We start from the raw sequence: 72,089 nt of genomic DNA, 5'->3' as shown, positions 1-72,089 counted from the left end.
ATGCATCTTGAAGATGGAAAAACAATAACAAACCAAACCCCAAATCAGCAGGAGGCAAGAAATAATAAGGATCAGAGCAGAAATAAATGAAGTTGAAACTAAAAAAAATACAAAAGATCAACAAAACATTGTTTTTGAGAAGATAAACAAAACAGATAAACCTCTAGTCAGACTAATAATGAAACTAAGAGAGACAACTCAAATAAATAAAATTAGAAATGAAAAAGGAGACATTACTACCGATACAACTGAAATACAAAGGATCATAAGAAACTACTATGAAGGACTTTATGCTAATAAACTGGAAAACCTTGAAGAAATGGGGAAATTCCTGCATTCATATAACCTACTAAGATTAAATCAAGAATATATAAATAACCAGAACAGATCCATAGCAAACAATGAAATTGAAGCAGTAATCAAAAGTCCTCCATCAAGGAAAAGTCCTGGACCTGATGCTTTAGCAATGAATTCTACCAAATATTCAAAGAAGAACTAACTTCAATACTCTTCAAATTACTACAAAATATTTAACAGGGTGGAATTCTGCCATACTCTTTCATGAGGCCAACATTGCTTTGATACCAAACCACAAAAAGACATGACATGAAAACTACAGACCTATATCCTTAATGAACATAGATGTAAAGATTCTCAACAAAATACTAGCAAATAGAGTCCAAAACCACATCAAAAAGATCATCTATGATGATCAAGTGGGTTTTATCCCAGAAATGCAAGAGTAATTCAACATTTGCAAATCAATAAACATCATAAATCACATCAATAGAATGAAGAACAAAAATCATATGGTCCTTTCAACAGATGCAGAGAAAGCATTTGACAAGTTTCAACACCCCTTTATGATAAAAACCCTCCACTAATTAGGTATAGAAGGAGCATTCCTTGAAATTATAAAGGGTATATATCACGAACTAATAGCCAGTATCATACTGAATGGCAAAAAAGTTGAAAGCATTTGCCCTAAGATATGGAACAAGACAATGATGTCCACTTTCACCACTCTTGTTCAATATAGCACTGGAAACTTTATCAAGAGAAATTAGAGAGAAAAAAGAAAGAAAGGGTACCGAAATTGGAAAAGATGAAGTCAAATTATCCAGTTTGCAGATGACATGGTGCTGTACATTAAAAAAACCTAAACATTCCACCAAAAGCTCTTTGAGTTTATAAACCAGTGAAGTCACAAGTGAGAAAATAAACAAACAAAAGACAGTAACCTTGTAGTATGCCAATGATGAACTCACAGAGAAATCAAGAAAAAAATCCCATTCACAATAGCCACAAAAAAATCAGATACTTAGAAATAAATTTAACTAAAGATGCAAAAGATCTCCAGAATGAAAAAAAATTAACAAAACTTGATGACAGAACTCATCAAAGACACACACACACACAAAATTCCTTGATCATGGATCAGGAGAATCAATATCGTTAAAATGTCTATACTACCTAAACCAGTTTGCAGATTCAAAGCAATCCCCATCAAAATACTAATGGCTTTCTTCACAGAGTTAGAAAAAACAATCCTAAATTTCATATGGAATCATGAAAGATCTCAAATAGCCAAAATGATCCTGAGCAAGAAAAATCAAACTGGAGGCATCACAAACTTGATTTCATACAAAGCTATAGTAATTAAAAACAGCTTGGTACTGGCATAAAAACCAATACATAGATCAATGGAACAGAATAGATAGCCCAGAAAATATTCCACTTACATAAAACCGATGTTTAAAAAATTGCTCAGACCCATGTAGTATAGGAAAGATACTCTCTTCAACAAATGGTGTTAGCAAAACTGTATGTATATAAGAATGAAATTAGATCCATACCTCTCACCATATACACACATCAATTCAAGATGCCTCAGAAACCTAAATTTAAGACCGTAGACTGTGAAGTTATGGAAGAAAATGTAAGGGAAACACTCTAAGACATTGGTGGAGAGGACGACTTCTTAGATAAGACCCCCAAAGCATAGGCAACAAAAGCAAAACTAAACAAACGGTACTATATCAAACTTGAAGTTTTTGCACAGCAAAGGAAGCAATCAATAGAGTGAATATATATCCAACAGAATTGGAAAATATATTTGCAAAGCACCTGACAAAGGATTAATATCCTGAATATATTCAGCAACTTTAAAAACTCAACAACAACAAAAACCACCAATCAAGTTGAGAAATGGGCAAAGAACTTCATAGACAGTTCTCAAAAGAAGAAATACAAATGACCAACAATATACAAAAAAATACAGGTAAATGCAAATCAAAGTCACAATGAGATATCACCTCACCCCTGTTAGAATGGCTAAAATTCAAAATACAGCAAGTAACAAATGCTGGTGAGGATGTTGACAAAGGGGAACACTTATACACTTTTGGTGAGAGTGTAAATTAATGCAACCATGATGGAAAACAGTGTGGGGATTTCTTTAAAGATTAGAAATAACATGCCATATGATCCAGCAATCCCACTACTGGGTTTATACTCATAAGACTTGAACACAAGGTATCAAAGAGATACCTGCATCACCATATGTATAGCAGCACTGTTCACAATAGTGGACAAATTGGGAACCAAACGAGGTGTTCCTCATCAGATGAATGGATAAAGAAAATGTGGTATATATACACAATGGAATATTATTCAGCTACTAAAAAAGAATAGATTCTACCATTTGCAGCAAATGGAGGATGTCATGTTGACTGAAATGAGCCAGACCCAAAAAGACAAATACCATATATTCTCCCTTATGTATGGCAGCTAAAATTTAAAAAAACAAACAAAAAAGAGTTGTACAAACAATTTTCTACCATTTTCCATCATTTGCACAAACTTTTGTCAAGTCCAAATGTAATTCAAAATGAGGCAGTAGTTTCCTTCATATGCCTTTGTATTCTCAGTGACGGTGGTGCTCTGGGCTGTGAAAGTCCACATCGCCCAGGCAGGGGTAGCACCAAGGGTTGGTACAAGTCACAGCTGGAGATTCCAAGTTGTATATTTTCTCAATCTTGTCCAAATCATCTGTGTCCAATCTTTCTATCTTCCTATTAAGTGCTCCTGGATTCTACACAGTATATTCATGCTAGTTTGCTGTCATCGTATTCACGGCCAGGTGTCTCTTGCCAAAGTGCTTAATATGCCCAATCCATTGCACGTAGTTCTTGTATGGCTTCACATCCTTGTCCATGGGAAGACTGAAGCTGATGATGACAGACACTTGCTCTACATCAATACCACAGGCACACATGTTGGTGACTACCAGAAATTTCTCTTTGCCCTCTTGAAAGCTATCAAACATGGTGGTGGCCCCCTGCTTCAACATCATTTTGCCACTCAGCAGAGCCAGTTGGTGGTCTTCTTTTGAGAGCTCTGCTGCCAACCACCTGTCTATTTTGAGGATACGGCAAAAGATCATGTTCTAAGTGATAGCATTGGCTGGGTACAATGTGCACAAGACCTGGAATTTCTCATCTCTGTCACTGCTCAGGGTGTAATACTGCTTGGTGGTGTCCAGCACCTTTTTCCCCATGCTTCTGTTTGATAACATTTGAGTCTGGGACCACTTTCTGGGCAAACTTCCACATAGTCTTCAAAGGTGGCAGAAAAGAACAACATCTGGCATTTTCTGAGTAACATCCTTTAGGTATGGATGCTCTAATCCAGGTGGCCCTGAATAGCTGTCTTCACATCAGCAAAATGAATACCTTGATCTTTTTGAGGTCAATGAACTTGAGTATGGAGCAACAATCCCAGATGGTCCTCTGGGGTGTCAATGAAAATCTGCTCACTTATCTTCTGACCTCTTTCCAATTTATTTTCTTGAGCAGCATTAGCTAGCTTCAGTTCAGGGTAAAATAAATACATCTGCTCAATCACTTTTCCCATTTGAAGGGCAAGTTCATATGTTGGGGAGAGGCACAGACACTGGGGATATCTGTTTGCAGGTTCTATTTCACTGAGCATGGCCAACAAAAAGGACAACTGTTTTTCCAGTTTGAGGTTATCAATCTATTTACCAGATTGAGGCTGAGCAATTAAGTTCTGTGGGAGTTTAGCAAACACCAAAGGCAAGTGTTTTCTGGTATCTTAGATGGATAGTTGAAACCCATGGCAAAGATCCTTTGGAGAAGTCGTATTTGGAGGCAGTCTTCAAGACTTCTTTGAGTCAAATGGCGAATTTGGATCCTGCTGCTGGACTTCAATTTGGTTTGTGTATCAGCAGTGATGCTTCTGACCACTTTGTTGAGCAGGCAGAGGGCAGTTCTGTCCTCTTTCTCTTCAACTGTCTTTTCCACAATAGAATTAGTCTTGACAACAGCATCATTGGCATCTGTGGTTTTTCTTTTTTGGTTTGTTTTATTTTTTTCTTAAGATGCAAATTGTTCAAGTCAGCCACTGACAAGGTGAGTGGAAACTGTCCCACGGCTCAGCCTCAGACCTGGCCAGTAGTCCAAGTCATCTCAGCTCAGCGGGGCAGTAACTCAGATACCTCCTGGACAGACTGATTTTATTTCCTTTAAATACATACCCAGTAGTGGAATTCCTGGGTCATATAAAGTTTTTGTTTGCTTGTTTGTTAGATTTTGATCCACCTCCATGTTGTTTTCCCCAATGACTTATCTAACTTACATTCCCACCAACAGTGTTCAACTTAGTTTTTTCTCCATATCCTCCCCAATATTTGTTATCTTTTGTCTTTTTGATAATAACCAATATAACTAGAGTGAGATGATAACACATCGTGGTTTTGATTTGCATTTCCCTAATGATTAGGTCGTTGAATATATTTTTTTCATGTGCTTGTTGCCCATTTGTTTGTCTTCCTTTGAGAAATACATGTTTAGATCTACTGCCCATTTTAATTGGATTGTTTGGTTTGTTGATATTGAGTTGTTTGAATTCCTTATGTATGCTTGTTTTTAGCCCATTGTTAGCTGTATAGCTTGTAACAATCTACGATTCTATTGTTCTGTTCCTTGTATCGTCATTCTGTTGACTGTTTCCTTTGCTGTACAGAAGCTCTTTAGTGTGATGAAATCCCATTTGTCTATTTTTGCTTTTTTTCCCAATGCTTTTTGTTTTAAAGATTTATTTATTTATTTGGAAGTCAGAGTTACACAGAGGAGAGGAGAGGAGAGGACAGGAGAGGAGAGGAGAGGAGAGGAGAGAGAGAGAGGTCTTCCATCCACTGGTTCTCTCCCCAATTGGCCGCAACGGTCGGAACTGTGCCAATCCTAAGCCTGGAGCCAGGAGCTTCCTCTGGGTTTCCCATGCGGGTGCAGGGGCCCAAGCACTTGGGCCATCTTCTACTGCTTTCCCAGGCCATAGCAGAGAGCTGGATTGGAAGTGGAACAGCTGGGTCTCGAACCAAAGCCCATGTAGGATGCTGGCACTTCAGGCTAGGGCATTAACCAACAGTGCCAGCCCCTCCCAATGTTTTTCTGATTGATGCAAAAATCCTTGCCCATCCCAATGTCCTAAAGTGTTTGTCCATTTTTTTTTTTGAACTTTCAAAGTTTCAGGTCTTATGTTTGGACCTTAATTCATTTTGAGTTTGTTTTTGTACATGGTAAGAGATAGAGGTCTAGTCTTGTTTTTCTGCATTTGAATATCCAATTTTCCAGCACCATATATCCGATTTTTCCAATGCATATTCTTAGATATGCATGCATGAGTTTACTCCTGTGTTATTTTTTGTGTCCTATTGGTCTCTGTATCTGCTTTTGCACAGCTATTCCAGTTTGGTAATGTATTTTTAAATCCAAGTAGTATCATATCTCACTTTTTTTTTCTTTTCTGTTTAAAATTGCTTTGGTTATTAAGGTCATATAAGTTTCCATACCTTGATCAAATATAAGTTGGCTGTAGTTGTTTGGATTGATTTCTGGTGTTTCTATTCTATTCCATTGGTCTATCCATCTGTTTCTGTACCAGTACCATGCTGTTTTGATAACAACTGCCCTGTAGTATGTCCTGAAATCTGGTATTGTGATGCCTCTAGCTTTGTTTTTGTTGTACAAGATTGCTTTAGCTATTCGAGGTCTCCTGTGTCTCCATATGAATTTCAGCATCATTTTTTCCAGATCTGAGAAGAAGGACTTCGGTATCTTTATTGGTAATGCATTGAATGTATAAATTGCTTTTGGGAGAATGTACATTTTGATGATATTGATTCTTCCAATCCATGAGCATGGAAGATTTTTCCATTTTTTGGTATCCTCTTCTATTTCTTTCTTTAAGGTTTTGTAATGCATGGACATTTTAAATCTTCTAATCCATTAATGTGGGGTGTGTTTACATTGCTTTATTTCCTTTTTGATTTCTTTCATTGTAGAGTTCCTTCATCTCATTGGTTAAATTTAGTCCAATTTAATCCTAGGTACTTGGTTTTTTTGGTAGATGTTGGAAATGGGATTACTTCTTTGATTTCACCTAATTTGTTGTTGGTGTATAAAAATGCTGCTGATTTTAATCTAATATCTGTCCTGCAAGTTTTTTTTTCCTTTTTTTTGTCCCAAAATTTCTGAAAATTATACATAGCTTTTTTATTATATTTATTGCAATTGAAATTTTTGATGCCCCTCTTACCTGCGAATTTACCTACTTATGCATATTAATATAACATCTAATTTACTTAGTCTGGATAGGGATAATAGGAAGGATTTGAGGTATGAGAAATGTGATTCAATGACCACAAATCCAGCTAACTAATTTTATGCAGCATCTATTGCTGTAAGACTTGATTCCTCAGCTCTCTGGAGACTTGCCATGCATTCTGTTCTATACTAGCTCCTCTACTCTTTCCTCTACAGAGGCTCCACTCCATGACATCTGTAGATCTTAGACCCTCTCTGCCTTTGCCTCCCTTTTGCATCTTTGAAATGCTCAGGACTTCAATATAGAGTGCGGCTATGGGTGTCAATTATGTCCTCTTTGACTGCTTTAACTATTGGGAAGAAAAGGCAGAAAATTTGACTCTAAGGTTGAAAAATAAGGGATGGACCTAGCTGTCAGATCTTTTCTTCTGATTAATAATTTTTTTAAAAAATCCTGAGGTTGGCAATTGGTAGGGGATTTTTTTTTTCTTGTAAAAAAGGCTGTATTAGTTCAGAGAAGGCTCTAATGACAACTTATTTGTATTTTCTTTTATTGAATTTTGTGTTCTTTCCCAGAGATGTTAGCTAGTTATCACTGTGCAGATCTCAACTTACCACAAATATGTGACTTATCTGTGCATACTGATTGTATTTTTGTTCTGCTTAATACTAAACTTTTTGAAAAGGTATTAGAGAACATCTCTCTCCTTAAAATTATCTGTCATATTTGTGTTACAACATTTCCCAATTTGCCCTTTTCTGTTGTTTAAATGGTGAATTTTTTTTTTTTTCCAAATGGAGGGATCTTTGTATCACTTAGGATTAGAGTCTGGAATGAGCCTTCTGTATTAAGGAAAGTCAGATTCTGTGAGAGAGAGAGAGAAAGAGAGAGAGAGAAAGAGAGAGAGAAGGAGGAAGATGGGTAGGGAAGGGAACAGTTATCTATGGTTTAGAGGGCGATTTGGTTCTGGGAGAGCTATACTTCTTACCCACTAGTTCAGAATCACTCACATCTCCCATGATTATTACTGAACTATCAGTAAGTCAGAAGCCTGGATTTCTGAACATTCCTCAGCTCAGTATTTGAATGAAGTTAATGGTTTGGATTATGATTCAGAGAAAAGGGAGAACAGTGAATGTGCAGGGCATGTAATTGTAAGGCCCTTTGTATAGCAAATTACCCCTTCCAATGCAGTAGACTGAAAGTGTCTGTTTCACTCTGCAAGGTGAATCATTTACTCTTCTCTCAAGACTAGTGTGTTCAATGTGGATAAAATGACCTTCCCCCACTATTTGACCTCATGAAAAGCTTTGCTCAGGGAACATTTTTCCATCTGGCTTGGCTTTGTGAATGGAGTGGGATGAAGAATCTTTTTTGAAAGTTCTTTTTTTTTTTTCTTTTTCCTTTCAAAATCACAAGTAGGTTTGCAAAAATTAAGCAGCCAAGACCATTTGATTCCTCATTTTGAAATGTCAGAACTTACATAAACGTGTCCCAAAGCAACCAGGTTTATGCCCTAGACAAGGTCACATAATTTCTATTATCTTTCATTCCCTTTTCAGTGAAGATACATTCTCTAATCCCCACCTAATACCACATATTTTGTGGTCTTTACTCTAGGGATCATTCACCAAACTCCAGATCAAATTTAGCAAAAATGTTTATAGAAAATATCAAAAAGAATATTACCAAATTTAATCCAAACTTTATCATTGTTGTGAGGGTGAAATCGGACAAGACCCCCTAAATTTTACATTGAAATGTGGCCTTTTAAAATTCCCTAGAAATGCTATCCGTAGTGCTACATGTGCTACCGGAATTTGGGATGCCTTACGATTTCACCGTGGGCTTATTACCAAATCCCCGATATTAATAAGCTCAAGAGGGTTCTTGCCTAATATTTAGAGAAGAATTCTAAATACTGGCACAGATAAACAAGGCAGCATGGTACATTTTAAGCTTTTATTTAGTAAGAAAGGTGCATAGGAGAGTGAGAGCTTTATTTAAGAGAGAGAGGTAATTAGGGGTTCATATCAAGCACCAGGAACCAGCCACATGGAAGAGCATCTAGGCCAGGAAGCCTAGAGCACATGGCCCGAAGGCCCTGTGCCCTGGAGGCGTGGGGCTACAGCAGGCCCCTTCCTAGCAAGAGGCCAAGGAAAAAGAGCAGACCGGGCCACACCATGTCCTGGCTTTTAACCCACTTCCAAAGGGGAGTGGTTAATTAAACTGATTGGCTGGTGGGCACCCAGGTGTGGCCAGGTAGGGGAATGAGGCCACACAGGGGCGTGGCAAAGGCATCAGGTAAGGGCATGAGGTCACACAGGGGCATGGCAAAGGCGTGGTCTTCCAGTTCACAAATCTAACAATTTTAACCTGTATGCCTGCCTGCTTCATTCCCCCCTCAGAGACTCCAGACCTTAATCTTAAGGGGATGTTGATGGGCCTGTTGTCACCATCTTCTGTAGCTACTTCCTGCTGATTAGGGGCGCAGACCCTGCCTGTTCTCGGTCTGGAAGTCTCTGCCTATCTCATCTAATGAGCTCGCTTCACGAGCTGGATCTCTTTCAGTCACCGCCATTCTCAGTGTCTCCTGCATGGTCATCATTATTCTCAGAAGCTGCTGGCTTCTGCGGGGTTATTTTAGCTATAAATGAAGGTCCATTGTCACTCTGGAGTGACCGTGGGAGTCCAAAGCATGGCACAATGTCTTTCAACAAGGCTTTAAGCACCTCATGGTGCTTTGTTCAGGTCGAAAAGGCCTCTATCCATCCTGTAAAAGTATCAATAAAGACTAGAAGGTACCTATAGTTACTTGTTGGGAGCATACTGGTAAAATCAACCTGCCAGTCTTCAGCTGTTTATGTTCCCCTCCTCTGCACAGGAGTCAACAGGGGAGGTGGCTTTACATGGTGAGGGTTATTCTGTAAACACAGTGGCCAAGAGTGAGTCATTTCCTTTATGACTGTATTTAGTCCCTTTCCTCCAAAAGCTCGGGAGACAAGTTGTACTAAGGCATCTCTTCCCAAGTGGGTAGAGTTGTGTATCTCCTTAATAATTTTCCATTGAGTGGCCACTGGTAGCATAATTCTATGATTTAGCATCCACCATCCATTTGCATTTTTAGTATAGCCACGTTGTTGGTCCCATTCATTCTCAGGCTCTGTATAGTGACATTCCTTAGCCACAGATTGAGTTATAAGGGCCATTTCCAAACTTTCCCATCTAGCTGCTCTAGCTGCTAACTCATTTCTCTGGTTAACATAATTATCTCCCTTCTGATATACCTTGCAGTGGATGACGGCCACTTCTAATGGCTCCAGTACTGCCTGAAGTAGAGCCCGTATCTCTTTTCTATATTTAACGGGGGAATTCTTTGCAGTCAGTAAGCCCCTCTCTTTCCAGATTGCTGCGTGTGCATGTAACACAAGGAAAGCATACCTGGAATTTGTGTGTGTGTGTGTGTGTGTGTGTGTGTATATATATATATATATATATATATAAACTTGCTGGCCTTTTCCCAGTTGTAATGCCCTAGTCAATGCAATAAGCTCTGCTTTTTGGGCTAAAGTATTGTGTGGTAGTGCTTAGGCTTCTATCGTCTGAGTAAGATCCACTATGGCATAGCCTGCCTTTCTAACTCCTTTTTTTATATAGCTGCTGCTATCAGTAAACCATTCGGCATCTGGATTTTCCAGGGGCTCATCTCGTAGGTCTGGCCTACTAGAGTACACCTGCCTAATTCATTCCCTCCTCAGAGACTCCATCCCCTTAATCCTAAGGGGAGTTTATGGCCTTTGAATCATCTCTTCTGTAACTGCTTCCTGTTCATGAGGGCTGTAGTGCAGGCCCTGCCTATCCAGTGTCTGTAAGTCTCTGTCTATCCTGTCTAACAAATTTGCTTTATGGGTTGGAGCAGTCTCAATCATTGCCAAGGTCTGTGTCCCTGCATAGTCAGTTACTCCCAGAAGTTCTAAGGTTTCTGATTGGCTTATAGGAACAGTCAGGGATGTCTTTTGCATTTACCTGTGAAGACTTAAGAGGTAGAAGTTTAGTCCTAATTTCATGGAAGTAGTCATGTTCACTAGTACCTGGTAAGGTCCCTTTTGTTTAAGCTGAAACTGATCTGAAGAGGATCTTCTTACGAATGTCTTGCTCAGGAATTTCTAATGTTGGAATTTTTGTTAAAAACTCCTTGATTCCTTGGAACACCTTTTCAGCTCCCCTGTCCAGCACAGTGTCTGTTTCAGAGGCTTTTAAGCAAACACAAGGCTTAGAATCAAATCCTGGAGTCCATAACTCTTGTAGCTACCCTTTTCAGTACGGAGTCTGCATCAGGACCTCTTTAAAGCTATATGCAAAAGTTTGGAATCCAAATCCTGGAATTCAAATTCCATAGAATCCTGTCATCAGTAATTCCCAAAACTGGAGCTTTTATTTTAGAAGCTCCTTAGTTCTCCGGAACAACTTTTGCAGCTACCCCTGTTCAGTACGGAGACTGTATCAGGGTGTCTTTAAAGCTATACGCAAAAGCCTGGAATCCAAATCTTGGAATCCAAAGTCCATAGAACTTCGCCATTCTCAGAAATCTCCTCGGCTGCCTTTAAATATCTGACCCTATGTTAACACATACGAGATAGGAATTTCACAGAGAGACATGCATGCAAGATTTCCCATTTGAGGCACTTACTAAACCTTAAATAAATACCTAAAAACACAGGCAATGGAGTCTGACACTGAGACATAACTAGAAGATACAATACATAATATCACACAATAGAGCAAAGCAAATCTTTGGGATTAAATTTTTCCGTTAAAGTTACGACTGTAGTTTTTTTGAGAACAGAGGTCCTACATGAGAAGTAAGTACACAGTGACTCCTGTTGTTGATTTAACAAATAACACTCTTACATGTGATGTTAGTGATCACCTGAGGCTCTTGACATGAGCTGCCTAGGCCATGGAAGCCTTCTGAGTTCCTCAAATTCCATCAGTATTCAGACAAGGCCATGAGCAAATGGAAGTTTTCTCCTCCCTCCAGAGAAAAAGTCCATCCTTTGACGGCCACTCTGCTCCACTGGAATCTCACCCAGGGAGGTTCTCCACGTAGAGACTTTCTACACAAGTGTCCTGGCGTTCTACACCTGAAATTCTCTTCTGGGCTTTCCAGCCAGACCAGAATGCCTTTAGGGCTGATCTTGAGGTCACTGAGTGCTACTCAAAGCCATTGCCATTCTATGAGTCTGCTGTACAGACTGCTTCCCATGTTGGAGCATTTACTCCTCTTTAACTTTATTATTAATAACAAACACTTAATCCTATTGATATGATCACTCTAACACTTAATTCCACCTATATGATCACTTTAAAACTTAAGATGTTAACATTACCATCTAGCCCAAAGGGATTTGCAATCCCATAGCAAATTTTAAACTGTACCCTTAGAAGTAACTCTGTAAGAATGCATGCAGAGCTATACCGCTTTACAGTCTCTCTATAGGACCTGAGACTGTATGCCTGCCTACTTCAAGGGGATTTTTTTCCCTTATTTAGGTGTGGCTGTTTTAACAGGCCACAGACTCTTGAATTGAGAGAATTTTCAATAGTAAGCTAGCTTGGCTTTATAGACTTCTGTAGATGGAGCATATGAAATGCTTTGGTACTGATGGGAATATTGAGTTCTAAATTTTCTGTGCTATGTTGTATCTTAGTTGTCCTCATTATATACATTTTTAGTACATAGCTTTTATACTTATGCTTGACAAGAACTTCAAATTGCCATTTATATGTGCAAGAAAGTTGATAAGCACATATTAGGGCGTCTTCCTATCTACCAGTGATGCAATGTTCTCCCGATTCCTGTTTTAAGCAAGTACTCTCCAGTACTGGCAGTAATACCGAGTAACAATGATTGCCAGATGCCACTTGAAGGCCTTATAGTTTTAATGTGTTATTTCCGAGCCTTCTTCCAACAGCCCTCAAATTTACTATAATCTCCACTTTAGGGTCATTAAGATGAGTTTGAGAGGGAAATTGATCAGTGTCAATAGTGTTCCAGAGAAAGAAGTGAGGATTTAATTGGTGAAATAAAAAAAAATCATTTTTTTCCATTTGCATCATAATTATTCTCAAGCACAAGCTAGAACACTTTTTGGGGGAAGTTCAATTTCTTTGAGGTCTAATCACATTTTGCTACTTGCTAGGCTTGTTTATGTTATACTATGATGTCGTTTAAAACAAGGGGTGGGTTTTTTTTTGTTGTTGTTGTTCTTTGGTGTAAACACTTTTCAGCACTGTGCTTGGAGCATTTGCAATATACATTTTCTTTTTTTCCCTGCAGTGAACAGGGAGGATGAAAGAAATATTTTGAATGACTGAATAAATACATAAATAAATTGACTTTCTATATGTGTTGGTTGTGAGAAGTTATAGGATTGAGCCTGTCTGGATTTCTTTTTTTTTTTTTTTAATTAAACTTTTATTTAATGAATATAAATTTCCAAAGTATAGCTTATGGGTTACAATGGCTTCCCCCCTCCCATAACTTCCCTCCCGCCCGCTACCCCCCCCTCTCCCGCTCCCTTTCCCCTTCCATTCATGTAAAGATTCATTTTCAATTCTCTTTGTATACAGAAGATCAGTTTAGTATATATTAGGTAAAGATTTCAACTTTTTGCCCATATAGCAACATCAAGTGAAAAAACAACCATTGGATTACTAATTATAGCATTAAATAGCAATGTACAGCACATTAAAGACAGAGATCCTACAGAATTTTTTTTTCAAATTAATTAATTTTCTATGCCATTTCCATTTTAACACCAGGTTTTTTTTTTTTTTCATTTCCAATTATCTTTATATACAGAAGATCACTTCAGTATATAATTAGAAAAGACCTCATCAGTCTGCGCCCTCACAGAAACGCAAAGCATAAAAATACCGTTTCAGTACCAGTCATAGCATCACTTGGCTTTAGACGACACATTAGGGACAGATCCCACATGGGGTGTAAGTACACAGTGACTCCTGTTGCTGACTTAACAATTTGACACTCCTGTTCATGGCGTCAGTAATCTCCCTGGGCTCTAGTCATGAGTTGCCAGGGCTATGGAAGCCTTTAGAGTTCGCTGACTTTGATCTTATTCCGATAGGGTCATAGTCAAAGTGGAGGTTCTCTCCTCCCTTCGGAGAAGGGTACCTCCTTCTTTGATGGCCCCGTTCTTTCCACTGGGATCTCACTCACAGAGATCATTCATTTAGGTCTTTTTTTTTTTTTTTCCATGATATCTTGGCTTTCCATGCCTGCTATACTCTCATGGGCTCTTCAGCCAGATCTGAATGCCTTGAGGGCTGATTCTGAGGCCAGAGTGTTGTTTAGGACATCTGCCATCCTATGAGTCTGCTGTGTATCCCACCTCCCATGTTGGATCTTTCTCTCCCTTTTTGATTCTATCAGTTAGTATTAGCAGATTCTTGTCTTGTTTGTGTGATCTCTTTGAGTCTTAGACCTATCAGAGCTATCAATTGTGAGCTGAAATTGGTCATTTGGACTAGTGCGATGGCATTGGTACATGCCATCTTGATGGAATTGTGTTGGAATCCCCTGGCACGTTTCTAACTCCACCATTTGCGGCCAGTCCGATTGAGCATGTTCCAAATTGTTCATCTCCTCCCTCTCTTTTTCCACTCTTAGATTTAACAGGGATCACTTTTCAGTTAAAATTTAAACACCTAAGAATAATTGTGTGTTAATTACTGAGTTCAACCAATAGTACTAGAACAACAACAATAACAACAAATACTAAAATGGATAAAGTATTACATTGTACATCTAAAGTCAGGACAGGAGCTGATCAGTTCATTGTTGCTTATAGTGTCCATTTCACTTAACAGGTTTCCCCTTTGGCACTCAGTTGTCACCGATCAGGGAAAACAAATGATATTTTTCTCTTTGGGTCTGGCTTAATTCACTCAGCATGATGTTTTCCAGATTGCTCCATCTTGTTGCAAATGACTGGGTTTCGTTGTTTCTTACTGCTGTATAGTATTCTATGGAGTACATGTCCCATAATTTCTTTATCCAGTCTACTGTTGATGGGCATTTGGGTTGGTTCCAGGTCTTAGCTATTGTGAATTGAGCTGCAATAAACATTAATGTGCAGATGGCTTTTTTATTAGCCAAATTAATTTCCTTTGGGTAAATTCCAAGGAGTGGGATGGCTGGGTTGTATGGTAGGGTTATGTTCAGGTTTCTGAGGAATCTCCAGACAGACTTCCATAGTGGCTTAACCAGTTTGCATTCCCACCAACAGTGGGTCAGTGTCCCTTTTTCCCCACATCCTCTCCAGCATCTGTTGTTGGTAGATTTCTGAATGTGAGCCATTCTCACCGGGGTGAGATGGAACCTCATTGTGGTTTTGATTTGCATTTCTCTGATTGCTAGTGATCTTGAACATTTTTTCATGTGTCTGTTGGCCATTTGTATTTCCTCTTTCGAAAAATGTCTATTGAGGTCTTTGGCCCATCTCTTTAGTGGGTTGTTTGTTTTGTTGTTGTGGATTTTCTTGATTTCTTTGTAGATTCTGGTTATCAATCCTTTATCTGTAGTATAGTTTGCGAATATTTTTTCCCATTCTGTTGGTTGCCTCTTCACTTTCCTGACTGTTTCTTTTGAAGTACAGAAACTTCTCAATTTGATGCAATCCCAAATGTTAATTTTGGTTTTGACTGCCTGTGCTGTTGGAGTATTTTCCAGGAAGTCTTTGCCTGTGCCTATATCTTGCAGGGTTTCTCCAATGCTCTCTAATAATTTGATGGTTTCGGGTCGTAGATTTAAGTCTTTAATCCATGTTGAGTGGATTTTTGTGTAAGGTGATAGGTATGGGTCTTGCTTCAAGCTTCTGCACGTGGAAATCCAATTTTCCCAGCACCATTTATTGAATAGACTGTCCTTATTCCAGGGATTAGATTTGGATCTTTGGTCAAATATAAGTTGGCTGTAGATGTTTGGATTGATTTCTGGTGTTTCTATTCTGTTCCATTGGTCTATCCATCTGTTTCTGTACCAGTACCATGCTGTTTTGATAACAACTGCCCTGTAGTATGTCTTAAAATCAGGTATTGTGATGCCTCCGGCTTTGTTTTTGTTGTACAGGATTGCTTTGGCTATTCGAGGTCTTCTGTGTCTCCATATGAATTTCAGCATCGTTTTTTCTAGATCTGAGAAGAAGGTCTTCGGGATCTTAATGGGTATTGCATTGAATGTATAAATTGCTTTTGGGAGAATAGACATTTTGATGATATTGATTCTTCCAATCCATGAGCATGGAAGATTTCTCCATTTTTTGGTGTCCTCTTCTATTTCTTTCTGTAAGGTTTTGTAGTTTTCATCGTAGAGATCTTTAACGTCTTTGGTTAAGTTTATTCCAAGGTATTTGATTGTTTTTGTCGCTATTGTGAATGGGATTGATTTTAGAAGTTCTTCCTCAGCCGAAGCATTGCCTGTGTATACAAAGGCTGTTGATTTTTGTGCATTGATTTTATATCCTGCTACTTTGCCAAACTCTTTGATGAGTTCCAGCAGTCTCTTAGTAGAGTTCTTTGGGTCCCCTAAATAAAGAATCATATCATCTGCAAAGAGGGATAGTTTGAGTTCGTCCTTCCCGATTTGTATCCCTTTAATTTCTTTTTCTTGCCTAATAGCTCTGGCCAAAACTTCCAGAACTATATTGAATAGCAGTGGTGAGAGAGGGCATCCCTGTCTGGTACCAGATTTCAGTGGAAATGCTTCCAACTTTTCCCCATTCAATAGGATGTTGGCCGTGGGTTTTTCATATATTGCTTTGATTGTATTAAGGAATGTTCCTTCCATACCCAGTTTGCTTAGAGTTTTCATCATGAAAGGGTGTTGTATTTTATCAAATGCTTTCTCTGCATCTATTGAGAGAATCATATGGTTTTTCTTCTGCAGTCTGTTAATGTAGTGTATTACGTTGATTGTTTTGCGAATGTTGAACCATCCCTGCATACCGGGGATGAATCCCACTTGGTCTGGGTGGATGATCTTTCTGATGTGTTGTTGCATTCTATTGGCCAGAATTTTATTGAGGATTTTTGCATCTATGTTCATCAGGGATATTGGTCTGTAATTCTCTTTCAATGTTGCGTCCCTTTCTGGCTTAGGAATTAAGGTGATGGTGGCTTCATAGAAAGAATTTGGGAGGATTCCCTCTTTTTCGATTGCTCTGAATAGTTTGAGAAGAATTGGAGTTAGTTCTTCTCTAAATGTCTGGTAGAACTCAGCAGTGAATCCATCTGGCCCTGGGCTTTTCTTTGTTGGGAGGGCCTTTATTACTGTTTCAATTTCTGTGTCAGTTATTGGTCTGTTTAGGTTTTCTATGTCTTCCTGGCTCAATTTAGGGAGGTTGTATGTGTCCAAGAATCTGTCCATTTCTGATAGATTTCCCTGTTTGCTGGCATACAAGTCCTTGTAGTAATTTCTGATGATTGTTTTTATTTCTGTGGCGTCTGTTGTTACGTTTCCCATTTCATCTCTGATCCTATTGATTTGGGTCTTTTCTCTTCTTTTTTTAGTTAGTTGGGCCAATGGGGTGTCAATTTTGTTTATTTTTTCAAAAAACCAGCTCCTCGTTTGGCTGATTTTTTGTAATGTTTTTTTGGATTCAATCCTGTTGATTTCTTCTCTGATTTTAATTATTTCTCTTCTCCTACTGGGTTTGGGTTTGGCTTGCTGCAGATTTTCTAGATCCTTGAGATGACTTGAAAGCTCATCTATTTGGTGCTTTTCCAATTTCTTGATGTAGGCACCTATTGATATAAACTTTCCTCTTAACACTGCTTTTGTTGTATCCCATAGGTTTTGGTATGTTGTGCTGTTATCCTCATTTACTTCCAGAAAATTTTTGATTTCTCTTTTAATTTCTTCTATGACCCATTGTTCATTCAGGAGCATGTTGTTCAATCTCCATGTGTTTGCACGTGCTCTAGGGATTCCTGAGTTGCCAATTTCCAATTTCATTCCTAATTCTGCTTCAATGCTTCTTGGTTGAATAAACTTGGAAAAGACATTCAACTCCAGTAAATCTCAGTTGCCTTATCTCTGCAAAGTGAATGGTTTAGAAGATCAATTGAAAAAGAATGTGAAAGAATGTACTAAATTCAGTGTAAATATCAATTGCTATATCTGTCAAATAACTTGTAAGGCCCTGGAAAATGGTTTCTTATGCAAATCTGAAATTAAATCTTCATATATTCTTTTGGTATATAAATCTAGCTGCACTACTCAAATATTTTTGGCTTTTACTCTTGCCCATTTGAGGAGTCATATTTTATTTTAAAACTAGCCTGCACATTATGAAATTATGATGTCATAATGAAAATAGGAAGTTGTCCCCCCAAGTAATATTTAAATTCACATATTATGCATGTTGATTTTCTCTATCCTGTTCTATTTTGTTGTATTCAAATAAAATGCTATTAATTGCCCATTAAATTGTGTCTAAGTTCCACTTTTTATTTGAAACTCACTTTTTGAATAATATTGGCTTAAGAGAAAGTGCATTCTGTATTAAACACTTTCATGTTTTGTTGTAGTAAGACTTTTTGTTTAGAAGCCTGATGTCAGGGTCTATAGGAGGGGTCGAGTGTTTGTGTTTGCATGTGATTGGGGGTTGCATTGATGAAGAGAGAGAAATAATTAGGGGCTGACTCTACCTATCCATCTGTGCATCTATGCTTCCATCTATCTACTCATTTCTGTTTACCTAAACATACCTACATATATACTATTTACCTAATTTTATAAATAAATCAATAGGTATAATGCTTCTGTGTTTTCTTAAGATCCACTTTGAAATGGTTTTCATTAGTTCTCTGGAGTCACTGACCATGCAGACTTAAGATGAGATGAAAAGCTCACCTTTAATATATAAGTGCTGACAGTGACAGAAGCTAGATGCATAAAAACAATCTACAAGATCCAAAAATCAGAAAAACAATAAATGCTAGTGAGGATGTAGGGAAAAAGCTACCCTACTAAACTGTTGGTAGGGATGTAAACTAGTAAAACTATTATGGAAGACAGTATGGAGATTCTTCAGAAATCTGAAAATAGTTCTACCATATGACCCTGTCATCCTATTCCTGGGAATTTACCAAATAGAAATGAAATCAGCATATGAAATAACTTACCTGTTTATCACAGCTCGATTCACAAGAGCTAAGAAATGGAATAAACCCAGATATCCATATACTGATGGTTGGATAAAGAAAATGTTGTATATAAACCTATGGAATACTAGCCAGCCATAAAAAAGAGTAAAATGCTGTCTTTTGCCAAAAAATGGAAACCATTATGCTTAGTGAATTAAACTGGTACTGAAAATACCAGGAAAATGTTTTTCTTGATTTGTGGCAATTAATACAGAGAGTACAAAGAAAATGTTATATATATATATGAACAAAACTGACATTTAAATATTTGATTATTGTTACTGCCCTTGTCTATATTCTTGAAGAACAGAGGTTTTTTTACTTACCACTTGTTGATTTTTTTATTTGGTGGAGGGGTAAGCTTATGATTATAAAATAAATTGAAAGCATGTCATTGTAAAAGTTAAAAGAAAAAATAAGAAAGGAAGGAGAATGGAAGGTGGAAATATCGGTGGGAGGTCAGATAGCATGAGAAGTATTATTATACTCTTAAATCTTCATATATGAAACTTATGAAATTTGTTCACCTTATATAAATGAAAAATTTTTTAAAAATATTTTTTGCAGTTTTAAAAATTGAATTTATGATTTTATATAACTTACATTTAATATGCACCATTTAATATGCACTATTTTAAATGTATAGAATATAATAAATGAAGAGTTTTATTATGTATTAATTGCTTAACTCAAGTAAATATATGAATATTAGGGATTGTTTCTTTTTTTTTTTTCTATTTTTATTTTTATTTATTTTTTTTTAACTTTTATTTAATGAATATAAATTTCCAGTATACAGCTTATGGATTACAATGGCTTCCCCTTCCCATAATTTCCCTCCCACCCGCAACCCTCCCCTCTCCCGCCCCCTCTCCCCTTCCATTCACATCAAGATTCATTTTCAATTCTATTTATATACAGAAGATCAATTTAGTATAAATACTTCAACAGTTTGCACCCACATAGAAACACAAAGTGAAACATACTGTTTGAGTACTAGTTATAGCATTAAATCTAAATGTACAGTACATTAAGGACAGAGATCCCACATCAGGAGCAAGCACACAGTGGCTCCTGTTGTTGACCCAACAAATTGACACTCTAGTTTATGGCGCCAGTAACCACCCTAGGCTGTCGTCATGAGTTGCCAAGGCTATGGAAGCCTTCCAAGTTCCCCGACTCTGATCATATTTAGACAAGGTCATAAAAGACAGGTTGAGGATAGTAACCAATGATCCTAAGAGTGGCCTTAACCAGGTCTGAACAATTATACAGCATTAAGTGGGGAAGAGGACCATCAGTGCACACAGGTTGGGAGTAGAGCCATTGGTGGTAGAGTAGAGGTTATGATTACAAAGGAATGAGGCCCAAGTGCACTAGACAGGGTCTAGAACAAAGGACAGAGTCATTATTAGAGGAGCTAAGAAAGGTGCTGTCTAAGCTACAAGTAATTTTTCTGATTGAGAGGCAAATAGAACCTGATAGAAAGGGCTTGATAATAATCTGTTGGGCTTTAGGCCTTGTAAGTTAAGAGGCCCAGACCTATCTATCTCTTCACATGGGGTATGTTTCTTAATAAAACATAAAACGGGGGGCAGCGCTGTGGCATAAAGGATAAAACCACTGCCTATAATGCTGGCATCCCATATGCATGCTGGTTTGAGTCCCAGCTGCTCCACTTCCAAACCAGCTCTCTGCTATGGCCTGGAAAAGCAGTAGAACAAGGCCAAAGTCCTTGTGCACTTGCACCCACATGGGAGGCCAGGAAGAAGTTCCTGGCTCCTGGTTTAGGATCTGCCCAGCTTCAGCTGTTCTAGCCATTTAGAGAGTGAACCAGTGGGTGGAAGAGCTCTCTCTCTACCTCTGTCTCTGTAATTCTGCCTTTCAAATAAATAATCTTGTTTTATAAAGATTTGAATACACGTAAAAATAAACCATATATAAGGGCGCCTACTAACCATAGAAACCATAGGAAAACCATAGGATTTATTCAATCAACTATCCATTGATTAGCATTTGGAATGCATAAATCTTTTTAGATAATAAATATTTCTGGCATGAATAATTCCCTGCATCAGCCATTTCATTTATTTCCAAGTAACTCATTTTTTGAAAAATATTATCAAATTATCTTGCAGAGTTGTACAAATCATATCCTTACCAGTAATATGATGTCTGTTTCCTTATATTCTGCAACACTGTGAATCATCAAATTTTTCTATTTTTGGCAATTGAATGGGTTAAAAATGTCATGCCAGTATAATTCAATTAAAGATTTTTTTTTCTTTTTTTTTGGGGGATGAATCTGAACATCTTTCCATAGGCTTAAGAGTCATTTACATTTCTTTTATGTGAATTCTTTGCTTATTATCCTTTTCCCATTATTCTATTAGCTTTTAGTCTTTTCAAAAATTTTCTTTTTTGAAGATATATGAAGGTCTTATTGAAGTCAGTTTTTAAAAGGGGCTCATTAATTGTCACTGTTCCAAATATAGAAAAGAATATTAGAAAAGAATCCCCAAGCTCAGTACCCTCCACCCCTACAGCATTCCCCCCAATACAAAAAATTTTCACAAAACCAAAATAAAATTGAGCCTGGTTTTTCCATAAACAGTACAACCAAGAAATATATTAGAGAAAGTTTAATAGGATTCCAGGTATGTCCACGTGCCCTCTCACCTGGGAGAGGTAATAATCTCACACAGGTCTCAATCCTCCTGCTCGGCGTTTTGCCATCTCTGCCAGAAGAGTACTTTCACAAAGTATTATGTTTGCTGCTTTTAGAGATCTTTCAAGCTTTATTCTTCTTAGGTCTCTTGTCTTGAATTATGGAAAGGGGGATTGTAGCTTCTCTCTGTAGATGGGTATCACAATTCCTGTTTCTTTGGACTTTGTTTTTTTCTGGCTTGAAATAAGTATATCGTATGAAAACCTCTGACTGCATGTGGAGAAGGTGAATCACTGGCAGTGACATCCATCTAGGCTATGACAATTTGCTGAACTTCTCTCTCCATTCTTTTTTCTCAGATTCCAGATGCTTATAGTGAACGCACCTAGGGGCATAAAATCAATCAGTACATCTATGGGTTCATTATTCACTATTTCGTAAAAATTCTCCGTTGCAGGTTCATCATTCCTATGTGGTGCAGAAAGAAACTTCAGTGATCTCTTCAGGTTGCCATTAGAGTAATCCCGCAGGAGCCTCTCAATACCTTACCAACACTCAGGAATTCCTCCTGCATGACGATCTGTCTCCTCTAGCAGTTCTGATAGTAGGTAGGAATCTCCAGCCCTGCTTTCCAAATCCAAATTGAGAATTCAAGAATAAAGGTTTTGTGGTTTGCTGTAACAGGACTGACTTTGTGTCCGGCATCCTGGAATCTCTGCTTTCATCACTGCATCGCTCTCTCTCTGTTCATTAAATCCTTTAGCTTTCTTTGCACAGACCACATCACAGGAAGCCAGGAGTAAGTCGTTACCCTGTATCAAGTCTTTATTGTCTTCTGTTGTGTAAGGACAAATACCAACAATATTTTCTTAGATAAGCTTTTTAATCTCGCTGCTAGTCATTTTCTGTCCTATATATGCTACAGTCCTCTCTTCAAGCTTGTTAATTGCATATGAAGGGTGAAAGAGGGTGATACTTACTGTGTTGTTATCATAGTCAACCTCAGTGTGTACCATTTCCCTCAAGCTCCTGCTGTTCTTAGGTACTTAGAATGAGCTTCACTGAGCAAAAATCCCTGGAAAACCCATCTCTGAGACATCATTTTCCCTGATGAACTTGTAGAATTCTTCCTCAGCCTCTAGAGGAGCTGAAGCTTGATCCTGCCTTGCTCTTAGGCATCTCACAAATCCAATGGCAGGTCATAAGCCCATCATAAAAACCTGCGAAGCCATTTTTAAAAATATTTTTTCTGATGAATTGAAATCATTTTCATCATTTATTTATCTGTATTATTTGTAATGATTTTTCCATGCAGTAATCTGTTTTAATTGAGTATCACTTTAATGGCTACTGAGTCTTGCATTATTCTTAATAAATGCATTCTTCAACTGGATATTATTTTTTATATATCAACAATTCCATGATTTTATTCCTACAACAAATTAAAATATTTTAAGTGTTTGATTCATTCAGTGAAATATAGCTGTAATCACATTTTACCCAAGTGGTTACGAGTTATTACATAACTTTTCACTAACTATTTCATCTTTTCATTATTTAGCTGTAATGTCATCTTCATCATATAGTGTACTCTACCATTTATTTGGGACTATTTTTAGACTTTATAATCTGAGACATTGAACTTCTATCCATTTGCTAGTATCACACTGCTTTATTTATTAGACATATAGAATATGTTTCCTCATTTGGAAACTTTATACCCCTAAACACTGATCTTTTTTTTTAAAACAATTCTTGCTATTTTTAACAAAAAATGTAAAATCATCCTAGTTAAACCAAACCTGAGAAAAACATATTTTTAATGATGTTTGCATCATGATAAATCCTTAGAGAAATTTTGAAGAAGCACTATCACTAAGATGTTGAATCTTAATATCCAAACATTCTGTATGCATAGCTTTTATTTATTTTAATCATCTTTGCTTATATCAAGAAGATTTAAAATTTCTCTTAATAAACTCTTTTAAAACATTTTTTATTTATATAAGGTGAACAGATGTCATGTATTTTCAAATAAACAGATTTAAGAGCATGGTGGTATTTCCCATTTTCCCTTTTCTCCCACCCACACTCCCACCCTCTCTCCTCCTTCCTTTCTTATTCTCTCTTTTAATTTTTTACAGTGACATAATTTTAGTTTATTTTATTTTTAAGAATTATATATGTTATACTACTTTTCTGAATGGATTTTTTCCTCTTTATGTCTGGTTTTTGCTTACATATATGACAGCTACTATTTTAGGTGTAAAAAATTTGGGGCCAGAACTATACAATTTTTTTAGTATCGATAATCGGTTTTTAGATCATTCTCTTGATTTCCCAAGCATAAAGCCATGTTTATTTTCAGCTTCTTCAAAATGGTATATTGCAACCTTTATCTACTTCTCCAATTTGTTGGCTGGTGTTTCAAACAATGGTAAATAGTAATTGTGATTATAGTTATCACAATAGTTCATCTAACTTTTTCTTGTAATTATGCTGTTGACTTTGAATTTGCGGTTTGTATGCTATATAATGTCAAATAAGTATATGCATTTCCTATTTTTAATTTTTAACAAATAGATGTCAATTTTAAACATTCTGAGAAAAGTTAAAATACTTTATTAATATGATAAATTGCAATTATCTAAATCTAAATATTGCTGTCTAGACATATATTTCTGGAATAGAATCCTTTGGTTATGGGATAGCTCTAAGTTTTTTTAAACAATCAATATTGGGATTGAAATGAAATGTATGATTACTGCATAAAACAATGTGATATATTTCCTTCTTTTTCTTTTAAAGCTTTTTATATGGCATTGAAATTATATTATTAAACACATTGAGCACTTTGCTTAATACCAGTGTACTTTCTTAATGGTCAGGAGACTCTTCTGGCTATTCTATGCCTGTGTGGTAAGATAGTTTGATGAATCCTTCAATCATAATCATCATATAATTGTACAAAGAGAAGAAATGTGGAAGGAACCCAGGTGTAGGCCACAAGCTAATGGTCTCATTGGGGCAATGTTTGATGGGCAACCCCTCTAACCCTTAAGGTGGCAACCAATAATAGCAGCAGTAGGGAACAGCACTCCTAAAGTTCCTTTTCCTCTGCTAAAATAATACAGTAATGTACTTGTCTCTGCTGATTTGGATGCATTCCTGCAGTCTTTAAAATTTTCTCCATGCAAAGTCTGGGCTAGTCTCATCTGAGAACATTATGTATAATTTTGGATTATGCCAAGCATTTTCTCCTATATATCCTAATTAATGCTTTTAAAACAATTAGCATGGTACCAGACATAGGGTAAGTGTTCAGTAAGTATAATTTGATTCTCACAAAATATCTTGTGAAGTAAATTGTGGAAATTATGATTCAGAGTTGATAAAATGACCTGCTTCTGTCACTCATTTAGAATATAGCAGCATTCTCTTGCCAACCAAGTCTTTGCAATTTGAAACCTCTTTATGTGTTGTTCATAAGTTCAAAGCTATGTATACAGACAGATAAATAATGCCATTATGGTCACTAATCTCAAATTGCAATTCAAGAGTTTTCTTTGTTAATTATTGTAGGTAGTAAATTCAATAGTATTGGCCATTCCTTTATCACAAATGGAAATAAAATATTTTATACCTTATTAAAATATTGCATGTCTCTTGAGAGCATTTTTGATCACTGCTATTTTAGAACTGCAATAGCAATCAAACCAGTTGCTCAACTTATTGTTTAAGGTACTAATAAATATTTATAATTTTGTTTCAATATAATTAGTTCTCTGTAATTCTCTCTAATTGTTTCATGCATTTAAAGTATTATTTTGAGAAAGGTGTCCATTGGCTTTAGCAGATAGTCAAGGAGGTTAATGGCATGGATTTTGTGAAGAATCCCTGCTAAACAATTCTGATATTGCATGATCTTTTCTTCTCATTCTATATTTTTAACTACACATATTTCACAAGGGACATATCATTGTGGGATGAATGTTCCCAACATCTCATTCAAAGGAAATTTGAAACATCCACACCTGATAGTAGCTGGCACTGAATTCACTGAATCTTCAGCTGGCAGAGTAACCAGATGGATTTTAATTGCCCAGTGAAGGGATAATTTTCCCCAAGAAATCCCACACATGCCAATACAGCCCTGTGAGCTAGTCACAAGGCATCCTCCTTTGCCAACCTTTTCAGGCTGGCTGCAAACATGGTGCTTTTCAAAAGGATCCTGTGACAGCATCAAGTAAAATTTAGTAAATGTCTTTGCTCGATTGGGATAGAAGTGAAATAAATAGCCAGCGCTCTAGGGAAAAGCTGCAGACAATGCTCTGCCTGCCGCTGGGCCAGCTTATCAGTGCACACACAGCCTTTCTGCAGAATGGATTGTGCTAAATCTAATCTGACGCCTCCCCCTGGGGAGATGGGCAAGAATGTGGAGATGATCAGAGGCTTGATGGATTGGGGTATATTCCATCTTCCTTCAGAAAGCCAACATTTCCTTTCCACATAGTCCTGCCATGCTTTACGTCCTTCACATTTGCAGCGATTTTTTTATATTCTGATGGTCAAAACCATGGTGTTAGAAATCTTTCAGCTGTAGAAGAGGTGAAGACAAGAGTATTGATGCATAGAAAATGTTTATAAAAATGAATCTTGTCCTTATGAAACAGGAAGGAATCAAAAGCAGCCCCCTTTTTCATGATCTAAGTTTTCTTTCCATTCCTTAGCATTGCCAGTTTGTGTTTTTTTTTTTAAAATGAGCACAGTTAGCATTCTTTAGTAGGTTCTACTTAGGCATTTGTTTATATAATTTATTTATATAAATACAAATGTTTTATGTTATTCATAAATATATATGTGCGTGTTTATATCTTTTATTTAATCTTCATGAGCACCTAGCTCCATATTGCTTATGAGTAAATAAATCTCAGAGAGGTTGAATAACTGCATCAAGATCACTCAGCTAGCAGGGAACAGTTGTGCCTTCTATTCAGTTTCCTCACTTCTAATGTCTCACCTTTCCATTATACAGTTTTACAAAGTAAACAGGCAGAGGACACAGAAAAGGAAAAAAAAATGTTAATTTGATTGAAATGTAGGGGTGTTTCATGAACTTGATCTTAAAAGAATGAGTCAGAGTTGATTCAGTAGAAGCAAAGAAAATAGGATTATAAAAATGGAGCAATAATTTATCAATGGTACCAGCACAAAGCAAAGCTTTCCATTCAAATCTTAAAGTATTCTACTTTGCTTGTAAGTTTCTGTTTCTACCTCAATCAAGTTAAATTGGTTTTTCTACATAGTAATTTGGAGAAATACCAGGCCCATTGGGACCATGTGAAAAACAGATGTGAAATAATATGCATTTTTTATGTGCCCCCAAGGGTTGTGACATTTCCAATTTAGTGACACTCTTGGGTAAGGAATGCATCTCTTTGAGCATGAAAACGAAACTCTCAGTACCACAATTTGCTTGCTGGAATTGCTTGTTTAGGTAGGTGAAGAACTTCGCTGAATATCTTGTTTAGAAATTCTGAAAGCTTGGATCTTTTTATACAATCGATCATGTATGACAGCGAGGTATTTCCCTGTTTGGGAAACAGCTGGCTTTTAAAAATACTGCAACATTAACTCACTTACTTACCCATACCTATCCATATAAATAATGTTGTACTCTCAGGAGTTGGATCTAACAAATCCTATTTCTGCTTTTACCCAAATGTAGGTATTAATAAAATAAAATGTTGCCAAGATATCCAGGTCATCTTTCCTATATGCCTGGTATAAGATGTATTTCATCGTTCATTGAACAGAAAATTACTGCGTGATTCCTGGCTTTATGGCATAAGACACTTGGACATTTTGAAGGGCAGAGGGAATTTTTCTTTAAGCATATAGCACAAGCTGTTGATCTTTCATTTTGTGTTTGTTGTGTTATATGTGTTTTTGTTTCCTCATGTCCTTGTTTAAGCCAAATACTAAATGCTTTACATGTCATTACCCCATAAACCTCTTGGAACCCATTCTCCTCTGAGGGATATCCTGTAGTTTAAATATCTGCTCAACACAGGGCAGTCAGCTCAAAGAAATGAAAGCAAGGTATTAGGAACAATTATGTATGTAGCATTTCCCTTACATGGATGATAGTGAGTGCAATAATTCTACTCCATCTGGGCACTTAAAACTACCTGATGGAGGGAAGTATAAAGTGCCTGTAGTCACCTTTACCTTAGCTTTCTCATTCACTTTTCAGCTGTCTCTGAGCATCTGAAAGATGTCAATCTCGCAGCAACCCATTTGTAAGAACTGGAGTGCTTCTTGTAAGAACTGGAGTGCTTCTTAAGTTGCAAATATATTATATATAAATATATTAAATACCCACAACTAAATAACTTCCATTTACAACTTATCTGGGCCAGGTGATATGAAAAGTTAGTGCTTTAATACTCACAATATTGTAATAGAGGTATCAATTTTATTTTCATGTATGAATGCAGAAACTGTTGAAGTTGCTGACTTGTTCAAAGATACCAACTTTAATCTAACTCCAATGCTTATTCTAACAAACTCATTTCCAAGAAATGGCTCCCAAAGATTGCATGTTGGGTGTTCTCCCTTTAGCTTCTGAGTCTCATGAAAACAACCACGACATCCTCAAAATCTCTGTATTCCAACCTTATAGCAAAGAACTGCCTCACAACCTGTTTTACCCAATTCTGTTGGCTCCATTTAAGATTGTCACAGATTGTCCCCTCAAGTACCAACTTTTTTTTTAAATTTTTTTAAGCAGATAGATTTACAGACGGTGAGAGAGAGAGAGAGAGACAGAGAGAAAGGTATTCCTTCCGTTGGTTTACTCCCCAAATGGCTGCTACGGCCGGCACTATACCAATCTGAAGCCAGGAGCCAGGTGCTTCTTCCTGGTTTCCAACGCATGTGCAGGGGTCCTAGCACTTGGGCCATCCTCCACTACAGTCCCAGGCCACAGCAGGGAGGAGCAACTGGACTAGAACCTGGTGCCCATATGGGATGCCAGTGCCACAGGTGGAGGATTAACCAAATGAGCCACGGCGCTGGCCCCAAAGTACCAACTTCTAAATCTGGAAAATGTTTAGTCTCTTTTTCAAGGTATAGTTTGAGCAGTGGCTGTTTGGTACATTTCTTAAGATGCTGCTTGGGAGACCTGCATCCCATATTTGGAATGCCTAGGTTCTAGTCCCAGCTCTGGTCTCACTTCCAGCTTCCTGTTAGTCCACACCCAGGGAGGCAACAGGTGATAGCACAATTACTTGGGTCCCTGTCACCCATTTGGTAGACCAGATGGAGTTCCTGACTCTTGACTTTGGCCTGGCCCAACTTTGGTTGAGGCAAGCATTTGGTGAGTGAACTAGCAGATGAGAAATCTCTGTCTCTCTTTCAAACGAATTTTCAAAATAGTGAATAAAAATTAAGGGCTGCTTCCTGTGTTGGAGCATTCACTCTTTTTTAATTCTGTGTATTATCGCTTCTTGGCCTTTTGGCTAAGATCAAGTGTAATTCTATGTGTTATTATTATTACCACTTTATCCGTGTGCATGAGTGTGTGTACAGAGCCAGATAGTACACATTCTAGGATTTGCTGCCAGTTATCATTTTGCAGTTGTTATATTTCTAAAACCTTTTGAAATGTAGAGACCTATTCTTAGATAGGGGGCCCTACATAAATGGATCATAGTTAGACAAACCATGCTCTAGATCATAATACCATTAATTGTGTTTAAACCTAATGTTCATAATTTTTTTGTCTACTTTTAATCAAACTCATAGAGTACAGCCATGTTTACTGAAATAGTCCAAGCAACCCTAGCAATAACAGCAATAACTATTTTAGTCTGTTTCTGCTGCTATAAGAGAAGAGCATATTCTGGGTTATTCAGAAAAATAAAAGTTTATTTGGCTCAGTTGCAGGCTGAAAATGTCAAGAACCTGAAGCCAGGACCTAGTAAGTCCCTCCATGGCAGAGGAGCAGAAGCACATGTGAGAAAGTAGAGCTCCAGGGACTGGACTCACCTGACAACAGCCCTCCCTGCTCCTGAGAGGTCAACCTTAACCCATTCATCAGGTTGCTTCCCCTTAACTGAATTCCTCTTAAAGGAATTTAACAGTATTAAAATGGCAATAAAATCTCCTCATGAGTCTTACAGAGGACCCACATCCAAACCATAGCAATAACAACATTTATCTCTTTATTTGATCATTAAAAAATTTAAGCCATTACTCTAGGTGTCCCTTTCTATTAGATCTCAGGGTCAGCACCCCCTGAAGCTTCACCTGGCATCTGCCCATCCTCACCCTCTACCACCATAAGCTTATTTCTCTCAGCTCAGGCCCTCCCCTCTTTCTAGACTCATGTAGATTGGTGTCCATGTGATCATAGTCCCTAAATCTGCCTGCCCTCCTCCACTTCTCAAGTCTGTATTGCTAAACAGTTGTGCAAATCTATGTCACAAAGTCACCAGGAACCAGTCAACATTAGGAAAGTTCTTCAGAGAAGAATCAGAAGGCCCAAGTTAGTGATCATAGTATTCCTGGTTAGGCTGGAGGGGAAAGAACAAAGGACAGGGGATATGCAATGAATATACAAACCTAATCAATTTTATTGTCACAAAAACAGTTATAACATATATCTTTTTAATATGGAAATTTTAAAAAGTAGGAAAAAAACAAACTCAAACAAACTCAGTGAAATTGTGCCCAAATTAATAGGGAAAGTGCCCTAGAAAAGGGATCGTGGAGATAAGGAGATAGACTTTTTAGTCCTGCTTATTCTGCCAAGCAGCCAGTTGTTCTTGGGACATTGTTTCCTTGACTCGACATTGTACCTCATCTGTGCAACACTGATGTTGATCTAGATGAACTATGCTTCCTCCAGGGTTGTTATTCTAGCAGAAATAGAGGAAATATCTTTTTTTGTCATTTATTATATTGGAAATTCACTTATTTATTTTAAAATATTATTCTGACTTTTGTCAAAGTGTAGCAGCAAATTTTGAAAGTAGACACACACACACACACACACATACTTTTTTCCCCTTAGTTGATAAAACAATTTACAATTGCTAATGGAACAACTTCAGATGGGTGGTGAGGGATTTGCTATTATCACAGCTACTCAAGGCAAGTCTAGACATGGCTGTAATAAAGTCTGAAGATTTCTGCGAACACACCTCTGGAGAGCTCCATCTAGGATGAGTAAGATACCCTGAGGCTTGTTTGCCTGCTGCCTTTCACATCTAAGAACACATTACAGTCCTTCATATGGGTGATTATCTCTCCTTTAGTAGTTTGGCTTGGAGATGGCATTGACATGCCTTTGCTATTCAGCCTCTGAAAATGCTGGTCAAATCCAATAAAAATAATTAAGCTGTTTTTTTTTTTTTAAACTGAGATTGAATTCTATTATGGTTCATACCATATCCACTTACTTACTTCTAAGATGGTTTGTATTTTGTTATTATCCTTTTAATATATCATGCTGCTTTCTCTGCCTGGGAATAGCAAAGATGAGTAAAACAGCCTATCCATGTGAAAAGGGCAGCGGTTTTATCTGTCTTGTGACCTTGTCTCCCCATAACAGTTTCTGGTATGTAGCAGTATTCAGGAAAAAACTCAATTTTTCTTACCTTGAAGAGTTGTAAGATGTAAAAATTACACTAGTAAGTACTAAGAATCCTAATATCACATGTAGCTGTGAGATTTGAGAACAGGGAAGATTACATTTAGGATTTCAATGGAAGAAGGGAGAAATAATTGGACCTTGACAAAGAACAATATAAAAATGTCAATGATAAGATAATGATCGGAGCATGATTTGAAACATAAGCAAATTTCAGACTGACAGTTGGAGATTATCCACACACATGAAGAAGCACTCAGGCCAGCAAACAGGTTAACTGATTAAATTTGAAGCAAGAGACTGGAGGAGGAGCAAAGCAAGAGCAACACAGGGGTAAGTGCTGGTCTCAGAAGAGAAAAAGCATGTGTAAGAAGGTGTCTGAAGCGGAAAAACTTTCTTCTCTCCTTCATGCTCAGTATCTGTGGGTCTGCAAGTCAACTCACAGCAGACAGGTTAACAGGAGGAAAAGGTTTGCTCAGGAGCATATGGAGCTAATGAAATAGGTAGCCAGCTGTTAAAGTTAGGCCTTTATATACACAACTTAATAAGGATGAGGAAAGAACAAATAGATTTATTTAGGAAAGGTGAGCAAGTGGAAGCAAAGAAAGCTTTCCATAACATTTGTCCATGTGGTTAAAGCCTGTCTAAGCACTTTCTTCATAGTAAAAAAAAAAAAAAATCTCCCCAGGTGGAATTTAAGGCAGATTTCCTCGTGGTCTTTCCTCTGGGAGCAGAACCACTCCAAGATTGACTTGATAGCAGCCTCCTTCCTTTCCCCTACGTTGCTCGTCAAATAAGGAAAGCTATTCATGTATCTACAATCTCAAATGTCTTCGGCTTAAAATGATCTTCATACCAGCTCTGGGATTCAAGGTGCATTCCCACAGGAGGAGGAAACATGACCAAATTCTGCCCAAAACATCCCACTGGCTACAACATATGAAATGTACTAGAACAGTAACATTCATCAGAGAAGTGAATAGAGAAGACCCTGAAGTAGCCCAATGGGACATGATGAGGCCCTAAAAAACAGCAATGGAAGTGGGAATGGAAATAGCAGAGAAAAACGAGATATCTAGAATAAACAATATTTCCATATTTCTAGATCTTATAGGCTGTATTAAATATGCAAAAAAAGAGGAGCGAGAAAGAAAAAATGCAGTTATCTTTATGTTGTCTTCATTTACTGGGAATGTTTGGGAATGTTGAGCTTGCTTTAAGAATCTGACTCAGAAGCAGGGTGCTGTGATGGGTTTGGCAACAGGTGGACACTGGGAGCAGAGCTATTTGTTCAAAAGAGAAACCAGTGAACTATTGAAATTGGAATGGGTTTAGGTGCTGAAGACAGCTTTATAGAATGGAGTTTAGGTGCTGAAGATATTCTAGCTTTATCATGTTTCCTTTAATTCATAGTAGGTTAATGTAAACCATAAATATTTACTATAAGGTAAAATTCAAGTTGTGTTGTATAACTTAATATTTGCTCAATTGTGACATATTTAAAGAATCTCTAGCCTAAAAATTGGATGCCCCATGGCTGAATCTGTATGGAGACTTACTTCCACTCATCAGATGACCTAGTGGCCTGTGATGCAAAGACTGCTGATGCAGACGACTGTCTTCTGGCAAATGCATGCAAGACTGATTGAATTAGGAGAAAGGAGAGAGATGATTTGATCTTGCTGTAAAGTGTATGTTAGCATGGAAATAAGGGGAAGACACCAGCGAAGAGAGGCAGAAGCCGAGAGCTTTGAACCTATCTGTTTAATGTAGAATGGGTTAATGACATTTCTTTCTACAGAGTGATAAATCCGAATACTAAAATGAGGAAAATCCATTATGCCAATTACAGCTACATTCATCGGATATGCATTTAAACATAATGAAGTTAAAAGATAATCGCCAAACTTAGAAAAGTACTATACCGGGGAATTAGCAAAGTTTGAACCTTTCAGGAAAGATTGGAAGAGCTTTGTGACTGATATTTATGCACATGGATCTTTATTTATAGTAGAAATATATTGCACTAGGGGGGCCAGCACTGTGGTGTAGTGGGCTAAGCCTCTGCCTCCAGTGCAGGCATCCCATATGGGTGCTGATTTAAGTCCTGGCTGTTCCTTTTCTGATCCAGCTCTCTGCTGTGGCCTGGGAAAGCAGTAGGAGATAGCCCAAGTTCTTGGTCCCTTCACCAGCATTGGAGACTTGGAAAAAGTTCCTGGCTCCTGGCTTTGGATTAGCACAGCTCTGGACATTGCAGCCATTTAGGGAGTGAACCAGTGGGTGGAAGACTTTTTTTTCTCTCTCTCTGCCTCTATGTAATATGGCCTTTCAAATAAGTAAATAAATAAATAAATCTTAAAAAAGAAATATATTGCACTGTGGATAGCACTGTGGCATAGTAACACCCACATTCCATAGAGGTGTGGATTTGAGACCTGGCTGCTCCACTGATCCAACTCCCTATTAATGCACCTGGGAAAGTTTGAGCCCCTGAGCCCATGTAGGAGAGGCAGAAGATCTGAGATCCAGGCTTTAGCCTGGAACAGCCTGGCCAGTTGCAGCCATTTGAGGAGTGAACCAGTGAATAGAAAATTTCTCCCCCACCCCGCCCCTCTGAAACTCTGTCCTTCAAATAAATAAAAATAAATATACATGTTTTTCTAAAAAATGCTTATGGCCCACATTAGAGTTCTTAGGTTTACCTGACTCTGGGTCCTGTCTCCAGCTTATTGCTAATGCAGACCCTTAGAAGCAGTGGTAATGGCTCAAGTAATTGAGTTTTTGTCATTCATGTGGGAGACCTAGACAGTTCCTAGCTCCCCAGGTTTGACCTGGCCTGATCCCAGCCACTGTAGGCACTTTGTTTGTATGTTTGTATATTAACATTTATTTAAGGACAATGTGTTACTTTTATTTATTTTGTAAGCATAACTTTCATTCTACAATCCAGCATGAATTGGAGGGGATTTAAGGAAATCCTGGAACCCAAAGGACTACAGCAAGAGCATAATTATAGGATATCATGAGCAGATGGGATTAGGTGGTTCTCTCTTGGTCTAAAAAAGGAATGGTCTTGTTGTTACAGTAGGAATGGTCTTGTTGTTACAAAAGGAATGGTCTTGTTGTTAAGATAAAACAAATCAGATGTATTAGTTCTCCACAATTGGCAATGGTGATCTTCTTGCTGGTCTTGTTATTCTTAGATCCAAAATATCCATGGTTTCCACCACACTCATGCCCTGTTTCACTCTACAAAAGCCCATGTGCTTGCCCTCCAACCTTGCAGTCTTGACAATGCAGATGAAAAACTGTGACCATTTGTGTTGAGTCCAGTATTTGCCCTGGACAAGATTCTAGGACCCCTATGCTCCAGGATGAAGTTTTCATCATCAAATTTCACTCTATAGATGGACTTGCCACCAGTGCCATTATAGCATGTGAAGCTGCAGCCCTGACACAGAAATTCTGGAATAATCTTGTGGAAGCAGGAATCCTTAAAACCACCTCCTTTCTCTCCAGTGTTCAGAGCAGGCAGTTTTCTGCTGTCTTTGAAACTTTGTCTGCAAGTAGTTCAAGGAGACAAGGCCCAAGGCTCATCCTTGAAGATGATGTGGAAGCATGCAGTGAGGCTGATCTGGCTGAGAGCAGGCAACTTCTGGTGACAACAGCATCTACCAAGTGGGAACAGCATTTTTATAAAAAAAGCAAAACAGCATTTACCACATGAGAGAAGTTCAGTTTCTAAAGGATATACTTTCTAATGAAATTTATATATATATATATATATATATATATATATATATATATATTCTGAATGACTATTCCCATTAAAAGATATGAGATGTAAGTACTACTGGTTAGCAGACAACGAGCAGTTAATTGAAATGACTTTTAAAATAATTTATCTGGTTAGGTAAAACACAGAAACAACTTACTGGAAATCAAGAGTGAGGGACATAGTAGACAGTAATAATTAGACTGAAGTATTGTAACATCCTTCAATACTTCAGGGGAAAGTTAAAACTTCCAAATTTAAACTACACCAAAATGCATATTTAAAGTAAAAGTTAATCTCAAAGAGAAATTTATCAATTTATCAATTTCCAACCAGGAGAGAGAGAAAAGTGAAATTTTATAAATAGAATCCATTTAAATGAGAGGCAAAGAAAAAAAAATGAAACATAGAAACCAATAAAAAGAGAATATATAATGTAGGATGCATACATCCATATATACCATGAAGCAGAAGTGAGAACAAAATATTTTTATCTGCTGAGCTTATGAGTTATAATTGTTTTTCAGGGAATTTAGCAAGCCAACGAATCCTAGATCCAGTATTTCCAGTTCCCTGTACAGCTGTGAGTGAGTTACTGATTCCTCTAAGTCTCTACCTGGACAAACCCTTGATATGATCATATATCCTGATGCAGAGACTTAAAAATTAAAACAGGCTTTAAATGCTGATCAAGACTTTTTTAAGGCAAAATAAATCTTTCATTTGGTCCTGATTTTTGTTATTGCTACAAGTCTAACACATATTACAGAATGGATGATCTCAGTTATTTTCCAAGATTTTAGATATTTTATCCTACTGAGTTAATAAAAAATTCTAATAAAGAACTTGTTGTGATCTGAATCTGTCTGTCAAAATATATGTTAAAAATTTCATTCCCCAGTGCATGGTGTCAGAAGTTGGGGTTTAAAGTTAGGGTTAACACCTTCAATAAAAAAAATGTGGGTTTCTTTTCTTCTGGTCTTTTGCCATGTGATGATGTGCAAGCAGACCCACACCAGATGCTGATATCTTGTTCCTCCAGTGCCAGGCCCTAGGAATTCAGGCAGACAGATACACAGAGAGAAATAAGGAATAAATTTCTGTTGTTTATATATCATCTGGTCTCAGGAGCTTTATTATAACAGCATAGATAGACTAAGACAGACTCATACCATGAACTATTACAGAGCTCATCACAATAATGAGAAAAATAAATAGAAATAGATAAATAATAAATAAAAATAAATCAAGTTAACTTTTATGAAGCATTTATTATTTCCAAGACAGCATAATACACATATAAGCTTTCTATGAATCCTTACCTATGCTTTACTTGTAATTCATACTCTTTAATATCAGTTTATAGATGTAGATAGATATATAGATATAGATGTAGGTCTTGAGAAACTGGATGCCCCCTCAAGGTTACACCCAAGAAGCAGCTAAACAGAAACTTAAATTCAGGCATTTTGAATTCAGAGTTTTTCCATTAGGCTGTACTGTTTGTCAGGCTTTTCCAATCACATCCTTCAAGTTCACTGAAAGTCCATTTGGTTGTTTTTATGTTGATGAAGTAGAGAACATTCAGACAATCAAAGAGAAATGGCATTTTATTTGCATAGTTGATGAGAACAACAACCAAAAAAAATCAAAGATCTGTTTGTTTAAAATGCACATATTCTGTTGATTCTTTACTTTAGATAGTTTTGTGATTGTCATTAAAGAACGGCTTCCTTTTTTCTCAGCCTTCAAAAGTGTCTTTGAATATCATCCCTCACTAGGATATACAAGCAACCTTAAAAAGAACCTCACTATGAAAGATCAAGAGTGGCATTTAATCATTTAAGCAACAATTATTTACTAGCACCCTCTTCTGTGTGATAATTGTGTGGGCGATGGAGAACCTAATGATGAAGTTCCTCTCCTGATGGGCTGTATTGATTACCAGGGTGAGAGGAAAGTGAGCAGGTATGCTTAGAGTCAGCACTTAGTAAACTTTGTTGAACAAATGCATGTGGAGTATTACAGGAGGGGAGGTAGGAGTTCATTGAAGCTGCTGGATCAAAGCAGCAGAAACGAAGTGGCTTCGAACAACAGAAATTTGTTTTCTCATAGTTCTGGAGACTAGAATCCTTTTTTAAAAAATGTTTTTCTCTTAAAGGCAGAGTGACAGAAAGAGAGGCAGAGACAATCAGGGATATTTTCTATCTGTAGTTTCATTCCCCCAAATGGTCACAACAGCCAGGATAGGGCTAAGCTGAAGCCAGGAGCCAGGAACTCCATCCTGGTGTCCCACATGGGTGGCAAGGACACACATGCTTTAGCCATCATCTGCTACCTTCCCAGGTGCATTGTCAGGAAGCTGGACTAGAAATGGAGTAGCCAGGACTGGAACTAGCACTCAGGTATGGGGTGTGGGGGTCACAAACAATGGCCTAACCCTCTGCCACAATGCCAGCCCCTGGAGGTGAGAATCTTGGAGTCAAAGTGTGGGGAAGACAAAATCCACTGTTAAAGGCTCTTGGGGGAAGATCTTCCACTTCTTTTGTTTAGCTTCTAGAGGCTGCAGGCTGTTCTTAGTGGTTGCTGGTTTGTAAATGCATCATGGCAATCTCTGCCTGTGTCATTATCTAGCATTCTCCCTGTGTCCAAATGTCTTTCATTTTATGACTCATTCTCATCCAGTTTGACTTCATCTTAGCTTGATTACATCTGCAAATCCCTATTTCCAAATAAAGTCACGTTCACAGTACCAGATGTCAGGACGTGAACATATCTTTTTGGGGGGTATGATTCAACTCACAAAAAGGGGATTATGATGAAATCTGAATAGAGAACAAGAGCTCCCAGTGTGTGTGTGTAGGTGTAGGTGTGTGTAGGGAAAGGCAGGAATGACTTCCTATAAAAGGTAAAGTTCAGCTGAGATTTTAAAAATAAATAAGATTTTCCCAGAAAATGTTGATGGGGGAGGCAGATATTTCTGGCGGGGTGAAGCAACAGGGAAGCCATGAATATCTTTTAATTTAATTGTGGATCCCTGTACCACAGCCAAAGGAGTCTGCATGGTGTAGAAAGAACTAAGCCATGTTCTCTTGCTCAGTTTTGCAGCTCATCCTCTTATCTCTAATTATATTTTTAAATCTTTCAAAACTAGAAATATATATGTGAGTTTCATGTAGAGCTTTGGTATGATGTTTATATAAATCGCATCCAAATGAGAAGCCCTTGGTTCTCTGATTCCATGAGAATCCAAAGATGGCATTGTAATTTACACTGTGATGGTAATAAAGATCTCCATGTTGAAAGTGTTGACATCATTACCCACTCTTATTGCTATTCATTAATAATGGTGCCAAACTATAATTAAATAACTTTGATGGTTTTAAGTGAGAAAACACTAAAAATAAATCAGAAATACAAGAAATGCAAGACAGTCTAAAACATTTATTCAATTCAAAAGAAATTAAGTTCAAAATAATTGTTATTTTGAACAACCATCAACATTTTATATATGAATTTCAAACTTTTATCTGAATGATCATTTCTTTGCTTAATAAGGATTATAAATTTTAGATTTACAATATACAGATCATCTCTTCAACAATATGGACTTGAACTAGGTCAAATTAACAATGAATAATTTCTTATTATAGAAGAGTAGCATTTCAGTTAAATATTTGAAAGGTATATTTATTAACATGGGGTAATTGTCCATGATATGCTGTTGAAATTCGTAACAGTTTTCATAGTATATCTTAATCTTAAATTTATTTGTGTATGAAAAGAAGGATCCCAAATAAAGAAATTGTATGTCTTTTTTATTTTCATTTTCACTGTTCCATATTTTCCCAATTGACTGTAAGAACAACTTGCAGTGACATTTAGAAAGGTCAAAAAGGGATGTGCATTTGGTGCAGCAGCTGAGACGTCCCTTGGGATGCCTGCATCATACCAGAGTGACTGGTTCCTGTTCTGGCTTCCCTTCTGAGCCAGCTTCCTGCTAATGAATACCCTGGCAAGGAAGTAGATGATGGTTCAAACACTTGGGTCTTTTCTACTTACTGGCGAGACTCAAATTGAGCTCCCAGCTCCTGGCTTGAGCCTGCCCCAGCCCAACTCTGGCTGTTATAGGAATCTGGGGAATGAATCCGAGGATGGTAGATGTCTTCTGCTTTACTTTCACTTTGCCTTTCGAGGTAAAATGAAAATAAATTTTTAAACATAAATAATAAAAAAATTAAAAATGACATCTAAAAAACTGAAGAAAAAACAGCTAATTCATAATTTTCAGTGAATCCTGTGCAGTAATATGTTAGTAAATATTTGATAATTAGTTTGCTAGAGAGAACAACGATGATGTTTATTAGAAATTTTACATTATAAGGCATGTGTAACACACAATTTGCATGTAATGGTTTAATATATATTATTCTTAATTCAAATTCCATATGGTCATTGATTTTCACAGAGTGTTTTCTTTGACATTTGCCACCTCTTGAATGTGATAACAATCTGTAGTGTCAATTGGCAAAAAAAATACAGTTCTGATATCAATTCTATATAATATTTTGTTTGTGTTAATGAGTAATGCAAAAGTGAAACAAGAATGGCCTATGTAGAAATTCCACTTCCTTGTCAGTAACGAGTGATGGCTTTACTAACTTATTAATAAATTTCAAATACTGGGAAAGTATTTCTTCCACTTATTTGTACGATTCATGATATAAAGGCTACAGACATGACAGTTTTAAATTTAGTCTGATTTATTAACATTTTCTTCAGCATTTTCTTAAATCCACACAATCAGCAAACCAATAAATCACACTCTGATTTGTACGGTTGCTGATGTTTTTGATGAAAATATTACCACAATGATGATTTTCAACCTAACAGCCCAACATCACTGAATTTAGAATTAGAAAAATATGTGCAGTGGGACATCATTATATCATGTATCTACTACACAGATACAATGATGTAAACAGCCTCCAGTACACTGAGGTAAATTTATTATAAAATGATGAATTTTGAATATTTATCACCTGTACTTAATCTTAACTTTATATAACAATTCTAAATAATGGTTCATAACTTTTAAAAAAGTGAACAGCTGGGGTAAGCATTTAGCCTGGCAGTTAAGATATTGTTTAAGATGTCCATGTGCATATAGTAGTACTAGGGTTCAACTGCTGTCTCCAGCTCTTAACCCCAGCTTCCAGTTAATGCAGACTCTGGAAGGCAGTGGTGCTGGCTCAGGTCATTGGGTTCCTACTCCCAGGTATGAAGACTTGATGGAACTGCTGGCTGCAGCCCAATTCCAAATGTTATAGGCATTTAGGGAGTGAATAGGGGCACTCTCCTTCTGTCCTTCTCTGTCTGTCTCTCAAATAAATATATTTTTTAAATAAGTAGAAAAAAGGAAATAAACAGGATAAACTGGATGTGGAATATGAGCTGCTCCAAAAGAAAACAAATATAACTGAGAATTAGAATTTAGACAGATTTTTGTAACTATTCTATACTTTAGTTTCTTTGGTTAAAAGAAAATCAAAGATATTCAGACAATTTACATGTATGTATCTGTATACACACACACACACACACAAATATTCGCATTATAATTTGAACGTGATTTGGCTCCTGAGTGCACATGGGACTTTAGTCTCCAAAATTGTAAGTTACCTACTTATGGTGTTTTGGATATGTGGATAATGAGAAATTCTTGGCTCAATGAAGTCATGTGCTTGGAGGGTAGTTGGCTGTATAAGTCTGATTCAGGTCAGCCATTTTCTCTGCTTCCTGACTTGCCATGTGATCCTTCCGCCACACATGTTCTGTTGCTGCCATCCTGCAGCCTCACCACACAGCCCAACTAATGGGGCTGCCAAACTGTAAGCCAAAGTAAACCTTCTCTCATAAAAGTTTGTCTTGTATATTTCATTATAGTAATGAAAACCTAATACATCCCATAAATATCAATCTTCTGCAGTTGTGAATTCTCATATAAAATTCAGTTATATGAATATATACATATATGTAAATTAATATATATATATACATTTATATATACACTTAAGTATATCTATAACTATACATATAGATATAGTTTTAAAATTTTAAATTTTTATAGTAATGACCATGCTCCATGATGGATAATTAAAATAATGTAGAAATTAAACTTGGCTAGAAATAGAAAATAAACAGAAAGTAGTTGCAGATCAATATATGGAAAATGGGATGAAAGTAGGACTTTCCTCAGACTTGCAATAAAGATTTAAGGAGGCATTGTAGCTAAAGTATTAAGAATGATGCATAACACACAGCAAAATTTCACTAAATATACTAGTGTTTTATCTGACTATTATAATTTCAATTATTTTCTTGGGAACCCATTCCCAGAATGAAATTGCTATGCCTTGTGTTTTTCATATATTTTGACAGTATTTTTTTCAGAAAAATTTTAACCTCAAAATATTTGAGGAACAAAATTACTGGGTATATATTATTGTTGCTTTGCAGTATTTTCCTTTCAGTTTTAAAAATATAACATACTGCTCCTTTCTAGCTGTCAGTGTTTCTGTTGAAAAATCTGCTGATAATCTTAGGGAGATATGCTTGTAGGAAAAACAAACCCTTCCCTTCCAGCTTTTAATCCTATTTTTATCTTTAACTTTTGAATATTTGAGCATAATTTCTTGATTTGGGTCCATTCAATTCCTTCCCACTGTCTATTGAACTTTCTGGATCTGGATTTACAATTACTTCCTCAAACTTGGAAAATTTCCCCAATGCCTTTGAATATGTTTCCTGTGCCTTCTGTTTCTCTTCTCCTTCTGGCATTCTGATATTGCACACATTATTCTGGTCGATGTTATTATGTAAGTCCCTTAGACTTTTGTTCATTCTCTTTTCTTTTTGCTCCTCAGATTTAATGATTGCCAATGATCTATCTTCAAATTCAATCATCTTTTATTCTGCTTGATTTGTTACGCTGTTGAATGTCTATATTGACTTTTTAATTTCAGTTATTATATATTTTTTCAAAGATTTATTTTACTTGAAAGTCAGAGTTACACAGAGAGAGGGAGGCAGAGAGAGGGAGAGGTCTTCCATCCGATGGTTCACTCCCCAGTTAGCTGCAATGGCTGGAACTGCACCGATCCGAAGCCAGCAACCAGGAGCTTCTTCTGGGTCTCCCACGTGGGTGCAGGAACCCAAGGGCTTGGGCCATCTCCCACTGCTATCCCAGGCGACAGCAGAGAGCTGGATTGGAAGTGGAGCAGCCTGGACTCGAACTGAGACCATATGGGGTGCTAGCGCTTCAGGCCAGGGTGTTAACCCACTGCGCCACAGCGCCGGCCCCCAGTTATTACATTCTTCAGCTTGATGATTTATTTCTGGAATTTTATACATTAACTTTCTTTGTTGCAGTGCTCTTTATTCCATTGCTCTCTTTTCTTTGGTGAGTCACTGAACTATCCTTTTAAAATCCTTGTCAGATAATTCCCATATCTCCCTTTCATTTTAGATATCTTCTGGAAATTTACCTTGTTATTTTATTTGAAATGTACTTCCCTATTTCTTCATTTCCCTTCCCTTTCTGTGCTCATTTCTGGGCATTAGATAAGAGAATCTTCTCTCCCAGACTTATAAGACTGGTCTTGTGTAGAAAATGTTTCTGTCCAATCAGCCTAGCCAGGGATTATAGGTATCTCTAAACTCTGTGTTTGCCAACTTCAACGTTTTTGCTCCTAGCAGCCCCCATAAAAATTATAAAGTGCCACAGTGTAATAGTAGTCAGTCCCTTGAATGCAACTGGAGAGATTGATCCCTTAAGAGAAACTGGGAGTCAGAGTTTGTATTCCACTTTATCTGTGCTAAACCAAGACAGGGTGTCAGAAAGATGTATAAACTCTTGTTAGACTACTTTGTACCATGGAAGTAGCTGCTCAACATCTTTTGTGTTTAAAAGCTTTTTTTTTTTTTAATTTTTTGTTTGTAGATCTGTATCAACTTCTAGAACTAGGTGATTTGCTCATTGGTTATTCAGGAGAGATTATAAAAAGTGGCCCAGTTAGCATCTGGGAGGCAGCAAGTGAGGATCCAAGTACTTGGTCCCTTGTCACCCATGTGAGAAACCCTGGTGGAGTTCTTGGTTCCTGACTTTGATCTGACCTTGCTCTTGCCTTTGTGGACATTGGGGTGTGAACCAACAGATGGATGCCTTCTCTTTCAGTCCTTCTCTCTCTCTCATTCTGACATTCAGGTATAATAAATCCATCTTTTTTAAAAGTGGAGCATTCAACGTGTTGAGAAACTGCTTTCAGACAGTCTGTGGGATATGCAGTTATTGCTGGAGCAAGCCAGGGGAGAAGGAACAGAGAGTGCCAACTCTGCTGTTCTAGTCTTCCTTTAATTGGAGGAAACTTCTTGTCTGCGGCTATCACCAAGTTAAGCTGGGGAGGAAGGCCCAAAGTGTGCCGATTATTGGTTTCAGAGATATAGAGATTCCTCTGACTCCTTCTTATGAGATTCTGCAGGAGTTTATCTTGAGAGGAAGTTGGGGAGCAGGCATGCAAGTGCTGTACCTTTTGATTTTACTGTCTGAAGCCTCCAACCTCTTTTCATGGACAGATTTCAGACTAGAGTTACTACTGGAACAAACATGGAAAGGAAGCACAGGAGTTCCCTCTTTCCCAACAAAGGAAGTGGAAATCTCAGACCTTTCTCCCAAGAGGAACATTCTGGTCTATAACTAAAATGGAAGTAAGCCAGGAAAGCAGGCATGGGGGTGCCCATGTTTCATTTTAGGCATGGAGAACTCTCTCAGTCTCCCTCTTAGGAGAGATTACTTACCTCAGAAGCAAACCAAAGAATAAGGTACAAGGAATACTGCTTTCTCCTTGTTTCTGGCAGAGATCTCCAACCTGTTTGTAGAGGGAGACTGTAGGGCTGGCATTATTGCTGCAATAAACCAGAGAAAATGGCACAGAGAAAGCCGTCCTTTTTGTTTAGGCTGGTAGAGATTTGTTGGTTTTCGCTGCATATGCTCCTAGTTATTGACTTGTTTGAGTTCAAGACCAGAGGGAGTTGTTGGAGGAACTCATCTTCAAGCCCATTCCAGTGGCTACTCAGAAGCCAGGCTCATGCAAGGGACTGCCACTGCTGGGAATACTCACGAGGTTCAGCTCTCCATGTTTGTTTTATGTGCTGGAGGAGAATCCCCTGATGAACTGTCCATACCATTTCTCAAGCATGGTGATTTAAGAGCCAAATCTGGCAGGGACTGTAGAAGATCGACACTATATGTGAGACACAGCCCCTAGCCTTTGGTAAGAATGTGGAATTTGAGGACATTTTTCAAGGTGAGGTTATTATATAAGTGCATCTCCACTTTTCCTACCTGCTTTTATGTAAATATTCTCTTAGTTATTTAGTGAATAGGAGCCTTTCAGTTGAATTTTAGCTTTCTCTGGAGAGAATTAAATAGCATGGAGGTGTTTAGTCAGTATGTCTGTGGGAGGAGGGACAGTCAAGATCCTCCTATTCTGCTGCGTTGGCTGACATCACTCTTAGTTTTATTATTTATTTGTTTGTTTGTTTTGTTTTGTTTTGGACAGGCAGAGTGGACAGTGAGAGAGAGACAGAGAGAAAGGTCTTCCTTTTGCCGTTGGTTCACCCTCCAATGGCCACCGCGGTAGGCGCGCTGCGGCCGGCGCACCGCGCTGATCCGAAGGCAGGAGCCAGGTGCTTCTCCTGGTCTCCCATGGGGTGCAGGGCCCAAGCACTTGGGCCATCCTCTACTACACTCCCGGGCCACAGCAGAGAGCTGGCCTGGAAGAGGGGCAACCAGGATTGGATTGGTGCCCCGACCGGGACTAGAACCCGGTGTGCTGGCGCCGCAAGGCGGAGGATTAGCCTCGTGAGCCGCGGCGCCGGCCAGTTTTATTATTTCAACCTGAAAAGAAGCATCCATCTAAGTTAGCAAATGATGATTGAGGTTTAGGAAAACAGACAGAGGCATTACATTGACTTGCAACATCTGTGATTGTTATCTCTGACTGATGTTATTCATATTTAACAATTTAATTGCATGGTAGAATATTTTCTATATGAAGTAGATACTGCGTCTCACTAGAATTTTTTCTTCCCTCAGTAGATATTCTAAGCTGAAAATATAGTTTTGCATTTGGATAAAAAGAGATAATTAAAACTTTATTTAGGAAAGCAATATGGTAAGAATAATTTTGTTTTATAGACTCCCAAATTATCTTTTTGTATCTCAATGAGTTAGTCTTGGAAGCTTTTAATCTAATTAATCCATAACCAAGTGTAACACCACAGGGTGATATTTTGTGTTGCTGCCAGTGTGCATGGATTTAATTATGGATTTGCAAACAGATTTAGATAAAATTATCTCCAGCTAAACTATACCTATCCTGGGTTTAAGGTAAGGAACATTTTAGTTACTTTAAATGTCTTATATTAATCCATGTTTGTGTGCATATCGTGTCTGTTCATTTACATATTTATGCACATTCATTTATTCTTTCTTCAAATTGTCTAGAAGGCTTGCTACATTTTTCAGCATGATGTAAATAAATATATGTGAAATAATAAAAATATTATGTTTAGAAAGTAAAAGATTTGATTTCTCCTTGTAGCTGCTTTCTCTCTATGGAATTTTCCTGAAATAGAAGAAGATTGGGTTTCTTATGTACTTGAGGTTAACATACCATGATTCTAAACTTAATTATGGTAACATTTCAGAAAGAAAATATTATTTCCTTCACACCAAAATGCAAGTTCTGGAACTTTCAAACAAGCATTTCTTGGACATTTTTTTTTCTAGTTATTAGCTCTAGAGATGTGATCCCTTCATTTGGGACATTTGATGACTTGGAACAAATTGTTAGAGGATTACATTATTCATAGTTCTAACTAGAAACAAAAACAATAGGATATGAACATAGATATAGGAGATTTATTATGGGGATGGGGGACTGCAATTAGAAATCAAGAAGTCTCATAATATATGATCCTCAATTTGGAGAGCCAGGAAAACCAGTTAAATAATTCAGTTACAGTTCAAAGGCTTGAAGACAAGGAGAGTGGATAGTATAATTCCTAGTCCAAGGATAAAGACTTCAGTATATGAAAGAAGGGGGCGTATATACTAGAAGTCCCGAGAGCCCGGAACCCTGATATGCATGAGTAGTAGAAAATAGATCATTCAGCTCAAGAAGAGAGAGGGAATCTGTCCTTCCTGCTCTTTCTAGTCTATTTAAGCCATCAGTGATTCCTGCCAACATCGTAAAAGCAGATCTTTGCTACCCAGTCTACTGAATAAAATGCTCATTTCCTTTGGAAAAAGAGACATATTTACCATCTATAAGGGCATCATGTGGCTTAATCATGTTGAGGGAGAAAATTAACCATCACTGATACCATGAAGATGTATATTTGAAATACACATCCAACACACTACAACACTAAAGGGAACATTTAATAACTGGAGCTAGAAAACATTAATTCATTATTGTTATAAGCTGCATGTGTAATAAAGCTTACAAAACCTGAAAGAATATGAACTATATATTCAAAACACAGACTATCTCAGCTACTTTGAAATTTTTGTTTTCAATTTTATGGATTCTAAAATAAGGTATATAATATATGTTATTAGTGGGGGCTGAATAAAACAATTAAAGCTTCAAACTTAGATTTTGTCATACCAGAATGATACTTTTCCTTTATTCTCTATCTCTGGAACTTTTTATTGAGGAAAATACCAAAAATATGCAAAACAGATTAGACAATGAGGAACTTCATATATCTGTCAACCAGCTTCAACAGTATCAAGTCACTTCACCACTTTCTCATTTAGCATAACTTTGTACAAAATCCCAAATATCATAACAATTTATAAATATTTTAGCAGGTGTTTCTGAATAATAAGTCCATTTTGTATGAAAACCATCCAAAAAATCATTATCACATGCAATCGGTAATACTTTATTAGCAATAGATACAATCAAATTAAAGCATAGTTACCTACACTAAAGGAGAGGAGTAAGAGGAAAAAGAAAATGATAATTAAATATAAATCTCAATTTCTTTTCTATTAAGTATATCTATTGTTTCATTTTTCAATATTGTTTTTGTTTGAATTTCTTTTTTAAATTTTATTTAAGGTATACAAATTGCATGTATATGATACATACAGATTCAGGAACATAGTGATACTTCCAACCCTACCAGCCTCCTGCCCCCACTCCCACTCTTCTTCCCTTCCTTCTCCTATTCTCACTCTAATTTTTACAAAGATCTGTTTTTGGTTTACTTTATACTCATAATATTAACCCTACACTAAGTAAAGAGTTCCACAGATAGTATGAAGGAAAAAACAATTTTTCTCAACAGTGGAATTTTGAATCTCAAATGTCAATTCCACTCTTTTTTTTTTTAATTTATTTTATTTATTTGAAAGAGTTACAGAGAGAGGTAGAGACAGAGAGATGTCTTCCATCCGCTGGTTTACTCCCCAGATGGCTGCAATGGCCATAGCTGCGCCGATCCAAAGCCAGGAGCCAGGAGCTTCTTCAGGGTCTCCCACCTGCGTGCAGGGGCCCGAGGACTTGGGCCATCTTCTACTGCTTTCCCAGGCCACAGCAGAGAGCTGGATTGGAAGAGGAGCAGCCGGGACTAGAACTGGCACCCATATGGGATGCTGGCGCTTCAGGCCAAGTTGTTAACCCACTGCGCCACAGCGCCGGCCCAATTCCACTCTTATACAATATCTTTTAGGTACTCTATTAATTACCACAGATCGGGGAAAACACATGGCATCTGTCTTTTGGGGACTGGCTTATTTCACTAAATATAATTGTTTCCAGTTTCATAGAATGTGGTACCTGAGTATCAAGAAAGATGAGCCTGGAAATAAAGTTTCTACTTCTTGACTCTCAGGTCAATCCCTCTTGTCTACTCCACCTTAAAGCTAATGGTTGCATGACTGATAAACTTCATGTTGGTAACATAGGCAGTTAGTTTACATTATTTGAGATAGTTATGTTTTATAAAGTAGCCAGAAACACTGAATGAGTGATACTGAACATAGAAGTACAGGGTTAGTTAAATTCCTATGAGTCTCTTGTCTCCTTTTTTCTCAGCTGATCAATCTAAAAACTTATTTTATGTGTTTTCCCATTTAAATAAATTTCATTAAATATATACCTATACATGTATATATATATATATATGTATACAATTACATATATACATTTACATAGATATATACATATACATGTATGTCTCTCCCCATGTGTGTGTGTGTGTGTGTGTATGTGTATGTCACTGATTTGTTTACACTGACCTCTTGGCCAATAGCACAGTAACTCATTTCTGAACAAATTTTGCCAACATGTATTTTCTCCATGAATCATGCTGCAGCCTTCTTGCAATTAGGAACACTTGGCAGCAGTTCAACATCACTTAGGGTCCATTTTAAACAATGAAACGTCAAACTAAAAAGCACCTAGATACCAAAATTTGGCACTAAATATATATTCAGATTTATTTACATGCCAGCCATGAAACAAAAAGATCATCACTTTGTTCCTACCTAGCTGGAAACTTTGCATACCATACGACTCAAAGTTTTCAATGCTTAGCACATGCATGTGAATGACTTAAAAAGTACAAATATTGATTCGTGGGTTACAAATAAATTTTAGCAAATAAGCAAATTTGCAAATACAGTTGGTCCTCTGCATCTGTATTTGGACCTACACTGGGTCAAAAATTTCTGTCTGTACTATATATATATATATATATATATATATATATATATATATATATATATATAGGCTTCTTTTCTTCTTCTCCAAGTATATAGTATAACAAGTATTTACATAGCATTTCCATCAAGTAGCTCTTATAAGTCATCTGGAAATGATTTGAATGATTGTATTGCTTATATGCCATTGTACATTAAGGGACTTGAACATCTGCATATTGGAACCAACCTCCAATGGATAATGAGGGATGACTGTATGGAATCTGTGTATAATGAAAATTGATATTATACATGTGTTTAGGCACATAAATTTGTAATTTGAAAATTAACCATAAAGAATAATCATGAATTATATTGGATTAGGAAGTTTAGGGAGCAAAGAAGGAGGAAGTACATGATGGAGCACCAGTAGGTAATTATCCATGCAGCCATGCAGGATTGAGTAAAAAACATAAGTTGGGGTAAAACACACCTGGCATTCTTGAGCAACATTGGAATATGTTTCTGAGGAAGGAGTTTCATGTCCAAAGTGTGATGGAAAAAGACCTTGGAACTCTATTATTTTCTGATCTGTCCTTGCATGTATTACTCAAACAGCAATGTTACTTTAGAAGCTTAAGGATTACATGCTATAATTGCTCTTTCAGTTCTGCCAAACTAATGTTTCCTAAAGACTGCCCAAGCTTTCACCAGCTTCACTATTCTGGCTTTCATTTCAAGGATCAGAGTAAACAACTAACTTTCAATGAAACCAAGAGAATTTACATAATAATCCAACAAGGGCTTAGTAGTCAACAAATAGTATGAGAATAAAAAAGATATTGAGTGAAATAAGATTTTTTTACAGGGAGATGTTATGTCTTCACACAGACAAATGAGAATTAAAATTAATTAATCCTGAAATGGGACAGAGAAGCTAAATGCCACATAACTTCTGAAATTTACAGTAGCAGAGTCAAGCCAATAGTGACAGCAGCCTTTGCAGATAAGGAACATGGATCTAATTCACTGAACTTATAGCTGATCTTACAGACAGTGGCCTTGTTTAACTTTTATTAAGTCATTTGGGAGAGATGGTAGTAGGCGTACAACTGTCCCAGCCCTTAAACAAAGCTAAAGTGTTAAGAGTGCAGACATTTTGAGTCTCGGAACAGGAGACATGAAAGAAATAATCATTTAGATTGACTAATTCCAAAGGATTTAGCACAGAAGTTTGCTTCATGAGGTGACAACTTGAAAATGATGAGGAGGTTTTTCTTGGAGATCTTCAAAGCCTCTATGCTTCACTAATCTAATTCTTTGGTAGAGCCATTAATTTTGCCTATAAGGAGTGTTTTAGCTCATAAGAAACTCCGCAGTCATGAAGCAGTAACATGATGTGATTAAAACAAGCTCTTTCCATGCTAGGCTCAGCTGAGGAATTTGGGTAAATGCTAATTCTGTGATTTTCATATTTCAGTGATTTGGCTCTCTTATCAGTTTCTATTATGCTGACTTTTTTCCTGAAAAATGGAAAGAAAATGAGGGATTGCAGTTCAAGTTTCCTCTTAATGTGATGGCTGCTTTCTGTGAGAATCATCAGGAAGTCAGCTCACTCAAATTTTGAAAAGTGACTAGAATCTGCAATTACCAGTGTTGTCTGAGGCCCATAGTCTCCTAAAGACTTGTGAATTCTCCTTGGCCTTTGGTCAGTCATCAGGAATCCTGTGCTTCTTTCCTTCATTCTCCAACTCCCAACAAGAGTGGACTTGTGGATTACCTGGGTTATTTCTACTGGGCAGAAATATTTGTTAGAATGCTCTACCTATGTAAGAAATCTGGGATCATCTCAATTTACCAGGAAAGCATTTGCTAGTATATATCAGAGAGAACAGAATTGTCAGATGATTCAAATATAATTTTGATGGCAATTTCAGCAGGATTTGAAGCCTAGCAGGGTTCATAGAACTTCAGGATTACGCAGCTGCATAGATATCTGTAGCTTTCTACAGATGGAGTTAACTCTTGGCAGTGCTGTAAGTCATTTTTGTACTGTTCTCAAGAGAAAGATTAACTACAATTTCACTGAAATTTCGATAGTGCATCTTAACAGCATTCTACAGTTTCTCTTGCTAAAGAGAGGACGTTGCTTTTCAACCAGATTAAAGGAGTGTGCTGGTTAATTTTAGTTGTTAGCATGAGAGGGTTAAGGGATACCCAGATAGTTGGTGAAACATTGTTTCTGGGTATGTCTGTGAGGGTGTTTCCAGAAGAGATTGGAATTTGAATCATTCAGTAAACTGAGTAAAGGAGATCTGCTCTCACTCATGTGTGTTGGAGTCATCCAGTCCCTCAAAGGGTCTTCTGAATAGAACAACAGGAAGAAGAGGGTTAAATTCCTCTCTCTCTCTTTTTCTCTCTCTAGCTCTATCTCTATCATCATTCTTTCTCTTTAATAGAACTGGGTCATCTGTCTTTTCTACTTTCAGATATACCCTTGGTTCTTGGATATTGCAGACCTTTATTTATTTATTTATTTATTTATTTATTTTTGACAGGCAAAGTGGACAGTGAGAGAGAGACAGAGAGAAAGGTCTTCCTTTGCTGTTGGTTCACCCTCCAATGGCCGCCGCGACTGGCACGCTTCAGCCAGCGCACCACGCTGATCTGAAGGCAGGAGCCAGGTGCTTATCCTGGTCTCCCATGGGGTGCAGAGCCCAAGGACTTGGGCCATCCTCCACTGCACTCCCTGGCCACAGCAGAGAGCTGGCCTGGAAGAGGGGGCAACCGGGACAGGACCGGTGCCCCGACCGGGACTAGAACCCGGTATGCTGGCGCCACAAGGCGGAGGATTAGCCTATTGAGCCGCGGCGCCGGATATTGCAGAACTTTTACTAGCACATATCCAATACTCAAGCCTTCATCTTTGAACTGTGAGTTACGCAATCAGCTCTCCTAAGTCAACAGGTCTTCAAATTCAGAGTAAATTACACCACTAGTTTTTCTCATCCTCTACTTTGCAGAGAGAATATCATAGGACTTCTTGGTCTTGATAATCTTACAAGTCAATCCTTACAGTAAATCTACTCATATATTTATATGGATACTCACCTATCCTATAGGTTCTATTTCCCTGGTAATCTCAGAGTAAGAAGATAGCCTTCCTGTTTGTGGGCAAAAACATCATCTATGTTTTCCTGGGTTAAGTTAGTATAGAACTCTTATAACTAATGATGATTTTTAATATGTTCTCAATCCTAGGAAAGTTTCATGAACATAACAGATCTAGTTATCTAAATTGTATGCATTGTCCTTATATTTTCTCAGTGTGAATGATTATTCTTCATCTGTGGTACTTTTGTGTCTCCTTTTGTATCTTCTATATACTGGTAGAAATTTAAGTCTCCATTGCCAAGAAGAAAGAAAGGTAGATGAAAATGTATAGGAAGAGTAAAGAAATAAAGAAGTGGAAAAAAAAGAAGTGGTAGGGGAATAGAATTATTAACTAGATCAGGCAATTTGCTTGATTTGGTGTAGCAGAGTATGGATTTTTATAATTCTATATGGGTGACATTTTGGCACCATATTGATTTTAAAATATATCTGCAAATCTGGTTTTATTGCCCTCAAGTGGTAGAGCCTAATTTCTCTCCCTTCAAGTATGGACTCAACTTATTACTTCTAGCAAACACTATGGTGAAAAGGATAATGTGTCACTTTCAAAACTAGATAATAAAAGGCACCACAGATTCCACCTTCCTCTTTGATGTCAACTTGTTCTTTAGAATACCACTTGTCCTGTTGTGAAAAAAACTCAGATGATAAGGAACTGGAACCTTCTGCCAACAGCCATGTGAGTGGAAATGGAGTCCACAGCCCTAGCCAGGAACTTTACTGCAATTCCATGACAGAGCCTACGCCAAAACCATTGACATAAACAGCTCCTGAATGCATGATCCATAAAAATTGTGGAAGAATGAATGTTTAGTTTTGAGCTACAAATTTTGATTAATTTGCTACATTACATAATAATATATAGCTAACATAAACCCACAACCAAACTTTACAGATGCATCTGAATCATTTGCTACAGATCTCTCATTGCCTTTATCCTAAAATAGTTCTGGACCTCTACAGTTCTGACTTCACTACTTATCACCATGTATGCATTGTCACCACTACAAATACAAGCCTTCTCCTTCTCCTTGACCTGAAAACTTCCTCAACACTGCTGACTTGAGCTTTGTTGGATTAACTACATTCCTCATGTAGTAAATTTTGATTTTTAAAAATGTCAGTATTAGATGAACACCTGAGCAGATCCTAGTTGTAAGGTATTGATAAGTAAGGTAAGTAGATTTAGTCAGAATTAAATAATAAGACCTAGGCAATAATGAGACTCATAATTGTGAGATTTTGATGAGTATTTATTATCTTACATTTTTGATGCTAAGAACTTTACATGTTTTACGTATCTTAATCTTCACTATAACCTTATTAGGCAAAGATTATTTCATTTTATGTGTGAAGGCCCTGATGCATAAATTGTTTCTCAAAGGGCATATGGTTCATATTAGGTAGTGGACAGATTTAAAATGTACTCCACCTGATTCTAGCCTCAATGTCACTACTTTATAATTCCTTGCTCTGGCTTTACTATTAACACCTGTAATGATCTTAAATACCTTATAACAAAAAAGATGTCATTAACTGAATATTTGTTTTCCCTCACCGAAATACATTTGTTGAAGCCTTAACTCCCAATGTTCTGATATTAGTAGGCCTTTGCAAAGTAACTAAGTTTAGGTGACATTTTAAGACTAGGGCCCTGAGATAAGATTAGTTCCTTTTTGAGAAGAAAGAGACATCAGAGTTCTGTCTGTAGCACATGAAGATTTCAAGAAGTCAACTCTCCCCAGATCAGAAGAGAGCTCTCACCAAGATCTGGGACCGTGGTCTTGGACTCTCAAGTCTCATGAATTGTAAGAACAAATGTTTATTCTGTAAGACTGTAAGATGCAAAATCTATTGTATTTTATTTTGACAACCTGAGTTGACTAAGTCAGCTTTAACACAACAATGACAGTTAAGTTTCTCATATTCCATGTGAGAGCTTTCTTTTTCTCTGACCATATGTTGAGGAATTGAACACCAGAAAGTGAAGTTATCAAGTTCCCATGCATGTATGCCTTTGACCCCTTTTCTGTGTGCCTCTATGGCACTCACTGTCATGGTAATCAACAAAGCCAAAGCCCACCTGCTTGGCTGGTTGCCTTGTGTTATGTAATTGTTTGTCTGTAAACCCATATAAGCAACTGGAGGACATGGCTTAGATGTGGCTGTTGGCAAATGTAGCTGTGGGTGGCTGTGTGGTTGTATGTGGCTATGTGTGGATATGTATAGATTTCTCTGTGTGTGTTTCTGACCACTGCCATAGACACAAGCGTTGCATAGCTCCTGTGGTCCCAATGCTGTCAGCGGCTAGTGGCTGCTCTTGGAGCATTTCTCACTGTCACTGTGAGTACTGGAGATTCAAACCCACAAACAGCTCCGAGTTGTTCTCTGACCTGTCAAAATGTGAATCTGCTTGTCCTGGGCCCTAAGCCCCAGACATATACTCTACCACCCAAATTATTGATGACTGTAGAAAACCAAGTTGTTCCTTACAAAGTTTCTTCAAATTCACTCTTCTTAGATCTTCATGGCCTCTGTGTTTCCAGGATATCATTCCTGTGATGCTAGTCCTTGTTCTTGATAAGAATTTTAGCATTATTTTGAATATAAGACAGAAATTTAAATCCCATTGACTAAATAATTTATAGGCACAATAGACTGCAAAATTTTTCTTGAATTTCTGTGTATTTGCTTTTGTTAGAAGTATGCTGAAATGGGATTAATAGTGGGTAGAAATGAAAACAATGTTAAAATTTGTATTAGACATTCTATTCCTAAAATGTGTTTGTGAAATGCAGAAATTTCAATTTGTATCCATTTTCCATGGAGGGGTTGAAACAAATTGTCACAAATTGGTGACTTAAAAACAGAAGTTATTTATTATCTTATGGCTCTTGAAGCCATAAATACTGCATTAGTATCACTAGACCAACATCAGTGAGTCCACAGGGCCAAATTTCCCCCAAGTGTTCTAAGGAAAATTCGTTCCTTGCTGTTTTACACTTTTTATAACAGCTTAAATTGCTGTGCTTGTGGCCACAACCCTCCAATCTGCCTATATCTTTACAATGCCTTTTCTCTCCTGCACATATCTAATATTTCTTTGCCTTCCTCTCAAACATATTCATGATGACTTAAGGCCTATGCAGAAAATCCAGGATGATCTTCTTAGAGTGACTTCCTTAAATTAACCACATCTTTGAAGATCTTCTCAGCCCCACCCCCACCCCTTTTTCATTTGAAATAGCATTTACAAGTTCTGGGGATTAGGACAAGATTCCTTTGAATGGCTATTATTTCAGTCACCACATTGTTGTTACAAAACAGCATTTTGTTGGCTCTTCTCTTTCTTCCTCTCTTTCTTTTAGCAACTTTTCCAAAGGTCTATTCAAGGCAAGCAAAATTCTTCTATTACACAAAGCTAGTGGATTCTCCTCAGTTCTTAGGATCCAATACTTATCTGTTGAGTGTTCATCAAGGTACCTAATAGAGAAAAACAAAACAATAGAAGAATAATAAGGAAATAGAAACCTTCTACTTAACAGAAATCCTAGCATATTGGAATTTATTTTCCTGTTATTAAAAATGTTTATGTCATTTACTTGTATTACCTCTTAAAATTTCATGCAATTTAAAATAATTGCAATATATTACTATTCTCATTGCAATTCTAAAAAGTGTACTAGTTTATAATTATGCACAGCTGTACAGCTATGAAGAGAACAGGACAAGAATTCTAAAGCAGAGTTACCTGACTCTAAGGCCTAGTTCTTACCACTGTGCTTTACTGTTGCTTGTGGCCAGCTTTTTGATCTATAGAGAGATGCAATATTGTTATCCAAACAGATGTGATTCAGGCAAAATTATTTTGAATGTTAGAAGAGTTTATGCAAAAATGACTACAATAACCTCCATAACCACCACCAATGACATCATCAGTTGTCACTGCTACCACAATCATTAATACCGCTGATATCATCACTACGACTACTATCGTCATCATCATTACCACTGCAACAGTTATCACCATCACCACCATCTCTACCATCATCATCACTACCGACACAATCACTGCTACTACCACTTCTGTTCTAGTGGTATTCTTGAACTGTACCATTCCAGCTCATGAGAAATGAGTGCTGAAATTTCTTCTCAGCTCATTATTCACTGACTTATTAGTATCTAAAAGAACATATCTAAAAGAAAGGATATGCTATGGTATTTACCACTGGAAAATTGGTAAATACTATAAATCAGGGAAGTCTAGAACATCATAAGTCACATGAAGACCATTATTACCATTATCAATATCATCATCATCAATACTACAACCTCCTTCACCACTGCCCTAATCCCTGCTCCCAACATCACCATCATCAATGCACCTGTCCCAACTACTGTTGCAATGCTACTCTCAATGTCATCAATCTGTTGTTATAATTACCATCTGAAAGAAGAAATTTTAGAAATGTGTTCTAAGCCAGCATACTATCATTATTATTTAGGTGGTTATGCATAAGAACATTATGTAAAATTTGACCTTGAGACATTAGTCTATTGTGTGAGAATATTGTGGAGAATAGAATTGGGGGACAAACTCAGCCTCTTTCCTGGTTATAAAGCATGCAAGGAAGTTTTACTGGATTTATTGAACAGGCAAAGTCTATGCAGTCTAAATTCATTAAAACAATCCAGCAGTCAATCTATTATTTTCACGAGTTAAGCCACAGATTGCTTGAAATACATTCATTTCTGAAAATTGGAAGAAGGCATGGTGGGTAAAGCTGACATGTCTATACACCAGGGCAGGTGTGAGACTGTAATGTAGGAAACCCCTCTTTCATCATACACTGGGCAAAAATAAAATGTGAGTTCATTGTGTCTTAGGATGCTACAAACAAAAACTCTTTAGGTTTCTTGTGGAGAGAAAAAAAAAGGGATTATAAACAAAAAAGTAAGATAGGTAATAATACATGTTGAACATTTATGAACTCTGTCTTTAACACTGTATGGATGATATTATTTACATTGTACTAATAATAGAATGAAAATTTAAGAATAATAAAGGTACAATAAATGGCAGGATTGTGGCTTCTGGTTTCAATATCCATGTTTTATCATTTTATCTTATCATAGTTGCAGAGACAATATTTAAGACTTAATCAGTTGTGGTCAGCATTGCGGTACAAAGGATCGCTGCGTGTGATGCCAATGTTCCATATCAGAGTACCATTTTCAGTACACTTCTTTTTTTTTTTTTTTTTTTTTGACAGGCAGAGTGGACAGTGAGGGAGAGAGGCAGAGAGAAAGATCTTCCTTTTCCGTTGGTTCACCCTCCAATGGCCGCTGCAGTCAGTGCGCTGCGGCCGGCACACCGTGGTGATCTGAAGCCAGGAGCCAGGTGCTTCCTCCTGGTCTCCCATGTGGGTGCAGGGCCCAAGGACCTGGGCCATCCTCCACTGCACTCCAGCTCTCTGCTGGACTGGAAGAGGAGCAACCGGGACAGAATCTGGCGCCCCGACCGGGACTAGAACCCGGTGTGCTGGCACTGCAGGTGGAGGATTAGCCTATTGAGCCGTGGCGACAGCTGACTACTCCACTTCTGACCTAGCTCTCTGCTAATGCTCCTGGGATGGCAACAAATTATGGTGCAAGGGCTTGGGTCCCTGCCATTCATATGACAGAAGCAAATAGAGTTCCTGGCTCTTGGCTTCAGCCTGGTCCATCCCTGTGGTTGTGGCCATATGGGGAGTGAACCAGTTAATGAAAGATTTCTCTCTCTCTCTCTCTCTCTCTCTCTCTCTCTCTCTCTCTCTCCCCACCTCTCTCCCTCATACACACACACACAAACACAAACATTAAAACAAACTTACCGAGTACACATAATTATCTCCATTTTACCTTTAGAGAAAAGATATTTAGAGAAATGAAGTTACTTATCAAAATCAAGTCAGTTAATAAAACTCAGTGGTAGGATTCAAATTCATAGTGCAATCTACTGAAAACTACTTACTCTTCTCCCCCTACTCTTAACTCTGGGGATATTATACTAAGTTTGTTTATGGAGAAATGAGTCAGACTACTTTATAAGATTTTACATCTCCTTTGCTCTAAAGTTTCTATTTTAATGTTATAGGCAATTTGCTTTGTTTGGGATTTTTTTTTCATCAAGTGCTTGAACTAATGCCAATTTGTGCTGTGTGGGTGGCTTTCTGGTTGATCGCTGAACAACATACTTTTAGAAGATTGCCTTTACTAAATCCACTGTATTTGGAATCTAGAGCTTTATTCACTATTGTACACATTAGGATAAATTAATTAGTTGACCTCTTCAGGTTCTATTTAGACAATGCCATTAATTGTCCTAATTACATGGGTCTTTCTAACCCTCTTTAAAACCCTATATTGATTCTAATTACTGTTTCTCATGTTACTGTTAGGTAATGCCTTGGATAAGGCAATTCTATTATCATTTATCTTGAATTTGTTTTCATTTATTTGTTTATCTACAGCAACATTTTTAAGTGAGCCCTGCTCTCTTTAATCAGCTGTCACCTCTTGCATAATGCCTATAGGACAAATAAACTGTCAGTCATTACATGATGGGAGGCAGCAGAATCAATTTAATTCCAGAGTAAGCAATTGCCGGTTGCTACTAATGTGAATGTAAGAAGGTGTTCAAGCAACGGGATTTTTTTCTATCTGTGACCTCAGTATTTGTTTAGTTTATTTCTTTTTTTTTCTCCACTTTCACTACAATAGACCTAAAAAACCCCCTGCTTTCTTCAGGTGGAGTCCACAGTATTATCTAATGGAGCACTTGCATTGGTTCATGTTCGGTCAGAATCATAGCACAGCCAAGCCAGAGGTTCAGTCTTTAATCCTTTCTATGTACGGGAAGGGAATGAAGATACTGCAGGATTAACGTGCTTGTATTCCTTCTTCTGGTATTTTTATAGTTATTTAAAGGTCAGCTGTGCTAACACAGACACAGTCCTTTATGCTGAAAGTAAAGAGAAAAAAGGCTTACCTACGCCACCACAGATGGTATGGAAGATAGTATAAACTGTAATTTATTAGAGTATAAACAGCAATAACCACTTTCTTTATGGGGAGAGCAGTGCATATGAGAGAATTTTGGAGGCTCTGAGGCTGAGATTTTAGATTCCTTCTGAACATTCAGGATATTAAAGCGGTTGGAGAGAGCACAGAGGAAGGAAACTAATTCTGAAACATTTTATGTATGTGATATATTGGTTAATTTTCACGCTGACCCTATTAAGTAAATATCAGTTGCTGCAACTCCAAACAAAAAAGCTTAGGTTCAGAGAAGCTAAATACTTTGCCTGAAGCCAGACTTACTGAGTGGTTGTGCAATGAGTTAATACTGTATCTGCTTGACTTTCAAGCCCAGTTTGTGTACTTTACCAGTACTTTGTAGTTTTCTGGATTTCTTAGGTAAGTAAAGAATTTGTTTTAATGGAGATTTATCATAGGTTTCCAACTTCATATTTTAGAAATTAATGATGTTAAAACACAGCCATTAACTATTGGAAATTCCACTTAGTAAATAGAATGAATGTGATAAAAATGAACACAATTCAATAATGAGTTGTGACTTAAAAAAATATATAAGCTAAAAACATAACCTTTTCAAGAAAGGATAGCTGGCAACCTCTATCTCACACATGTAAACATAATACTTTATTCTAAAATTTATTTTCTTCCCACCTATGAAAACTTCTTTGTGGATCAGCATATGGAAACCACTATAGTAAACTAGGAATGCATATACACTTGAGAAAATTAGCAGACACTGTGCTATTTCCTTAGGAGTGAGCCACTGTGCAGAGTGCCAATGTGCTAGCCCAAATGGCCGACTTTCCAGGGGTCCTGAGTTGTAAATCCCTGTGGTTATTTACATAGAAGCCAACTCTATCTCCAACAAATGCTTATTATGTGTGGTTTTTTGTAGGGAATAATCATGGAAAGGGGGGTGAGCAGTCAGCCTTCTTTGTCCACTTCCTTAAGAACTGATGGTCAAAGTGAGAGGGAGTGAAACTGCTACAATTAGGATTAGTAATACCAGCTTTTCCTTCTGCTTTATTTGGGAGGAAATAAAAGTTGCCAAGTTCCCCATAGAGCCTCTCAATATGAAGTCCTAATTCAAATACTTACTGCCTGCTGCTATCTGAATTTCCATTTAAAAATAATTATCAAAACCATATGGGTTAAAAGGTTTTGGGGGGTCTCAAAATAGAAATATGTAAATTGCAATAACTTTGGCCTTTTGCGTTTGGCTGAGTGCCCCTGAAGCCCAGGGCTTCCCTCTGTTCCCAGTACAGCAGTTTTCATGCTTCTATATCCACCAGGACATGGGCTACTGTTGCCTCTTTGCAATCCTGCACTGCATTTGGAGCACTGGTATAGAGTGAATCCAGTTCTCTTGTTCCTACTGGTTCTGCATTCATTTCAGAAGTGTTTTTAAGCTGTTTTCTTCCATGAAAAGTCTTTCTCACCTTGTTTCTCCACCATCAGTTAAAGTGATTAACTTCTCTGTGTTTCCAATGTATCCTATGATAACTTCAGACAGAACATCTATCACCGCTTAAGTCCAACCCCATCTGCTCAGTTAGACTGTGCACTTACTATGATTTTAATGCCCCTCCTAAATTCACATACAAAATTTGTCCTTGTAGCAGTCCTATGAGATGTAAATTTTAAGAGGTCATCAAATCACGAAGGCTCTGCCCTTATGAGTAGATTAATGCTCTTGTGAGAGTGAGTTCCTGATAAAAAGGATGAGTTCAATCTGACTTCCTCTCTTTGCCTTGTACATGCTCTCTTGTCCTTGTACCATGTCATGACCCAACATGAAGGCCCTCACCAGATACCAGCTTTGTGCTCTGGGACATCTAGCCTCCAAAACTGTCTACCAAATAATTTTCTGTTCATTTTACATTAAGAAGTCTATTGTATTCTGCTATAACAGCAGAGAACAGACTATGATAAAGCTAGTTGAAGACAATGAATAGTTACTTATGTTTACATCCTTAGCACCTTAGGACATGTTATCTGGTACTCAGTAAATGGCTATTGAATGATTAGAAAGTAACAGAAATTAGATTTACAACATAGTGTTACATTGTACAATAATCAACTGTCTTTCTGAAATATACCTTTAAAATTTATTATGAATTAAAGACACTGGACACTATATACAGAGGTTTTTTTTCAACAAACCATATAAGCTTTTATAAGATAATTGTAATATTTCCCATTTGGATTCATTAATTCCATGGAATAGTTATATTATAAAGCATAAAACTATAAAAATCCTATGTTAGAAAGACAATCTTTATTGGGCTTCTGCAACAGTTGAAATGCTTTTTTAGAATTTATTTATTTATTTGAAAATCAGAGTGATAGAGAGGGGAAGAGTCAGAGAGAATTTTTCCATCTGGTGGTTCACTCCCCAGATTGCTCCAACAGCTTGGTTTGGACCAGCATGAAGCCAGGATCCAGGAACTCTATATTGGTTTCCCACATTAATGGTAGGGGCCCAAGTATGTAAACCATCTTCTCATACCATCCCAAGCACATTAGCAGGAAGCTGGATTGGAAGCAGACAAGCTGGGACACAATTCAGCACTTAAAATGAGATGCTATCCCTAAATAGTAACTTAACCCACTATCCCACAGCACTGGTCCAGAAAGTTTGTTCTTGAAAGTGGACGAATCAAACTTGGTTAAATACAGGAGGTAATTTTTGTGCTCAAGTATCTAAAAAGTCTGGAGTCCCTCCAACCCCCAAATCAGCAAGGCTGGATGCAGCAGCTTAACCAAGAATCCATCCTTCTTCCTCTCACTTAGTTTACGGAATAGTTGATCCTCAAATGCTGTTGGCCACATCGCTTGTGCACGACCAGTATGACAGAAGGACATAGCTTTAGAATTTACAGTGCAAGTTCTTAGGATCTCTGAAACACCTTGGATAACATGCTCATCCCTTAACCAAATTCTACAGGTACTTAAATACCTTGGTTGGTTTCACTTATGGGTCTAGGGATGAATTCTGTTTACCTTAAATCACATTGATCCCTATACAGAAATTGTGGCTGTTATGAAAGGGAAAAAATAAGTGGTAGATGGAGGCAATCCCACAAACAGTCTTGAAAAGATTACTTAACTCTATATTACTGCATTATCTCATTTGCAAAATAACAGGGATGATGTAGTACTCAATGCATGAGCTTATTGTGAGAGAGAAGCAAAGGAAATGGGAAGGTTCCTAGCACATAGTGGTTTACAGCAGGCATTTATATAAATTTTCCAGGTACTCAGTCCCTCTAGTTGTTTGAGAGATTATAAGTCCATATTTCCTTCTTACTCACTATATTTCTCTAAAGAATCCAAATATGGAAGCTTCTTTTTGTCTTGTTCTGAAAACTGTAGTGAGAGTTCGTGGATAGCAAATGCGAATTGTGTGAAACTTTTTATAGGTTAATAAAATTACCTTTATGCTAGAATCTAAAATGCGTTGATCTGGATATTTGTTTTACTGTGACTTAATGTATGGAAGTGCATCAGTGTCCCTGCATCAGCTAATTGTCATTTCTAGCAACACATTTTGAGAAAAATATTCTCACAATATTCAGAAACCATGCACGAATTTCTCCTTCTGAACTTCCTTGTAAACAACTATCAAGCTTTCTAAATTCAGACTATCATTAATAGAGTAGAAACAAAGTAGTAATTTTTTGAAACTGCTAATGTAGGGTAAACATCAAACATAAACATATATGTCTTTCTGTAAATCTGCAAAAGAACAGTAGATACAGAAATAAGTGATCCAAATTATATTGTTACAAAAACAACCAGAAAGTGCATGTTAGTTTTCCCTGAATTCTGTGAATGAACTTCAATTACACTTATTGCTACCCATGGTGATTCTATTATAAAATGGCTTAGAATTTATCTCCACTGAGAGACCCAACATCTCATTTCACTGTGCACAAAAGAAAATTCAGTTTGATCCCTTTCTTACCTATTTTTTTTTTTGGCATTTAAAAATTTCTGTTAATGAAACCAATATCGTCGCTGGTTTTGAAACCACAGAATTATCATAATCACTTTTTAAATCATTTTTTCTTATAATACATTTCCTTTACTATTATCTTAAATTTCATCTCCCCATCACAGTCGCTGTTTTTTCTTTTTTCTTTCTTTCTTTCTTTCTTTTTTTTTTTGACAGGCAGAGTGGACAGTGAGAGAGAGAGAGAGACAGAGAGAAAGGTCTTCCTTTGCTGTTGGTTCACCCTCCAATGGCCACTGCGGCCGGAGCGCTGCGGATGGCGCACTGTGCTGATCCGAAGGCAGGAGCCAGTTACTTCTCCAGTTGTTGTTTTTTCTAAAAAATCAATGATCCAGAAGTGCCTTGGAGTCCATGGACTGTTTGCAAATGCATCTCCCTCAAGAAAATCTTTGAAAAAAATCTTTGAAAACTATGCCTGATTCAACTTTACGTCCCCATTTTCTAACACAGGTTCTAACTCAGAGTCCATCTGTACAAAATATTGGTTGAACAGAAGAGGCATCTAATTCATTGAAGTGCTTGGTTCCTTTTTTTTTTTTTTTTTTTTAACAGGCAGAGTGGATAGTGAGAGAGAGAGAGACAGAGAGAAAGGTCTTCCTTTTTGCCGTTGGTTCACCCTCCATGGCGCCAGCTGGTTCCTTCTCTCTTGAAATCAAACCACATCTTCTTATCAGATTAATCTTTTCCAATTACATCTCTGCTTATATTCCTCTTTTGATAACCAAAATAAAATATAATATTCGTTTATTGCCTGCCAAGTTTTTGGGTCCATATTCCCAGCAACACCATGGCAAATTATTTTAGTAATGAGGAAACTAAGGGAAAATGAGTTGAGCATGCAGGCTGAGCTCACAGTTTTCAAAGGGAAGGTATGTCCTTGTGTAAATTCATGTGTGTCTGATGTGGGAGCCTTTGATTGTTAACTCTGCTTCTGGCCTCTTTCTTTTTTTTTTTTTTTTTTTTTTGACAGGCAGAGTGGACAGTGAGAGAGAGACAGAGAGAAAGGTCTTCCTTTTGTCTGGCCTCTTTCTGCTAAAACATTTCTGGAAGGCCTCTCTGAAACAGTAGGTCCTTTTAGGACAGTAGCTGATCATGAAAATCTGGGTTGTGACCACCAACTGAGGACTAATTATTCAGAATGAGCTGGGTAGAAGAGCAGCAAACAACTTCTCAGAGCTTGTTAGCAGCATAGAATCTCAGGCTCCAAACCAGGGCTAAAGAACCAGAATCTACACTGTGCCAAGATCCTCAGGAGGTTTGTAAGCACATGGAACGTTCAGATTATTACATCAAGGAAACACTGAACAGTGGGCCCCAGCACTGATTTACCAAAAATAAGACACGTTGTCCTAACCTCAGTTTTTCCTTTTATATCCATTGCTCATGAATAGAAGGGGCAGTTCAGCAAGAAATTGCATAAATATCAAGTAATACTAGGATAATTGAAAGCACTGTTATTCATCACAGTCATTACTATTTATAATCATATTTCAATACTCAACATATATTTCAAGTATTATCACTTGCTTACAAAACTAACCAGGCTGCAAATTCTAATGGGCAGGGAATCTTCATGCTCTGCTTGTTATCATATCCCCAGGACATCCTAGGAAATCAACATAGGTAGGTTGAATGAATAAACCAAATTATTGAATAATGACTTGGTATTAGAATTTGGTCAAAACGTTGGTGTTATTAAAAAGGATATTTAATGAAGGGAAGGGTATTGATACTTTGGAGAGAAATTTTTAGTGTTGGATGAATCTTATCTGCTGCACATTTATTTCATCACTTCATCAGACAGTGAAATCATGTTCCTTAAGTTTTTGCATAATGTTAACTCCGGAGAAAGGTTGAACATGTTGGAGGACAGAATGAAAATAAAAGAAGACATTTGAAAACAGGAGAGATCGTCTGAACCTCTTAAGATGAAATTTAATGGCACCGATGTAAATTTGGTTTGAAGGATCAATAAAAGCAACAAAGGATATTAATACATCAAAACATGAGATCCCTTTGGAAGAGTAGGAAAGATAACTTTATTGGTAAAGATCATATAGTTACAACCCATACAGTTTATGTAAGTCAATGTGGAGTAGGAGACATGGTACATCCCAAGTGAAGCTGCCCTATTTCAAAGCTTAATAAGCCCTTCTAAAAGGAGCCAGATAGTACATAATCTCAGCTTTGTGAGTGGTAAGTTCTTTGTCACAATTACTCAACTCTTGTTGCAGTGAGAAAGCTTCCTTTGGTGATACATAAACACATGAGTGTGACTTTATTCTCATAAATTTTATTTATGTTCACTGCAATTTCATTTAATAAAATCTTCAGGTTTCATGAAATATAACTCATGTCTTGATTTATTATCAACTATTTAAACATCTACAAAGCAAACAGGTGGCAGGCCAGCTCTAGTGTATTCTTATTTAACTAGAACTTTGTCCTGGCTGCTTACATTGAGAAAAATATTTTTGTCTTCAAATGGAAATGCATACCATGTGGTTGTAAACAGAAAATGTGCTGGATGAGTGAAAGTGTAAAGGAAGTACAAAATGAATATTTGCATCCTCAAATACTTGAAGTATAGGAAAATAAGATGGAGAGGCACTTTATCTTTGCATTTCAGGAATGGACTTTGGATTCTGAAAGGACTGGATTCAAATTCAAGCTCTGCCATGTAGTACATCTATGTATACAATTTTTTTTTTAAATACAGAAAATCAGTTTAGTATATATGAAGATTTCAACAGTTTGCCCTCACATAGCAACACAAAGTTAAAAAATACTGTTGGAGTACTAGTTATAGCATTAAATAACAGTGTACAGCACATTAATGACAGAGATCCTGCATGATATTTTTTTAAAAAAAATGATTAATTTTCTATGTAATTTCCAATTTAACACCAAGGTTGTTGTTTTTTTTTTTTTTCCATTTTCAATTATCTTTATATACAGGAGATCGATTCAGTATATACTAAGTAAAGATTTCATCAGTTTGCACCCACACAGAAACACAAAGTGTAAAAATACTGTTTCAGTACTAGCTATATCATTGCTTCACATTGGACAACCCATTAAGGACAGATCAGTACCTTTCTCTGAATCCTGTTCTTTTTTTTTTTTTTTTCCCTTCACTGACATTGATTTTATTCTGGTTAGCTTTTTTTTTTTATTATTAAACTTTTATTTAATGAATATAGCATACAATATGTTGACTATTTGCCTGTCTCATCCTCCTCATTTGCATTATGAAAAACTTTATAGTCCATGTTATTTAAATAGCTTTTGTTCTATGAAAATCACTTCATAACTTGATGACTTAAAATAAAAATGAGTAATTATTTGCCTCAATGTTGTGATAAGTTGTGATATTGTGCTGGTGGATTTGCCTAGTCTCACTCATGTAACTACATTTTGCTCAGTATGAGCTGGGTTGGGAGGCCGAAGCTTCACTCACTCACAAATCTGACCATGTGTGCTGGCTATCAAGGAAGTTCCAAGATCTACCCTGCACAGACTCTTGTCTTCACTTAGCTCTAGATTGACTTGCTTATTTTGTGTTCTAAGGCTAACATTTCAAGAATGTAAAGGAAGTTGTTTCAGGGACTTTTGCAGCCTAGAATACAGAACATGCAGTATCTGTTCCATCACATTCTGCTTTTCAAAGTAAGGTATGTGAATAATACAGTTTTAAGAAGGTAAAGGAACAGTCTCTTTCTGGACAGAAAAGTCAAATTCCAAAGCATAGACATGCTGATTAGACATTAAGTGTGGCATTAATCAATACAGATCTGCCGATCAGGGTGTTGCAAGGCTTAAAAACAAAACAATTCTGAAGTACTTAGGATAGTCTACAAACTCTAATAACTGCTTCCTAAATGGCAAATAAACCATTATGGATCAAATACATTATTGAATAAAACAGGAATTGAAGAATATAAAGTCAGAAATACATCATGTTGAAATGAGCTGCCACTGGATAGATTAAAAAAGAAAAGTTCAAATATGTAGCTAGATAAGGCAATATCCAAAGCTAAATCAGCCTTTGAAATTATTATCAATTTGTATTCATTATTGACAAATTGCATTTGTGCATATTCATGGGGTACAAAATGGTGCTATGGTATACATATATATAGTGCAGAATGAGTGAATCAAGATAACTAATCTATCTAGCACCTCAATTACTTATTATTAATCCTCCTAACTGAAACAGGGTTCTCTTTGACCAACATTTTCTCATTTTTACCCAGCCACCAGCCTCTATCACCATGTTGATGTCTACTTGTATAAGGCTAGCTTTTTGGACTCCACATGTAACTAAGATCATATGATATTTTTCTCTCTGTATCTGGATTATTTCACTTAATATAATGTCCTCTGGGCTACTCCATATTCTTATAGATGATAGGATTACCATTTTTAAAAGGTTGAATAGTATTCATCTGTTTATTTGTGTCACATTTTCTCTATTCATCTGTTGTGGACACAATTTAATTCCATAAATTTGTTACTATGAATAATTCTCACATTAAATATTGAATTCATATATCTTTATGACATATTCATTCGAAAATATTTTGAAGATTTAATTTTATTTATTTAAAAGGAAGATATCCAGAGAGACGGGAAGAGAGAAAGAGAGGGAGGGACAGAGATCCTCCATCTGCTGATTCACTCCCCCAAATGACCGGATAGCAGCGACTGGGCCGTGACAAAACTGGGGACCAGGAACTTCCTCTGGGTCTCTTACATGGCTGGCAGGGGCCAAAGGACTTGGGGCCATCCTCTGCTGCTTACCCAGGTGCATTAGCAGGGAGATAGATCAGAAGTGGAGCAGCCAGGACTTGAAACTCGTCAATATGGGATGCAGGCACTGCAGGAAGCATCTTAACTTTTTACACCACAGCTCAAGCCCCATTTAAAATATTTTAACTGTATCTCTGGTAGTGAGATTGCTATATAGTATGACAATATTATTTTTAATTTTTTTCAAAAATTGCTGTACAGTTTTTCATAATGGTTGTATTAATTTATATTCTTATAATCACAGTGCAGGAGTTCCATTTGCTTCATATCCTTTCCAACACATGTTTTCCTTTAATCTTTTTGACATTAACCATTCTGACATGCATGAGGTAATTTGAGTTAAAATTTAGATTTCTCTAATGATAAATGATGTTGAGTAATTTTCCATATATATGTATATATAAGTGTATATATCTATCTATATCTATCTATCTATCTATATATACTGATCATTCATATGTCTTCTTTTGAGGAATGCCTATTCAGGTTCTTTGCCCATTTGTATTTCTTAATATTTTTCAGTTTTGTGCAGGAGTCCACACAAAAATATAATTACATTTTATGGAATAGATAGAGGCCACTACAGCATTTTACTGAAAAAAAAAAAAGTTAAAAAAATGCATCAACTTGAACAATGTACTAGATATTTTCATTTCTTCCTTGAAATCCATTCTTCCTATGTTTTCTCTTTGCCTAGGGAAGGAAGCTGGTTGGTACAAACTGTAAAAACAGGCTGTCTTTTCCTCTGGCCTCCAGTTTGGATTTAGCAAATGAAGAGCACAGGTAAGAAACTTAGGGGAGATATGAGATAGGAGTTAATTGCTGTTACCATCTCTTGTGATTTCCAGATATCGATCTCATACCTTTGTAAACCTTTATTGAATGTTATCTTAATTTACTCAATTTTGATGTATCATTATTTTACAGATAGTATACATAAAGATCCTAAAATATCTTCTTGTCCATCCACAAGATAAAAGTGATTTGTGATAGCAGACAAATACTATAAGGGAATCAACCACTATAGTAAAAACTGAACTTATCAAATATTTCATTCAAATATTTTCATTTATTAAAGAGATGAGGACTTTGTACCTACTCCAAAGGGTGAACCAAAAGCAGATCATAGTCCAGATGTGTACATGGTCATCAATCCATTAATCCTACATACAGATAGTGGAATGTAATCTGCAATAAATGCCATATAGAGAAGTTCTCATATGCTGTGACATGAGAGTGTGTATGAAGAGGCTCTGAGAAGTCTAGGGGTGAGGAAAGGTTAGTCCACACCTATTGTGTTTAAGCAGAGTCATGATGGATTGTAGGCTTTAAGTGGAAGTGGAAGACTGGGAAGAAAATTCCAGGCAAGGGAAAGATGTGAAGGCATATTGACACAAGGGAAAGATAAAAATTTAAAGACTAAACAAAGCTATTGTGGACAGAGGTCAGATTGAAGTGAGAAAACATTGTTGAACAAGTCTAATAGAGTTAGGGCCAAACTGTCAAAGATCTTAATAATTACTTTGAAGATTTTGGGTTGACTCAAAGAACAATAGAAACTCTTAGATTTAAATAAAGGAATGACTGTGACTTATATCTTGCTAACATATTACTAGCTAAAATGTGGAGAACAGATTATAGAGGACAAAATGGAGAGAGGCATTAATTAGGAAAATAGCAATCCAAGTGAAAAATAATGAAAAACTAGAAAAAAAGTAGAAAATACAAGAAAAATTGGAGGATTCGAGAGAGATTTATAGGTAAAGATGATAAGCATTAGTGGTTATTATAGTTCTGTTGGTCTACTTAACACAATACTATAGCCTATATGCCTTATAAACAATGTACATTTATTCCTCAGAGTTCTGAGGTATGGGACATCCAAGGTCAAGTTGCTGATGGATTTCGTGTCTGGTAATGGCCTGTTTGCCAGTTCATAGACATGCCTCCTAATGTTGTCCTCAAGACAGCTGTCTGGGATGTATGCTATAAGGGTACCTAATCATCACCTAAATGGCTCTGCTTCCTAATCTCATCATTTTAGGGGGTAGAATTTCATTATACAAATTTGTAGGCAACACAATCACTCAAACGATAGCAGTGCTGGAGGGGATTTCAGCAATGAGAAAAAGAAATGCCTTTAGATTTCTCCTTTGTTGAGCCAGAACGTATGTTTGTGCCAAGCTGTAATATAGGAAGTAGATCGACACCAAGAGCTCATGGGAGAGTTCTGTCTTTGGTGTCAAAACACAGAATTCATGTACATATTGGAATTCATCAAATCTGGTGCATAATTTAGATCATGTCAGAAAAATGGAGGTGCAAATAAGAGAAAACCCTGAATAGTCTGAACACACAGCAGCTGAATTAATGAATACAGCATGCAGATAAAACTAAGGAGGATCCAGAGGGATATCAGAATAAAACAACATAGCATCTGAGAAAGGAAAGTTGTCAACAGTGATTAATGTGCAAGAAAGTCAAGTAAAGTAATAACAAAGGATCATTCTATTCATGACTATTAGATAATTGACAATGGGGAATAAACGAGAATGGAATGAATGTAGTGTGGCATGCAGGCTTTGGAAATCATGAGGAGCAATGTGGTTGGACAAAGTGTAATGGATAGTCATGGGAGATTTATTTTTCAAGTAGGAAGTTAAGCATATTCAAATATTGATGTATAGTTGAAGAGAGAAAATATTGAATAAACAAAATTAATAATACAAAATTCAGAGAAGAGGAATGTGACAAAATTTAAAATGTAAGTGAAAGAAATAACTAAATTGAGTATTATCAGGTTTATAATAGTAATTATGAATTCATCTGCATAATATAAGTACAGTTGGATATGAATTTAACAATGAGTCATTTATGCCATAAAATAGATGTCTTGGAGATGAAAAATATGACAACTTCAAAATAATAGATGACTAAAAAGTGGACTTGATTCAGCTAAGTAGTGACTTAGTGGCCTGCAAGACTTGGTTAAGGATTCTTGGAGATAAGAATACAAAAGGGGAAAATGGAAAGAATGAAAGAAAAATAAGCATTTTAGAGGACCTCTAGAATTTCTGCATGCATCGATTATGAGTTCAACAAGCACAGCAGACCCATGTAATGACAATCACTTTAAATAGTGTTCTGACTTCAGAATCAACCCTTAAGGTATTCTGGTCAGACTGAAAAGCCCACAAGAGCATTTTAGGCATGGAAAGCCAAGACACTGTGGCAAGAATTGTCCCATATGTAGGACCTCGGACCACAAAGAAGGATGTACTTTTCTCTGAAGGGAGGAGAGAACTTATACTTTGCTTATGGTCTTGTCTAAATACTGATGGAGTCTGTGGATTCAAAAGGCTTCCATAGCCTAGGCAGCTCATATCAAGAGTCTCAGGTGATCACTTATGTCATACATAAGAGTGTTAATTGTTAAATTAACAAGAGTCACTGTGCAGGACATCCCATGCAGGACCTCTGCCCTCAATGAGTTGTATTATAACTATGTCTAAGTGTTCACAAAAGATGTATCATTCTTAAGTGCTTCTCCAAAGTTAATTAAGTTTCTAAAAAAAAAAAAAAAGTGAAATTAACTTCAAGATGCAATGACATTGAACAGACCTTGTCTTGACTGTGTAGGAACAGTTTGGGTTTCCCCCCCCCCCCCGTCCATATTGTTGAACACTTTACTTAGTATAGAGTTGATCTTCTGTGTATAAAGTTAATTGAAAATGGATCTTAGTGGAGAATGGGACTGGGAATGTGAGAGGGAGCAGGAGGAGGGGTGGGAATGTGGGTGGGAAGGCAGGTATTGTGGGAAGAATCACTATATTCCTAACGTTGTACTCATGAAATGCATGAAATTTGTATTCCTTAAATAAAAAGGTTTCTGTGGGGGAGGAATAAAAAAATAAAAAAAACCAGACTTTAGAAAGAACAAATAAAAAGAAATTATAGAGGATATTCAATATATAAAGAAACAATTGCTAAGACTTATTCAGAACTTAGAAAACACATGAGCCTATGGACTGAAAGTTCTGAGCATTCTGAATAGTGTTAACAAGTGTCCACATGCATGTACACATATACACAATACAACGAAGGTTCAATAGTCAGGGAATTTAGTAAACTCTAAGAATATATGAGAAAGAAAAGATAGATTATTAACAAAGGAACATAGTGTAGCCATCTAGCATTGAGTTGGTTCTGAGAAAGAGGGAAGGAAATAAAATAAAAACTCCTGTCCTTTTGGCCCTTACCAGATATTCAGAG

General features: G+C 37.0%; 2 pseudogenes; both read right to left on the bottom strand.

Moving 5' to 3' along the window:
* Positions 1-2,926: 2,926 nt before the first annotated feature.
* On the bottom strand, positions 2,927-4,628 carry LOC133763847 (ATP-dependent RNA helicase DDX19B-like; annotated as a pseudogene).
* Positions 4,629-34,286: 29,658 nt separating this feature from the next.
* On the bottom strand, positions 34,287-34,781 carry LOC133763846 (peptidyl-prolyl cis-trans isomerase A-like; annotated as a pseudogene).
* Positions 34,782-72,089: the final 37,308 nt, after the last annotated feature.

The sequence above is a fragment of the Lepus europaeus genome, chromosome 7, assembly GCF_033115175.1.
Source record: "Lepus europaeus isolate LE1 chromosome 7, mLepTim1.pri, whole genome shotgun sequence".
NCBI classification, from domain to species: Eukaryota; Metazoa; Chordata; class Mammalia; order Lagomorpha; family Leporidae; genus Lepus; species Lepus europaeus.
This window is presented reverse-complemented; position numbering and strand designations above follow the sequence as displayed.